At 45.8% G+C, this 72,089-nt stretch overlaps 1 protein-coding gene and 1 long non-coding RNA gene across 5 annotated transcripts; one reads left to right on the forward strand and one right to left on the reverse strand.

Annotated features, from left to right (window-relative positions):
* Positions 1-17,756: 17,756 nt before the first annotated feature.
* On the reverse strand, positions 17,757-41,345 carry LOC144173994 (uncharacterized). Of its 4 annotated transcripts, XM_077702390.1 has the most exons (15): positions 41,185-41,345; positions 40,027-40,115; positions 39,799-39,951; positions 38,833-38,965; positions 36,130-36,212; positions 35,204-35,264; positions 34,091-34,234; positions 33,652-33,672; positions 33,504-33,584; positions 33,363-33,431; positions 29,506-29,669; positions 26,177-26,287; positions 22,443-22,562; positions 21,865-21,921; positions 17,757-20,762 (listed from the first exon to the last, which is right to left on the reverse strand). In XM_077702390.1, exons 1-15 carry the CDS (start codon positions 41,320-41,322, stop codon positions 20,510-20,512), a joined length of 1,677 nt encoding a protein of 558 aa, XP_077558516.1. In that variant the 5' UTR covers positions 41,323-41,345; the 3' UTR covers positions 17,757-20,509. The 4 variants fall into 4 exon arrangements, with proteins under 4 accessions (XP_077558516.1, XP_077558517.1, XP_077558518.1 ...); XM_077702391.1 differs by lacking the exon at positions 33,652-33,672; XM_077702392.1 differs by lacking the exon at positions 26,177-26,287.
* An 8,163-nt stretch (positions 41,346-49,508) lies between these two features.
* LOC144173996 (uncharacterized) lies at positions 49,509-54,969 on the forward strand. Its single transcript, XR_013323415.1, has 3 exons — positions 49,509-49,870; positions 52,311-52,395; positions 54,850-54,969. It is a non-coding gene; the product is annotated as an uncharacterized LOC144173996 (long non-coding RNA).
* Positions 54,970-72,089: the final 17,120 nt, after the last annotated feature.

Consider the following 72,089-nt stretch of genomic DNA (forward strand, 5'->3'; position numbering starts at 1 on the left):
TGGTGCTTTTTAATTAGTAAGTCTCATAAATTTGCGTCATGAATTAGTGAGTCCCATATGAATTGGATCAGGTGAGTCACCCTTAATAGCATGCACGAGACGAAAAATGCTAACGAACATCCAAGCATATATAACTGCATTCGTGACTTGCTGCGTGCAGTGTAAAATGCGGCACAGCCGGTTAACACTATGTATATACCGCATCAGGGCATAAATAAAGTGGACTAAGTACCTATTTTACAGCAGATTGTAGCCATTCATACGTTCCTGTAAAGCACTTAAAATTGTGCACGTACTACAACACAGCGAGCTGATGGCTGAGCACTGAGCAAAAAACAATGTTTCTGCGACGCTTTGTGAACCAAATGCAGAACTTGCAATAGTCTCAACAACTATATATATTTCTTTATGAGGTATCCACAAAAGCCCAATGAATTCTTCAGCACTACCACGGCTCTATCCCAAACGCAGAAGGAGAACCTGGGGACATCTGGTCCTTCTGAAATTCAAGTCATTGGTGATTTCAGACGTACTGCGCGTCTGCAATTAGCAAAAGACGAAATTCACTAAAGCGGTCTGAGCGCCGCAGACAACCTGAAAGGGGTTCGTGAAATTTCTATTTTCGCTAAGATACCCTTTTCTCGCACCTTTCATGCTTTGTACGGTGTTGTTATAGCAGTGGACATATTGCTTTCTGTCAAATAACGTCACTAAAAATACGTCTTAGCCGTCTTATATAAGTAAACTGCTCTAAGACAGTTCGATAGATATCGACGAAGTTTATTAAATTTTATGTGGTGCGTGCGTGTGTGCGTGTGGGACTGCATGCATGTGTGTGTGTATGTGTGGGTGCGCGGGTGTGCGTTCGTGTCTGTATCTATGTCTGTGGGCGTGTGCGTGCAAGTGCTTGTGCGTGCGCTTGTGCGCCAAAGCGGGTCAAATATATATGTGGTTCATTGTTCCAGTTAATGCACGATTCAGTGCATACTTCACTGCAGCGCACAAGTTATGTGGAACAAGACACGAGCAAAAAATATACAAAAGCACTGTCCAAAATTTTTACTGGGACATAAGTGGAACAGTAACTGGAACGGCCGACAGCGCATCCCCTCATTTATTCGGTTCCACATAATAAACACAAACCTAAAGAAAACAAATGGACAGTTCCAGATAAGATCCACTTATATCTCTCGTTCCAGTTATTCTTCGTTTGGATCCAGATAAAAATATGTGGATCGCCCCGTTTAACTGGAACTTACATGGAACGAGATTAAGAGTGTACTCTCGCTATTTTTTGTCACCTGCTCCCTCTTCTTCCTATTCTAGACACGTGTTACTTGTGTGCGGCACCCTACGCTCTTTCCCGAAGTGTTCAAACACTCTCGGGACTTTCCTTTCCACGCCTTCATTCCTGTTTTCCCGCGAGGTCCTCTCACCTGCTTTTTGCGGGCGGATGGTGTTTGCACGCCTCTCTAGACACGTTGCTACCGTCTCCTTCCAACAAACCAAAACAGAACGCAGGTCCATGTTTCTCTCAGGCCCCGCATCGGCGACGATTGCCTCTTTCCGATGTCTTTTCTCTCACCTCTTCTTGTAGGCACGTTGTTTCTCCATTCAATGCGAGGGTATTCGAGTCCACGATTCCGGCCACAAAAATGGCTGACCAGAAGGGTCTATTAGAAAGTGAAATGCCTTGTTTATTATGCAAGCTATAAATGCGAGCTTTTTATGTCAGCTGCGCGTATGTTAATCAAACTTTGCTCATCACATTGAGTTCTAGGTGAGAGCTATTCTCCCAACAAATTCTTCTCTCCACCAGCGTGTCTGGGTGGTCAATTTCTGCGCCCTGGCTTATGAAGACCTTTGATTATGTTTTGGTTTCTGGTTCCTACAAACATGGTTCGTATTAAATTGCGTGAGCGCATATTCGTAATAAATTGCGTGAGCATGGTTCGTATTACATTGCGTGAGGACTGTGTCATAATACCACTATAGAGGAATAAGATCTAAATCAATGCATTAGCCTGTTTAATTAACGACTAAATTTAGCAGGTGATGGAAATATCTAAGGTCATTCGCGACTAAGGCCCCTTGCATCTCAAGCGATCCAATGGAGCATTGGCCACGGAGACCATGAGTACTCCCCACGACGCATTCGCAACCTCTGTTTGTTTACATTTTTTTATAGCCGTCCACTAACACGCACTTTATAGAGCAGAGAGAGAGAGGGGGGAGAGAGGGTAGGGTAGGGGGATGAATTAAAAGCAAAAAAGGCCAAACCAGAATACTCCTAAGCTCGCTACTTCGAAGTGTTAAAAAAAAAAAAAAACAATGTACACGTAACATGAAGTACAAAAAATAGAGAAGGTAGAGACAGAAAAAAAGGATGGTGACGATGACACCTGCTCTGAATGGTTCCCAGCCGATTCACTGATTTATATGGGCTGCGACGCCCACATGCCCAGCCACACATACGCTTTCGCACATGACACACGTAGCGGGGAATTTAGTGTCCTTCCGCCATTGTTTTCGCCGTTTCAGTTTCATGTTTACAAATCCAGGTTTATTCCCTAGCAATCCTTGCATCGTTTTTTGTTGAAAGGGAGTTCCCAACCCTAGAACCGAGCAACTATGCGCGCGTCTGTCGTATGTTATGACTCGTTGTTATGAATGGCTGGTCGTATGTTATGACTCGTTGGACGTGCTGAATGCATTGAATGGAATGGACGTGTTTACGCTTTGGATGTTCTCTCTCTGAAATCACATTACCTAGTAAATCTTCTGACTCATAGGACATAGTGACCCTTTAGTTTGGGGTAACCACAAGTGGGGTGAGTGAAGAGACGTGAAAGTAAGTTAAACGAAGAAGCTCAAGTGTGGTCCCGGAAAGGAGCTGGGGTTCTAGCCGGCTCAGGATGATCGCAACAGCGTCTATCCACACGCACACGCACCTGTTAGAGTCCGCACGCCGCCATGCCCACTGCTCGCACTTGAAGTTCTGCAACCAGCAAATGTGCAGTGTTTTTGGGAAGCTTGAAATGAAGATTCTGCTGTTTTTTTTTTTTAAGTCGTCGCAGCGAGTTACTCGTCAGGTATGTCAGAGCTCAGTTGCGCAATTCCGCCCTAGCTAGAGAACACAAAATGTGTTTTGAAGATGAGACCCTTAAGCGAGTAAACTAAGCGCACCAACGTCCTACCGCCGAAACAAGAAGACAAGACACCGAGACTAAACATCCACATCGACAGAGCCAAAGAGCAATCGTTCGACAGAGCAGTCGTTCAGTCGATCAAGCAGGGCAATTGGGTTGGCTCAGTTCCTTGAAAGACGCAATATTTTGTACCTGGACAATTCATCCTGAACCAATGCCTCGCAATTGAGTAGATTGTTGAAAACCGTTAGATATAATGATTATAGGTGCGGAATTAGAACGGCACAGCGGGGACAGATTGACAAAATTTTATTTCGCCACAGCCGGGGCGATTCGGCTGTCGACGTCTTGGCCGTAGTACAGCGGGAGGAATCTGTAATGCAACACTTAGGAACTGTACAACATATACGTCTCAATCTCTTTTGTTCTGGCAAGTTGGCTGCGAGCAAACTAGACAATCGCCGGCAAGGGTCAACGCCTTTAAAGCATTTTCAGAGCATGTCCGAAATTGTCGGTAACAGCTGTTTGCTGTCCCTGAGTGTATTGCAAAGGCTTCCATAAATTTTGTGACAGTTTTAAGTGCGAATGCACTTTATAAGCGACCCTGAATTCCGGTGACCGCCGTCCGTCCACATAGCAACAGCTGCGGGTGCGCGCGCTCCTCGTCTTCCTTAGCAACGGCGGGAGATGGGCGACATGGCACATACCCACGTGGGGGATTGGCCAGGAATCTCCTCGGCTTCCTTGGCAACGGGGGGAGATGGGCGCGCGCTGCCTGGCCGCTGACATGGCACATACCCACGTGGGGGATTGGCCAGGAATCGGGCGTGAGAAGGGCTAATGCACCCGCTTAAAGGAGTACTGACGCGAAATTTCAAAGCTGAGATCCGCTCTAGCAATCAAGTACAACGACAACACAAATAGGTGTCTGTGCATGGCACATACCCACGTGGGGGATTGGCCAGGAATCGGGCGTGAGAAGGGCTAATGCACCCGCTTAAAGGAGTACTTGCGTTCCCCTCCTCACTGTCCCTCTTCAACAACGTTAAAGGGTCTTTTCACGTGCACTGGATCCCTGGTCACGCAGGCGTCGCAGGGAACGAACGCGCTCATCAGCTTGCCCGCGAAGCTCTCCTCCGGGCCCCTGTCGACGCTCGCGACACAAATCCTTGTCCTCCCCCTCCGCTCCCCACCTTAGCAGACATTCTAAGCATACGCCGCACGTTCCCTCTTCTCCGTTCCGGGCTTACCCGTCGCGAGCAAGTAGTCATTCGGCAGGCGCAAACATATACACTGCACACACCCACTCGGCTCCATCTGTTCCAACGCACGCCAGACACCCCTGTCCCACTCTGTCCCCACTGCCTTATTCCCCCTACCCAGGACCACATTCTGTGGGAGTGCCCCTACAACCCTACCCAACCACACAATTACACCGGAGAGTGGCTGGCTGTTGCGGCGAGTCTCCAACAGCAACGGGAACTGGCGGCCCACATCATCAGGGCCCTCAGCGGCTGCCTGGACCGAGGAGGCTGATTCGCCCCACCATCCCATGAACAATAAAGTTTCTATCTATCTATCTATCTATCTATCTATCTATCTATCTTTGTAGTTGTGTGTGTGTGTGTGATCTCTCTTTCGCGAACATTACCGAACCGCGCAAATTCAACTCCTGCATTCGCACTTTCACATTCTTCCCCTCGGGGAAATGCGGGGAAATTTTTTTTGGTTTAGTTGCGTTTTTTTCTCGGTTTATTCTGTGATTTCGTTTGTTTGTTTGTTTGTTTGTGTGTTTTTGGCAAGGGGGGGGGGGGTAAGTGAGGAGGTGTCACTTAAGCTTGCCTATTACGTCAGCCCCTACCCCATCCTCCTCCTCCACAGCTCAGTTGCAACCAGGGCTTTCGCTAAGTCGCCTTCTCCTACCTCGCATTGTGCCGTTTCGAGGCCCTAAACGACGCTGGGTGGGAAAAGAATGACCCGGTGGTGCCTTTAAGGGAGGATGATTCGTGCGAGAGGGAAAACAAAGGAGTCGGTTCAAAAGGAAGGGCGCGACACCGAAGACATCTTATTTGGCTCGACACTCTGTCGCCGTTTGGCTGCCTTTTGTCGAGTCGTGACTGCTCGAATGGTCTCTAAGTCGAGATGTCGCTGTGCTATTTTTGCCGCTTTGATCCTGCTACAACCACCACGGGGCACTTAGCACTCGTTCTATAGTTCCGCTCGGCGATCAACATGGCTTTCATTTCGGCTTTTTTCCTGTTCTGTTTGTGTCTCCGCGTTCTCGCCGCTCCAGCACCACTTTCCTCCTTGCCTGCAAGCTTGTTTCCAGCCTTTCTCTTTCTTCGCTCCGGTTATCCCGGATTGTAATGGATGCGTTTTAGATAAAATGGCTGCTTTTCACGCTTCTCCGCTTCCATTGTACTACAAGATCTCTCTTTGTTTTTACGTTCATTTTTCAATTTTCGCGTCTTAAACTTGCTGAATTTGTTGAGAGTTTTAGCTCAGTAAAGATTTTGGCATCATTTTTCGCTTCTTCTCTACATCCTGAAAAACTTTTAAAAAGCGCAATGGGATTTTAGGCTGTCTTTATAGAATTCAGCATTGCTTATCGTTTTTGTTTAAGCGTTCTTGTTTTAGTTGTGTAATTTATGGCAATGTAATTCATGCCAAAAATGTTACGTGCGCTAACAGCAGCACCTGCTGTTGAATAAAGATTTTATTCATTCATTCATTCATTCTCACAGCTGCGGAACGTGGTAGCGTATCTCCCGTGACTACATCATCGCAAGACAGAAATGGTTCGCGGCAATATAAACCTGCATGATGATGATAAGGAATAGCATACACCAAAGAATCCCATCCCCGCACTTTACAGCAATTAACATATGCTAAATACACAAATAACGCTAGAAAAAAAGCCACTTAAGTTAATTCGTATTGATTAGAAACCATAGGGCCCTCAAAAACAGCAAACTTCAAAACTGCGCATTAAGGCGTCATGCAATTGTTAGCATGCATTGTTTAATTAACGTCGTCACAATTTATTTCGAGCTGTTGTTTTCTTCTTCGTTGCAGCTCCCCAGATGAAGGCGCTGCAAGAATAAATGCGGAGGAAGAGGAAATGTACCTTGATGCTTGCTCTGGCGTGATCTTCACCCATAGCAAATTCGGCTTCAGCCACGGAACAGGACGAGTCAAGTTTTAACAGAGCAGAGTAAAAACTGAGCGTCAATAAAATACATATTTTCACGCCGCGGCAGAACAGATAAGATGATCCAAGGTTGGTGGTGAGCGATCTATTTACAAGAAGATGCGATCGACATATTTACAGTATGTACGTGTCGGCATGACAGACCTCGCGCAAGGTGTGCGCCAGCCACTTCGTCGTTGTCATCGTTCTTGAGTCAAGGTGGTCTTAGAGATTACCAACATGACGTAAAAATATTAATAAAATTTATGCACAGAGTATATGATTCATCAACCATAGGAAGTCGCGTAAAAGTGGTGTTATATCTGGGGTTTTCTATTTATTTTTACAAAACCAATCCAACAAGAATTCGTAATGGCAGTACCCTGTTATTTTCGTCTATTATGTCTGCCCAAGGTACGCTAACCAATGTTGAAATATATAAGCCGTGCCACTGGTGCAAAAAGTTTGGCAATGGTTTGCTACAACACAAAGCACATGGGTAATGCTAGTGGTTTTTCGCAGAACGAAGTAGGGCCTATAAAATTAGGTCCAAACCCCCTAAACCCACGTTGCGGTGAAACAATGCTACGCATTAAAACACGCGCAGACGAAAGAAGCAGACGAGGCCAGCACTTACGATGAAAATGAGTAATTTAGGTTTGAAATAAAGTAAGGAATTAAAGTAAGCTCCCTCTGCATCGCTCCGCTATAGCAGGATTCACATAACCATAGCTCCGGTGCATATAACCCTTACTTTAGGTGGAGAAAAACAGATTTCACAAACCTACTACTGCTTTCTTGGCTGCTTCTGGGGTGTCTCTGTGTGCCGATAGTGATGCGATATTAGAAGCGACATAATATATTGCCAAATAACATGGAAAGAAAATACCAATTTAAGCACCCGCGTCTGGTAAAATTTACGTTTAAATACAATGCAGTCATAAATAATTACTATACGTCAGCGTGTGATGAAACATTAAGCAGACAAGACAACAATAAAGGGGACATTAGATTTGCTTTCCTCGTTTCCAGCGGAAATGGACTCATGCGAAGAAGCACTTTCTGGAAGTTTCGCTTTAGCCCCTACTATGTGGGCCACCAAAAGGGTTTAACGACTTCGTTCTTGGGAGACTTCCGTTTACTGTATTTCTTCTGTTCTGCGTGTTTATTTTTCTTGTCTATGGAAGTCAGGAATAGAGATACGAAGGATTCGAGGGGGGGAAACGCCCGGCTCTAGAAAAGCAACCAACCCTATAGAGGAAGACAGACAATAATACATCTAGCTTTTCTACATCGCCGTAAAAAAAAAAAAAAAAGACTAGGGAGAGATAAACGGAGCATGACGCTCAGGAAGCTACCGCCTGACAGCTTCATTCATCTCTCTGGTGTTCTTCTGTAACCCTGCTCACTGTAAAGGGAATTTTTTTAAATCACTTGAATGGTTATGGTTGGTATTACGCCATGAGCGTTTTTATTTATTTATTTATTTATTTATTTATTTATTTATTTATTTATTTATTTATTTATTTATTTATTGCAAGAATGCTGTTTTTATTATGACTAATCTTATATCTTATAAATATCTTATAAATATCTTGTATCTTACATCTTATAAATAAATATCTTATATTATGACTAATATAAGATATTTTCACATCTATTAGATGTACAAACGTCACTTTTGTCAGCCCTTTGATTTCTGTGCTTTGTTTTTTTGTTATTGGTGGTGGTGTTGTTGTTTTGAACAGTGAATTTTCTCTAAAACTGACCCCCGCGAGTGCCTGGTTCAGTGGTGTCATGCACTTAAGATGTTAATTGCCATCTTACTCTCTCTCTTTCTCTAATTTGTTTTTGTAAATTGAACCTTTTACACAGATATGTGTCTGACTGCCGTTAGTAGTTTGTATTCATATGTGTTGAGTTGCGTTGTTTGAATTGCATCCCCCCCTATGTAATGCCCTTTTGGGCCTTTAGGGTATTCAAAATAAATAAATAAAATAAAAGTCTCGGTGGAAATGGGTAAATGATGCGATGTCACGTAGAGAATTGTTTTTAAGAGCATGAATCAACTTTTAATAAGTGTCTAACGGGGCAGCTAGTCTCCGTGCGAGAATCGGGCTGTGACGATGCGACATCGAGTCGCAGCATTCCGGCTTGACAAAGAAGCCGCATCATTGAGCTCGCCCATTTTCGAGACACACTTCTCTCTGCCTCCATTTTTATCCGGGCGTGCAGGCTCAGAATCAGGACCTCTTCTAACCTTCCGCTCGTTTATGTGCAGATAAGGCGATAACGAACACAATTAGAACGAAGAGTTCAGTTGGCAAGAAGCGCTGCCTTAAGAGGGCTATGTGGGGCGGTAATATATTCACGTCGCAGTGTTCCAAAACGCTCCCTGAACACATAGGTGAGTTAACTGATCAATGACAACCGAGCCTATTTTGCTCGCTATAGTAGAGGCCAGTGACAAACGGCTACGTGCGGCCGACCCGTTGATTGGCTCTTAATGTAATAGGGAAAGCTTTGCAAATGAGCGAAACAAAAGCTATCATTGTGAACGGATTAGATACAACAGAGAAAAAAAGAAATTCGTGGCTCCAGGTGCGAGATCAATTAAGGGTTATTATAATATAACGCGAACTGACTGCACTCTGGATTCTGTCTCCACAAGGTATAAGTGAGCCCGTAACGCACACGCTGTCGGCCTGGTTGCGTGCTCTTATGTCTCCCTCGATAAACCACGAGAAAAATGGCGTAAATCATGTTCCACATTTACATTTTAGAATATTTGAACTTACCTTCCACACCCGGGACATAATCTAACAGGCTCAGATGAAAAGAGGCGAAGAAAACAAAATGGCAAGAAACCGGCAAATAGTTTAGTCCTTCCCAACCGATCCTTATTTTCCACTAATATATTCCGTCACAAGCATGTGTTGCAGGTTCAAGCGATCCGATTTCACGTCCAATGATAATTTCTGTACGCACCAGCCCCGCCTTCCGTGCTCCCAGCCTACGCTTGATTCCAGCTTTTGGACTTCGTAATGAGGTCGCTCAGCAGCAGCTGTTTTGTACTAAGCGTCCCGTGTGAGGCTAAGACCAGCCCACGTGCCAAGCTAACGAATTGGCTCTGGCTGAAAAAGTGTCTTGCGCCCCTTGCCAATCAATAAGTGAGCCGAGTAGCTGATGAGCTTGACCCGCTCTGTCTTGAAACTCATGCATCAAAGTCAGCCACAGGCGACTTTAGGCTGGGCAGGCTAAGTTGAACGCGCACCGCTCTCTTTCGCTTAACTTCGTATCAAAAGAGGAGCAGCTTCCATTTTCTTGTTATTTTATGCCACGCCATGATTCGGCATGTTATGGAACTGAAGAAGATTTATAATATAATGTAGAACAAATCTTTTTACGGAAGCTGGATCCCAGTGTTTACTGCTTCTCCGATACATTGGTAACACATGGTACTGCAAAGCTGCCCAGTGCTACCATCTGGAGAGCTATAAATCCAGGAAAAGTTAGTCGAAGGAACAAAGTGCGTGGGAGGGTCCACCGGAGCACGCTTAAGAATCGAGAGTAGCAGCGCAAAAACGAGGAGAGGGTCACATAACACGTGACACTAGCGCTCCTATCGCGTGTATTGTCTCCTCGTCATCGTGTTCGCGCTGCTCTTTTAATTAAGTCCAAGCAAATTGAAGCAAAGCAGGAGAATGACAGGAGGCAGCTAGCATTTCGCAGGCACACTATAAAAGCCGAGTGGAATCAAAATGCATAAAAGATTCTAAATTCACAAGTAACAGAAACTGGTAGGAACGAAGTAAAAGAGCGAAGTGATCAATTGAAAAAAAAAAATTCTTCAGGAACATAAGTCTGCTTAGGTAATTTGAAGGGTAAAGCCTGAAGATTTTTTAAGACTTCTTTGCTGCTGTATCCTGTTGGCGTCTTTTTTTTTCGCTTCCATTTATTTTTTAATTTTTTGACGCAATCTAGTTGGACCGGTAGACCTGCCGCGATCCATGCGGCAGCTTCCGTCCAGTGATATATCTCCTCCGCGTGCAGCTGTTATACTTGCATGCCGTCACGTTTGTCAGGCTAATTTTTCTTCCCCCTCTTGCAGGGTGTCAGGTAAGCGCTGCGGTGAGCAGGACGTCGATGGTTGTGCTTCATGGCATGCAACAAATCACTTTTTAAGCACGTAGCTTTACCAAACGCAACAGCGGAGGCTTCGGTCGCGACTGGTGCTTCCGGGCAGCCATTTAACCAACACCATTGCAAAGCCCATCGCTTCTCTCGGAAAACTGTCACGCATGCAACACACACGCCGGTAGAGCGACGATTAAACGTATTAGATAGGGCGGTGCAGGCAGTGTGCGCACATCGCCAGAACGCCGCTCGTTGCTTCCCGTCCGCGTTCCTAGGTGGCGATAAAATTCGGCCACCGCGACCGGGTTCCCTTTACTTCTGCGTGGACCTGTGAAATGGGATGTGTAGGATACGGACGAGCGCATTGACCAAAACATGCGCTAACTTTCCTTCCGTCCCCAGTGTTTGCGAAAATCTGTCTTACTTCTTGTTGCTTACTATATAAACAATTTTCTTAGAGGTGCTATACAAACAAAATGCAATCTTGCTAAGCTAGAAACAATGAGCCTTTGGTTAATCAATCAACCCCATTCAAGCCAGTAAAAAAAATTGCTTCGCCCCCCTTCTCCCAAAAAGAGAAGGAATATTGAAAAACCAACAAATTTTGCGCTACACGACCTCAGCAGAGATGAAATGAAGAAAACACTAAAAATATTTATCAGTGTGTCAACTACAAGTTAGCACTCAAGTGATTCACTCAAACGAAACTAGAGGACCCACTTCAATCAGACATTTTCTTGACGGTGACTTTAGTCTGCGTGCGCCAATCACACAAACAATACTCTGAGACGTCATAGAGATTTTGCCAGAAAGTGGCTGGGTAGTTGCCTTTTCTTTAATATCCAGGTTATTTCTTTTTAGGTTTGCGATAAAATTGGTAGCATTGTTATCGGGACAAAGTAGTCCCTTAGGTGCGCCAAACTTCTGGGAACCTGAAATAAGTTAATGAATCGAGCTGTAAACACGCCAATGTTGCAGGTGTGCCCGGGCGTTGTAAATGTACTATCTTGATCACGGTTAGGGTGAACACAGGAGCGCATGTCATTCCGTGCGTGGGAGCCGCCTGTCGGCGTTCCGGGTAACTTCGCACGCATGCGCAGTTCGTTTGCAACGAGGCCATGTGATATGCGTGTGAAGTTACCCGAAACGCCGACAAGCGGTTCCCGCGCACGGAATGACACGCGCTCCCGTGTTCACCCTAACTGTGATCAAGATAGTACAGTCGATAAAAGGCTTGTCTAACTCTCGAGCGGCGTCCTCCGGACTGCGCGGGAGACATCTAGTGATAACGCCTGATTTGAGACCGGTGGAACGTGAGCATGCGGGGCCCATGTTAGCGCGATGGCTGTGTCCCTCCTCGCTGTACCCGTCGCCTTGGTTTCAACACCTTCTTTGAACGCGATAAGCGCTGCATCCCGGCGGTGCCAGGCAGGGATAAAAATCGGAGAGTACCCGCCTTTGCGAGCGCTGTGCGAGCTTTTCGTCTGCATTAACTTTGGCGCACAGCTGTTCATTGCGTCATCGTTCTGCCAATACGTTGCATGAGTACTGCGTGCCCCACTATCCAGTTTCTGCGCTATGTTTTGCACGTCACTGCCGACGGGTTAACGAGACAATACTTAATGCACTGTGCAAGCGATCATGGACCGATATCTAGTCATTCTAGAACACCGGCAGCGATGCGTTTTCGGCAATTGTTGTTCGTTTTCTCGCATATAGAAAAAATTCCGGTCGAAATTGCTTAGGGGGGCACAAAAATAAAGCGTTGCACATATTTAAACGCAGCCAACGCTGTACTAACAATCGCTAATCTCCACTGTTGTTTCCCGGGCCGGAAGCGCAGGCAGCGCTTCTCACTTCTCACGACGAAAGAAGGTACGGAAGCCGAGGCGACGGACACCGCGACAAGGAAAACAGCCATCGCGCTTCTGCGGGTCGCACATGCTCACATTCTATCGGTATCAAACCAGGCGTTATCACTAGGTGTCTCCCGCGCAGTCCGGGACACGCCGCTCGAGAGTTATAGACAAGCCTTTTACCGACTGCAACCTGTAAAGGCAAGAAGCTGAAGAATAAGCGTCAGCTTACCATCGAAGAAAACCGGTCCCGGAATGTGTAGGATGTGAGGCGTAGCTGCAGACTTTTGGGGCGATTCGCGGCTTGCTGGGCACTGCCTTCATTGATAACGCAAACATCTTGGAGAGTTTTTCGCACTGCCCGTTCGTTCTCGTCAGTTTTGTTAGTGTCGGTCCCGCAGATAGTAACGATCGGCGCACAATGATTTCGCTTATGGTGTATTCCTGGGGGCGTGTTTTCTTTGCAACTAGTGTCTTAGCAAATATCTTCGTAATAATTCAGTAGATTCTTTTTCCATTATGGCACACAGCGCCCAGGACACAAAAATAGGGTTCCGTGTAAGAGGTTGCAAGTCCGTAGCCGAGGAATTTCTGTGCGAGGAAAGCCAAGCCACTCAAACGTAAGAATCCAGAGGTAGAGATCCAGCTGCCCCAAAACGAACACACAATGTTAGGTTAACAGATGGTAAAGGATGCAGTAAGGTCCCCGACACGCCGCGTGACACAAAAACGAAGTGAACTGTCAACAGCACTCATCGTTACGTATATCCAAAGGCAAACAGAGTATAAGTAGATGGTGACGTGTGGCGTCGATGCGCCACCAGCAGCACCCTCACAGCACCTTTACAGCACTCTCGCACGCACGCACAGCACCAAAAGCTAACCAAAGCACATTGCCGTCACAGTGGTTCACATATGTTTCTTAGGCGACGTCCATGTACGCGCAGCCAAGTGGGTGCACTGTTCGCGTTCACGCGAAGCTAAGTAGACGGTGTGAGCGGCACCACTGGCCAAGGTGTAGGAACGCAACACTGAGGCACACGGTAGATGTCGAGCCCCGACGACACGCCTTTGCAGGGTTGTAGCACCAACTACGCACATCGTCAGAGCGGTAGCGGACGATGTAAGCGAAATAAGCAGCATTTGCGTTGTAAATGCGGCGCCGAGGCTCGTGGTATCAGTTGGGACGATGATCAAAGGCGCATCGCAACACCACCCAGGCAAGGCCGCAACGTGGAGCTCGGAAAGAAACCCGCCGTGGCCAATCAGTTGCACGCGCACGCTATCTGTGCTTTCGCTGGCCACGCAGCATTGCTACTCGCGATAAACGACTGGACTTAAAAACCAATGTGATAATTAATAATTCGGAAAAAGCCGACGCCATTCCTTCCCTAAATCTGGTGGCTCATATCGGGCTATACGCAGTGCCTTATGGAGTGGCTTGCCCTGACTCTTCTTCCTTAGCTCACGGGATAGCGTTGCCTTATTTTTCGTCGCAAGAACGCGATTCGTTCACATAACTGTGAAGCGCACGGTAAAAATGTGCCCGCCATTACGTCAAAAACTTGCTGGTTCTGCAGAATGTCGGTCAGTTGGGCAAGTTGGTATGGTTGTTATTGTGAAAATAGCGCGAAAACGACAGAATTACAAAACGTGGTAGAGAGGGCGTCCTAGCTGTCTCCCCCCCTTTGTTTATATGTCCGTCGTTCTTGCACTGTTTTCACAGTGTGCTGGGTTCTGCTACTTCCTTCGATTCACACAAATGCTGTGTCCTACTCTTCACTGAAGCTTAAGCTGGCATAACAGGCACGGTGCAATCGCTTTTAATAATAGTCAAATCTCAGTACTACGAACCCCACATTAACGAATTCCTCAAATTTACGAATATTTTATGAATCCCCGCCGTATTTCCTATATTTTCAATGCGAATATATTGAGGAACGACCATTTTCAATATAACGGATATTTCACAATAACTCACGTAATTTATTTTCTCCGTTATACTCGAGGAACATCAGTATTACGAATTCGGCTAAAAGTAACGGCGCCGCATCTCCCGCGTGAAACAGAAACCACCGTCTCTCTGGGTATTCCCCGAGTGCAGTAGCTATCATACTCACCATGTCGAGGGCCAACAGTTTGCGCCACCACAAAGCTGCGGTTTAATGCAAGTAGCCTGGCAGGCGTAGCCGCGTTCGCCTCTTTTCTCTGTCGTTTTGGGTGTCGGTGGCCGGTCGGTCGTTCTTCACGCCAATCACGTGGGCGGGTAGGTTTTTCTTGTTGTGGGTGATTTTGTTGCGAAGTCCGTGCGAGATCCAAAGATAAATGTGGCTAGCGACAAAGCCAAGAAGTGTCGAACATTGATGTTTTAGTGCACATGAACAAAGTCCGCACTTCCATTGCTCGCTGCAATAATGTACCCGATGAGATTTGTGCAAGGTGGAATATGTAGAGGCATTCCTAATCGGTCGGGCAAGCTGCCCGCACTAGAAAAAAAATAACTTATTTCTTCAAATGACGCAGCTTTCTCGTGATCCCAATATTTTTGAGACTTTGCATGTCTGCACACGCGTCCACGGCTGGCGTACGTCATTTTCATTCCTAGTTTGAACACTAAATCGCCATTTTGTCATTACAACAATATTTCGACATAACGAAAGATTTTCGGCGGTCCGGCGTGATTCGTTATATCGAGATTTGACTCTATTCTCTGTTCCCACCTAATTGAAACGCGAAAGAAGGTAGCACTTCTTTTTTCTCTCTCTCTCTCTCTCTCTCTCTCTCTCTCTCGTCAAAAACGCCTTTGATCGAAAATTCTAAAGTTGCATGCTTCGAAAGCGTCTAATTGCAATTGACGACGCGGCACCGACACTCAGTCTTCACGCCATTCATATGCAGTTCTTTCAGCAAGCACCGGATGATAGAGGCGGTGGCTCCATGCATAAAAAATATAACCGCTTCTACGTAACGGCTTTCCAGGAATATCTAATCCGGCAACAATGGTTGGAGTAGCTCATCTTGTAAAATAAATAAATATGCGGTTATATAAAAATAGAACCGAATTCTTCACATCAGATCTATTTTCAATATGCATGAACTTCCGCAATAGCTTCCGATCAGAAGAGACCAGGTTGATCTGCAGGATGGCTGTGATCTGTGCGGGTTGGTATTTATTTGGAAGGGAATCAACATGAGACGAACACCAAAAAGACAAGAAATACAGCACAGTGGTATGTCCTGCATTTGTTGTCCTTTTTGTGTTCGTTTAGGTACCAGTGGATACCCTTCCTTGATCTGCAGTTACCGGTGTATAGGTCCTTATCGTTTTTGTGAAGCGTCTTCCTGATCTATAAGTGCTGTGGTATCTAAGGTATGTCCACACGGTAATACAAGGGTTCATCTTTTAAGCAATTTAGGGGGCTATACACGTCCTCAGTAAATGTTTCACATACCATGCTTTGTGTAACTGCCTTCGTCTGTGACAGCTAGTCGTTATATTTTGTTCTGGTTATACCGCTGAAATCTTAATATGAATCAATGGGCCAAATAACCTCTCCGACTGTACGCGTGAGTTTCTTTTGGCTATAGGCAAAAACTAATAACTGAATCCTCGCCACGTGATTTGGTGTATATTAATTTATTGAAGTAATCCTTAAGGGTATTTACACATGTACAAACTCACTCAAACATTCAGTAGCCGCATGCACTCATTTATGTTATCTTCTGTTGAGAAAGTTCGAGGCATTCGCACTCACTACATTGGACAAGGACAACATTCGGAAACATGGAACACTCGTAAAAGGTAACACCTATAAGGGAGGCTGGTCGTGCCTTCGGGTTTGATTTCGGTTAAGGTGGCTGATGAACTCGTTCCGGGCTGGTCGGTATGGCCTTCCACTTTTCAGGGGGTTGGGGGGAGGAGGAATGTTGGGCAAGGGAGGACATGCCTCAATGAATTTTATAATCGTATAGTAATGTATATTAGAAGCAAAATATTAAAGTCGTAATGAAAAATTTCTTTGTGCACTGATTGGGGTTGTTTACTAATGCTGAGAAGTGATCAATATGTAAATTGTAGTCAACCCTGCGTAGTCACCCTTGCAGTGTTGCTGCAGTCTAAAACTTAACGCAGGGGTGACTACAATGTACATATTCATCCCTTTCATCATTAGTGAGCATCCCCGATCAGTGCACAAAGAAATTTTCTATTACGACTTTAATATTTTGCTTCTAATATAATTACTATAAAGTTAGAAAATTATTCATTGAGGAGTGTCCTCCCTCGCCCAACATTCTCTCTCCCCCCCGCCTGAAAAGTTGAAGGCCATTGCTGGAGGCTATGGCTATTGAAGGCTATTTGAAGGCTATTGCTGGAAGCAATAGAGGCGTCCACGGCGAAGCGACTGGTGGCTCGGCACAGCGAGGCATTCCACGCTGTGACAAGCAGCACGTACTGGTTTCTTGCTTCTTTTTTCCTCGCACGGTTTTCATTTTTCGTTTGCTCCCTTAGGGGCTACGACCATTGCAGGCCTTCCAGAGGTGTTGCGGAAGGGAGACGTTTGCAGAAAAAGGTTCCAACCTAGTTCCGCATAAGTGTTGCGAAGGGTCGATGAGCGCTTGTGTTGATGCTGCGGGGAGACACACCAAAGCGGGCGTAGTCTCCGGAGATGGATAAAGCGGAAAAACAGTGCAGACGGCTGTTGGCGGTGGGTTGCGCACGAATAAGGAGAACTTTTGGTGCCGTTATGGCGTCGAACGGATAGAAATTCGTGATGAAAGCACGTTAAACTTTTCGTGCCCATAAATAGTATCGAAAAAAAAGAAAGAAAATTATTTTACCGCCGAGGTGAGTAAGGTCAAGCAAAGCAATGATTTTGTGCAATCTTTAGCGTACCTGTTTTGAGGGCGGTAATTTCAACTGGGATGCCACGATACATGCCCCCATTTTTAGCTGGTGGACGGCAAACTTCGGACGGCCTACTGAATGCTTAAAGGAACCCTGCAACAATTTTTTCAACGTTTTTTTTTTATCTTAAATGCTTGCAGAACGTAGTCACCCAACACACCCAGTATCTAGATTGGAGGGTCACAAAGTACCTCAGGCAGAAATTACTGCTTTATGCCCATCAGACAACTTGTAAACTCGCTCAACAGATTTTTCTCTTTTTCCCGGTCTTGACGTTCTTCGACGGCCCGAATTACGTCACCTAGGCCATGTAGCGGCTCTTGGCCGGTTTTCCTTCAGTTGCAGCACTGAATGCTTCTCGATAGCAACTTTAAAACTAAAGCCACAAAAACAAAGCAGAAACGGAAGGCCTATCTGGTGAGACGAGCAAATCACGCAGTACCGCTCCGTGCTGGCGATAACTGTAGCTTTCGCAGTGCTTCCAGACAGGAAGGAAAGAGCGAAAGCGTTTACCGAAAGTGTTGCGGGGTCCCTTTAATTCAGGCTAACCAAAGCGCACCGCCTTCCATGCCATCAAATTGGCACATAAAAAAGGAAAACACCTAAACTTGTTTTTACTCCGCTTAGAGCTATGGAGTACCGGCCCGTTACCACAGTGGCCGCCCTGCATTAATAAGGTGGTGTTGCAAGCCAGCCATTGGCACAGGACGAAACGCAAGTAGCACCTACGCGCAGCTGCACTGTTAGTATCAGCGTTACCTGTATTTGTAATGGAGCGATTTTGCGTATGCACGGGACCAATGTGTCGAGAGAACTGGTTCTTCAAGTATCATTTACGCGCAAGGTTCTCATTAAAACATTCATTCACGCTCGATGAAAATGATTACAGGGTGGTAATAGTATAATATTTTATAGGCCAGCGACAAAGCCATAACAAAAGACATACCCAATTAAAAACCACACTGCACGCTACTTGTGACCGGTCCAACAGTTCTATACGCCATAGCAGTAATAGAGTGGCAAAGTTTAAATCTGGAATTTTAGAGCGTGGTCCTTCAGACTAAATGTCCCGTGGTCGAACCAATGGCAGCCCACAATAGCAAATCAAATCACGCCACATTAACGCACAAATGTGGAGGAGGAGGGCGCCCGCCTAGACGGGGTGAGGCTATTTTTTTCTGCCGCCCACAATTTTTGTTGCTGCTAAGCTGCGTTTAGATGTGTTGATGCTGACGTTTTCCTTTTTAACAGCAGTGCGGCCCTAAATTCCCTAACTGCCTTGCCTACAAAAAAAGGGGGAGGTCATAAAACTCCCTGCTGGTGCTCCAGCCTCCAGTGAAGCCTAATTCAGCGGGCCACGCAAGCCCGTAAATGGGACGACCGGGGTCGCGTTGTGCGCAAAGTGGGCTCGTCTATCGAGCGGGATCTCTTACCATTACGTTTAGTGCGCATGAAGGCTTGGAAGAGAAGGGGAGTGAAAACTTTGAGCCTTTTTTTTCGCCCCCCAGAATTAACAGCTGATAGTACAGGGGTTGAACCGTAACGTGTCCCCATCACGTGTTCAACAAGCGCTTCTTCTGTAGGAGACAACGTGCGCGTGAGATGTGCCTTATATTCCTGCCGTTCGTTTTCTGAACGCGCACCTGCATTTCGGTGCTGAGATTTCTTTTACCTCTTAGGCGAACATGAAAGTTGTTCTTGTTGAAAGTCTTAAACAATGAAAGTAAGGTTCATGCACGCTCAGCATGCGGTTTCTGGGTGCAGCCAAATGGGAAATGCTGCTGGTCGTTCAATACAAGGTTATTATTCTGGGTTGAGACCTGTCCTGACCGGTGTGCAGTGCCCACTGGTTCCCATCCAGCCTACTATCTGTTTCAACTAGCACTAGTAGATAATATCTATAGCCGCACTTGCAAATCTCCGGAGCCCTTAAACATAGCGGTTGCAGCAGAGACGATTTTTGATCGCGCACGACCAAAGTAGAGTAAGCGGCGCTTTACAAGACTCCCACAGACACGGTGCCAAGTGCTTGAAATCTTAGATTTGTTTTCAGTGGCATGCGCCAATTCGTACAGTTTCGCGGCTGACGTCACTCGGTGGCGTCATTAGTGCGTGCGGGAGACGCCTCCAGGCGTCGCATCCCCAGGCGAAGATCCAGAGGGGATGTCCTGATGTCCCGATCCCGCTTACACATTTAAGTTCCGACTTACGTCGGGAAGGTATGAGCAGCGCCGCTAAAAAAATAGCTAGGAAGAGTTTCGGAACACATGTTTCACGAGATATAACGGTGGTTGCGGCTGTTGTGGAAATAAACCTTGTTCTTTAAGATATGCTGGCTTCAATAAGGCTTATTTCTGTCTTCGGGACACCCTGATGCATTATAGTGCGTGCTCTCCTCACCGACTTCGATACCAGTGCTCTCGGCAGGCTGAACTAGCAGGCAAGGCGGGGCAAAACTGGCGATGCCTCACGGGCTCTTAAGGCCAATCTGTAGGAGAAAGCAAACGGCAATAGGAGTGAAGGAGCACACTTTGCTTTCAACTAGGCTTGAAACGTGCTTTAAAAAAACGTTTGGTATTACTCTAGGGAGCCAGTAAAGAAAGGTGCCTTGCCTAGTAAGGGAAGCTGGTATGCACATTACGAACCACGTTTATGCATGCATAAGTGTCGCCTGTAACTTTTAAGTCCCGACTTGCCTGAATGGAGCTCTCGCTGATGAGTGCGGGGGGAAACGTTTCTTTTGCTACGAGTTTTAAAGAAAATAAAGCCTCTCCTCCCCGTTCACTGAGGAGTGTTTGTTAAGAGACATGTCACAGACAGTAATTCACTCATAGTTAAACAAGGAACTAGTTAAAAATGACCGTATGACGATGTAATTAAAGCAAGAGCAGTGTACTCGCAGCTTGTTTAAACGTACAAAAATATATCAAGCAGCGATTTTATCTAATGTTCATTAACCAAACAAGACGTCACAGCTCCAACCCGCTACAACGCAGCCAAAAAAGCACGACACAAACCAAGAAGTTAACAGGAATAAAGTGGCATTCTTACATGTCTTCTCTCCGACTTTTTACATTAGGTTTGTAAACAAATTGTCTTCACAGACTTGTATCGCCTCCACCCGATGTAACCGAAGGTCCGCAACCACGAGAACAGTTAGTTTAGCGTGAAACCAGCGCTCATATATTGTGCGATTTCGCACGAATGAATGGATAACATGAAAGAAAACATTGCACAAAACGATGCAGTTGTTAGGCACTGGCCCTTTCAGCTAGGAGTAGGCTTCCAGGACCTCTTCACTAAACCAGACGGTATTGCGTTTGGGCGAGACAACGACGGCCTCGACGGCGTCCAACTCTGCTCCCTTTCCCGTCGGACACGGTGGGAGCCGCCTCGAACTTCTGTCGGCACTGTCCACCACTCCTTCTGGCTGTGATGGCTCTGGCTGTGCCTGCGGCTCTGACTCCAAATTTTGCGACGCCACCGGCCCCGGCACAGTCCTGGACCCGAGCAACTTTACGCTCCTACAAAAATGTCGAGAGGCATGGTTGACACTGTAAGGCAGATTAAATACGGAAGCCTTTCTTGAGATTTAGCCGCCATGGCCGAGCTATTATGTGCCCCAAACGGTATTCGTAACTTTGCCTCTGCATCCTCGCTGTCCAAGTGAGGAGACCTAGAGTAAGAATAACACGCTTCGCTGTAGTCGAATTTAGGCCAATCAGAGCCCGTTCACGTCTTACATGTAGCATGTTTAACCGCCACTGATCTTCAAATTTAATGAAAGATCTATGCAGATTTTGCATTTGCAAGTATACGTGTCTCGGCGGCCACCAGAAAACGCGATGATAATGAAATAGATAGCATATTTGGCTCTAATTCCTTCATTACTTTTTTTGAATTACCGGGTTCAGGACATGTTCGTATAAGGCACTTCATGCAAGTATTCAGCAAAGCTAGCGATGCGTCCCCAAGGTAACTTTGAGTCCAATTAGACACGCGCCCTCAAAGGTCACCGTCAACTAATTTAACGTTTCGTGTCATGCCTTGCTATGAGCGCGACTTGCGTAAGAACTGAAAAAAGCTGAAATATGTACGTGCGTCCATGACGAAGACGCTAAGGCATAACGCATACAATACGCACACAAAAAAATTTTAGCAACGACTGTCTTTAACCGTTCGCCGTCAAAACAACAAGTCTTATTGAGATGAAACGGCGTTTGGTGAAATAGCGTTTGAGAAAATGCCCCCTTTTTCGATTAACTAATGTCCGGTGAAAAGGATTTTTACGTTATGGCCAGGAACCTGTCGAGAAAGTGTGTGTGCATGCGTGCGTGCGTGCGTGCGTGCGTGCATGACCGTGTGTTCTATCGTGCTAACTACTCCCGCAGATGCTACCATAGTGACTAGAAGAACTTACCGGAGAAACTGCAATGAAGGAAGCAACGAGCCACAAATGGACTTCGTTTCTGCGTATTTTCCTTCTTCTTGGAATTAACTTTTTGACGAACCCTTGTGCCTACATCTCTAAACACGCGTGTACTCAGCAGAAAATCTGCACACACGCACACGTACTTGTGAGTGGGCTCGTTTTTTTTTTTTTTTTTTTTTTATGCAGGCACTTACATGGAGCGGAAGGCTTCGAAGGCAGCCTTTGTCACAGCCTCACGCCGAGTTTTCGGGCTAGAGAAGAGGGAAATACAGAGGAATAATAAAGTAAATAAGTCTTTCTTATGGCACAGTGTTTCTTATAGCTCTCCGCACGCTCTAATCTTATTGGCTGCGACGCGTTCCACAGCAAACATCAGGAAAAACAGTCATCGCTCTCAATCCCAATTCACTACGACACATTTCATTGCCCCCACATCAAAAAATATTCCTCCAGGACCTAAGTCTCCCTACATGCTTCAAAGGCGGAAACATTATGGCTGCGACTGCGATACTAATTGAAGACTACTGTGTTAGTATACATTGTGTACGAGTCTCTCTGCTCGTTGAGTAGGTCGAACGCCACGCTACACATTCGCCCTAGTTTTGCGGGTGGTTGGGATTTCGCGCTGTCTTCTCTGGACAGGTGTTTTTCCTGTGCTTTGGAAAAGTGTTCTGCCGCCTTTGCAGGAGCAATAAAGTTTAGTCCAGATTGCTTCATATTCAACAGCCCGTTTGTGAGTATGCAGAAGAAAGCTGACTGAAGCATCACCTACCTTGTGCGCCTTATCTTGTTAAACATCTCTTGCTCGCCGCCGCCGCAGCCGTCTTCAACTACCCTCCCGGACGTGACGGAACTGATGGGCCCGGGTGTCTCCCTAGGTTCGTCTTTGACGCTGCACAGAAATTTGCGAAATATAATTTCAAGTTCAGGTTGTTTTAGGTGTCCATGCTACGCCTTGGTTATGAGACGCGTCCTAGTGGAGGGCTCAGGAATAGTTCTGACCTGCTGCGAATCTTTAACGGGCACCGAAAGCTCGACAAAAGGGCATTCTTGCATAATATAATTTAACATCTAGAAGTGATGGTCATCCGCCCCTATGTCTGCGAGCATTATAACTTTCTCAATCTAAGTACGCCCAAGCGGAAAAAAAATGCCCACAACGTATCGCTGCGAACCATGCCTTTTTTATTTGTTTACTCAAGTTTTGTTCCCAGCGTCTGACCCCGCGTGTTTTGTGGTTTCATAGGATGTGCACAAATTCCCCATTCTTTCGTATGCCACACCGGCAGTCTTCTTCGATAGGGTGCTCTTGTTTGATCCAAAACGTCCACTATCTACTAGCTCGTCAAGCGCGTTGTGGACTGCCATGCGCAGCAGCCGCGCTGTTGACTAGTTTTGATGTATCTTCAGCTTTTCTGATTAAAGTGTCGAGGTATACGGTGTCTGCCTTTATGAGATGCAGGTACGGTGCTGCGTATGTTATCCTTGATATGACGAAGGCTTGTACCAGACGTAATGTGTCGTCCTCTTTCATACCTCTTCTTCTGTTCGAGACTCTACGCATCATGTTGAGGGACGAGCTAGTAGCAGCCCACCTTTCGAATCAACAAGTTCACCTCCGCAAAACGGAAGCAGGAAGGGCTGTACTTAAGAAGATAGGATGGCAAGAAGCGCCGCACGTAACGGAGCTACAATTACCAGACCAATGGGCTTCAGAAATCGAGACCAACCAATCCAAAGAACATGGACTCCAACAAAAATAAGGGTAGGAGAGAGGCGAGAGTAAAAGCAATTAACAAACTGTTCAAAGAAAAGAGACATGAGGTAATACTCTACACTGATGCTGCCCTACCCAAACTCAACTCTCCAACAAAGCAGCTATAGTAGTGATCACAAGGAACGAAAAAGCGAACTGTGCATCATTGTACACCACGGAGCCAGATGAAGTGGCAGAGGCCGCCATAGCACCGGCGCTAACGCAACCTGGAACAGCCACAATTCTCACGGACTCGAAGAAAGCCTACAACAGATACAGAACAGGATGGATCCCAGAAAGTGCCGCCAAACTCCTGACAAGCGGGAAACCCCCGGAAACAAGAGCTGAACTCATTTGGGTCCCTGCGCATTCCTCGATTGAGGGCAACGAATTCGCCCATCGACAGGCCCGAGACTTAAACCTCCGGGCCACAGAGGAAACGGATGAAAGGATGCACCCAATAACGAAATATTCAAAAATCATCAAACATTACAGGGAGAACAGAAGAAGCCTTCTCCGTCCTCATTATAAACTATCCAGGGAAGAACAATCAATATATCGACAGATACAGGCAGCCTCTTTCCCACACCCTCTACTCCTGAACCGCATGTTCCCAATTAGATACGCAAAAGAATGTCCCCTATGCTCAAAACCCGGCACCCTGAAACACACCATCGGAGAATGCACAAAACTCAAGTCCCCCCCAATTCTTGTTGACTCCGTCAGCATAGAGGATGAGCGATGGGAGATCTTGCTGACCAGCCCCGCCCTGGAAGACCAACTTCGGCTGATCAACAGGGGCCAGGCAGGAGGCTTGGGAAGCATATGGGAAGGTGTTAATAAGGAACCACACCGACTGAGCTGAAATAGCTCCATCTCAACCCTTTTGATAACAATAACGTTTATTCTCTCTCTCTCTCTCTCTCTCTCTCTCCACTATCTATCTCAATTTTACCTGAAGCGAGAGCACTCGAGATAAATAGGTATAGAGAAAACGCCGCGGCATTCGATTCGTCTACGTTATACTGTGTCATTTTGTTGATTCCTTCTTCCCCGCTTGTTTTCACCTCGTTTATTGCGGTGCATAAGTTCGCTTCAGTAAAAGTTAATTTCATTGACAACATTGCTGCGTTCTTCGCTGTGTGACAATAAAATATATTCTCAAGCGAATAAGAATTGGACAGGAACACACACCGCCACTTTAATCCATCTCCGAAGAGGGTGGTGCACACTGGTGCGCATGCTCGTACCCGTAAAAAGATTGATGGGGCCCAGTAAATTCATCTAGACATAATCAACCATATTACACGTAACCTTCTCCCTAGCTCTGCATAACAACACGTTCACTGAAGAGTTGAAATTGCCATAACATGCAGTTATAAACTTCTTTTTCAGTAAAATGCAGCTGATTTGGAAACTGATTAAACTGGTGGAACATCTACGCGGCACTCAATGGCGGTTGATTTATTTTTACTTAAATTAAGTTTTTTCACCACTGCACTTGTATGGAAGCAATTTATAGGATATAGAAGCATCAGAACGTGAACGCTGTGCGATTTTCCTTAGTGGCGTCTCCGCCACACGAGTTTTGTCCAGCGCCTCAGTTTTAGTTAGGTCTCGGCCGCGGCAGCCGCTTTTTTGATGGAGGCGAAAAGCAAAAACGCCCATGTATTCGAGATTTCGGCGCGCGTTAAAGATCCCCAGGTGGTCAACATTAATCCTGAGCCCGGCATTACAGCGCGCCTCACCGCCTGTGTAGTGTCGGTGCGTTAAACCGTAAAAGCAATCAATTTTATTTAGCGATATCTGTTTCCCCGAATAACAAAAAGAAGGGGTACACAAATAAATATAAGTGTAACGAACAGAAATTTTATTTGTGCCCACTTGCAAGCAGTTCTTTTTGTCAACTGAAGACGTCCGTCTGCACAAATCACCTTAACAGAAGCACTTTTTTGCCACTCCCGGGAACGCGAAGTTCAAATCTAATCGAGTACGCACCCTCTGCGGTTGCGGATTTCTGTTGTAAAATTCAAGCCTAGAATCGAAAATTTTCTCAGGCTTAATCTCGATCGATATTAACTATAGAAGGGACCCAGGATTTAAAAAAAGAAACAAAGGCGCCTGGGAAACAATACTTCACGTACGATGCCACACTCTTTTGCCACTCTTTCGTCGCTTCCATTTATAAGCTCTTCTAAACAGAGCGCGTACCTCTGTGTACCCTGTGCAACTTGAGATAATGTACCCGTGAAGGGACGTAACAAAATTAGCTGACGCTGTGCGTTGAGACTTTCTCTCTTAAAAATCACCGCAGGTGGGCTTCCCCACAACACTCCAGCACTCCAGAACAACCAATCGTCGTTGCCAAATGTGCAAATTTGTCGGATGAGGAGCCCTAGCATGCGATTAGAGCAGAAAATCGGATCGGCGCTCTGACCACAGCGCAAGGCGTGCATCTGCGCTGTTGTCACACCGCACAACCTATATTTTGCTCGTCATTCACCAAATTTGCAAATTTGACAACGACGATTGGTCGTTCTGTAGTGCTGCGGGCAAGCCCACCCGCGGCAATTTTTAAGAGAATATGTTTCAAAATTTTCTGCCGCCACTATAGAGCAGCGACAGCTCGAATAACGTTCCCCAGCCCCCACTCTCCTGTTTACATTTTTATATTTGCTAACACACTTCGGTAAACGGGGCCGGTTATTCGATTGGAGTAGTTCCGCGCATTACCGACGCACTGGACGTACCAGTTCGGCGCCTCGTGGGAGGGTCCCTCGTTCCCTTCTGCAGCGGCGACTTGCTCTTGCGCTGCATTCGCGCACGGTCGGTTGGCCGCTAACGCGCTGTCCGACGTCCCACTGAAACCAAGAAGCACCGGGGCGGAAGCGATTCAGTTAACAGCCCCGCGAAACGACCTGCTCAAACTAACTCGGGCCACGCACCGGCAACGACGTCTTGACACATCCTTCTAGAGCGGCTAAAAAGGATAAAAAAAAAAGACATCAATACAGCAACTGCCTTCGACATACGAACACGCCGTACGGTAACTCCAATCGGGTCACTGAACGCGTGCAAATCCGATAATTAAAGCCCGTTTTCTTCTCACCAAAACGCAAACAATAACGCCGGCATCGCTCCCGCAGAAACAGTGCGGGTGCGGGTTAGAATGACATTAAAAATGCAATTAAGCAAGGCTTTCACACCGACAAGCGCTTTGTAAATTAAATCATTACTTTTTGGTTATTCATCAGACGCTCTTCGCCACGACGCGAAAGTTATTATAAACACCGATTAACGGTCACTCGCACGCATATATTCAACGACGGACAAAGAACGATGACCTAAAGAGACGGAACAAGCGAGGAGAATTTAGAAAGTTGTGCGCGAACTGTAGGGCAAGGATGACAAAACAAAATGAACGATTTGACAAATACCCTAATAAAATTGTGGCAAAGGGTTTCTTTTTTACAATTGAGTGTTAATTAATATTACATATTATCGTTGCCATTGTTGACCGTAGTTGGTGCTGTCACAAACGAACAACGGCCGTATTAGGTTGCGACCATATATCAAAAATAAATATTTGTAATCATTTTACCCTCATTTAAGTATTCGATAGGCACATTTAATCGCTGCAATATTTCTGTTTTACGAACTGCGTTTGGTTTTGTGACGTTCGTTCAGTTTCAGGGAATCTTGCCGTGGGTAATTTTGGCCATGTGTGGCCGAAATGCATTTTTAGTACAAAAGTAATAATCGGATGCAAACGACAATCGCCGTGCGGAGTAGCTATGACAATCTCAGTGTGGCTACAGCTGGTAGAAACGAAGCAAATCGGACAGGCCCTTACTTTGAACACATATCTGATTGCAAAAACCTTACCATAAAATTACGCAAGAGTGTGCCGTTTTGGTTACCACATCTTCAAAATGTAGTAACCAGAGTTTGTGTGACACAGGTTACCACCTGTGTCACACAAACACGTCCCGGTCTAGACCATTGATACCACATGACACAGACCATGCACTATTATGTTGACTGCTAAAAAAGCTAAATTCCTTTTTTGCATTGCAATCGACGTTTCGCAAATGGAGTCATTACCCAACTTGCGTTCTAAATGTGCTTTGAATTGGTTTATTGACTTGTGCTTTCTGTCCCATTCGCTGGATTCGTTTATTGCAATCACTAGTGCGTATTATGAGCTTGCAACGTGTTGCCACCACCTTATGTACACATTTAGGGCTTTCTGCCATCCGTAAGTAAAGTGAAATTGTTCCAAGTATAGACAGGTTCATGTAGAAAACTACAAGTGCGATTAAAGTTATTTATGCAAATCACGTATGCAGTATTAAACGTCACTCCAACCAATGTAGATTCGAATACTACGCACATTTAAACTAAGTACAGCCCTCTGCTATTTGCCTACTTGATTGTTATCTGCTAAAGTGAATTGGAACAAAAGGAAGCAGACGCCCATCTGCTGTGCCGGCTGCTTCGACAATCGCTTGCGTCTATCCCCGAATATCTTTGTGGGTTTCGTGAATCCCCCTGTATTACCTTCGGCGAATCAGTCCGCCATTAACAGAGCTCTATCGCCGCTTGACAAGGTATGGGCAGGGTGTTGTCGGTGCTTTCAATGACGGGCGCGGGTGACGTAAGCTACAAATCAGTAGACGTCGTAGCTTTCCTTCGAGGGCATCCTACGTGGTTGCTCCCTTCTTCGATCCCTGTTGTTGCCCATGCGTAATTTTCAGGCATTTTGGTAAGCTACGACGGAGAGGAACGTCGTGTCTCTCAAGTTTTCCCCGTTGTACGCTTCTTGGAAGCGTGCTCATGTGTGCTACGATGCAATTCGGGCATTCAGAATGTTTTTTTTTTTTTTTTGTAAATGGTTCCGCTTATTTATGCGCTTTCCAACGATACTGGCATTTAGCACAAACCCTGCATCCTTTCTGAGCAGGGATTCTTGGTTTGCCTTTTGCCACGTGCTACTTTATCGGCTTCCAGAAAAGGCTGGCAAGGTGCTTCTTGCGCAAGTCAAAGCGGCTCAGTTAAATGCCGTAGCTTGCAGTAGGGCAGATCGAACAGGTGATTGCTGGCACTTCAAGCTTGCCTCAAAGGGGCCATGCAGGCAAAACACAAATTTGGTTCATTCAAACGATTGCCTCATTAGAATCATACTGACACCACTTTTAACGTAAACTTCGCTCAAATGAGCTATATAATTAGAAAAAATCGTGATTGGCCATGCGCCCACTCGCTCATTTCCCGCAGCAGAACCTATGATGTCATATATGCCCAGCTGTGCGATTGGCTGAGGCCGGCAAAAGCAAACGCAAATTAGGCCGGGCTCATAAGCTTGCCGAAACAGCTTCTTAAGTTTATGACACATTCTTTCTATAGCAGTAATAATGGTGGGGTAAACAGCGGAAGTCACGAAAGTACACGTAAACATAGAAGTACTGATGCGTACTGCTGTTGGTCTGCGCGCACTATGCTTGTTTTAGCTGCACAGCACTGCGGCGCTTGTCTCGGACCACAATGGCCGATTGGAGTAAGCTACAGTGTCTTACGTAACCGTATTTGTCGAGCGAACACTATGTTTCACGAAGCGGTTTTCTACCTGAAAAAAAAAAAACAGACAGGTACAAATAGTTAAAAACAAAGCAAAGGCACAAAACGGCCCGCCGCCGTATGGTGGCGCCATCTAGGTTAACTGACGGCAAACAAAGCTTCGCAATCGGCTGCAGAGCGGTTCCTGTGATGTCATTGCAGACGTCCCGAAAACACAGGATTTGACGGGAGAATCAAAAATTTAACTTAAATTGAATAATTTCTCATTGAATACAGCATCGTTTGCTTCCCCGCAAGCACTGGGAGCATTATAAAACGCGAAATCTTTGGAATAAAACAAACTTGTATTTTGTTTGCATGGCCCCTTAAAAAATAAGGCGTCGTTCTTACTCTGCTCGTACAGCTGAATGCCAAATCAATCCCAACATAAAATGCCGGGCCGGCTGTTGACTTCAATGCTAAGTGTATGACACGTCTGGCACACTTTAGCCCGTCCACTTACGTTCCGCGTTCGACGTCCCCTGCTTGCTCCGACTCGAGCTTGGCGCCGGGATCCTCGAACTCCACCTTGTCCATCGTGAGAAAGTACTTGGACAGGCGCACGGACGCGTAGCAGGCCACGTTGAACAATGAGGCGATCACCATAAGGACGACCCACAGGCCATTCTGCGGACACGTTGTTGAAGGCCAGAAAAAATGCCAACGTTCGTCACTGTACTAACCAGCAGAGTTGCTAAAAACAGAAGCGCTTTCCAGATTGAGGGTAAAAGCAAAGGACGCCCGTGTGTCGAGATTTCGGCGCACATTAAACATCTCCATGTGGTCCAAAATAATCCTGAGCCATCCACTACGGCGCAATTCATAGCCCAGGTGCATTTTCAGTGAGTTTAGCCCCCAAAATACAAAATAACGATCAGCGAGAAACAGAAACAGCAGTTCAGATAAAGATGTTCGTTCAACGAGCGTATATTGTAGAAGTCGGGTATTTATTATTATATATGAACTTAAAATTAGACGCTATGTGCGAAGTGGCCAGAGCCAATGCGGTAGAGAGTTCAGAAAAGCAAAAACGAACAACTCGGGGAAAATAAGTGCAAAAAATGAATTGTTGAGCATCTACACAGTACAGAGCGGAAATGGTTAAAAGTAACATTTTCTCCACAGCAAAAAAACTCTATGCGCTGTATATGAAAGGTTCTCGTTGGCGCCTCCATAAGAAGTACTGCACTAATGCAAATAAAAAAATGGCACTAGCACAGACTGTAAAAAAACAATTAAAAACAATTGTACGTATACGAACGCAGTATTTAAAAATATTTCGCTAAATAAAGGTGATGAATGCATTGCCCTTGTTGCCTAAGCATCAGAAGGAGTGTATCATCAGTGGATTACTTTGCCATGGTACGAAGTAAGGCAAGGCTGAAATGCCGATGACAATACAGCTGATGTTTCCGCAATATAAATTTAAATGGAGCTTTTATATTCACGTGCGCTTATAAGAAACTTAACTGGGTTATTCTATTAAAGCGCTGTCTGCGGACAACATTGTATGGAATCCAGAAGCTACGGATCCTTACCAGAGTCTTTCGTCTATATTTTGGCTAGCCCATACTAGCTACATCCGATCTCTTTCGCACAGTTTACTAGAAATCCCGACTCTTCGGTAAATGCTGTCATCTGCCTTCAGTACTACAGGATTTGTTGTTTTTTTTTCAACTTAAAATACCAAATCCGTCGGAGCAACCACAAAATATTGCGGGCGATAGAAGCTTGCGTACGCTATGGTGTCAAATATTCAGAAGCCAGGGCATCTGCAGGTATAATACTTTCAATGCACCTGCTGCGTCCCTCCATGCAGCCACTTCTAGCATTTACGCCTACCGAGAAATTTTCTCATGAGACATAGACGCGAACGAACCTGAAACATGTTCACGCGGGTGGCACCAAAACACATGGGGCACTTGTCTCAGGACACGTCATCCTGACGCCACCAAACGCTCTCAGCGTTCCTTAAACAGCTTTCAGAGGACCTTGTATATAATGTCAAGTGTAGAAACGCTGGTTTTGTGTTTCAGAGCAATGCAGTCGACTAGAGAAGTTGAAAGCAATATGGCCACTGCTACGTAAATCTCCTACTGAACGTAAACAAGCTATCGTTCTCGGTTCGCGTGGCTAGGGATCTCTAAGCATCTCGGCAGCGGATAGCAGTGCTTCAAGAATCTCGTATGTATGTAACAGTGTATATGGTGGCCAATAAATACTCCGAATAAATGAATAAATGAAATTACCATTTTGCTTCAAGTTCGCCAGTTTGTGATGCAGGCTACATAAGAGGAACAAGATCACAGCAAAGCCCCGTTTCATCTTCAGCCGATATAAAAGGCTCTACTGTTTCAGTTGAGCTCAGTCTCGAAAGAATTCCGTTGCATTGCAAGCAGCCATGCCAAAGATGCTTTAGCTGTAGGAACTCGCGTTATATGGTTTTTGTATAAAGCACTCTTTTCAATGCCATGTTCGTTGTACAAGTTTGCTCGGAATGTCCTGTCAGAGCATGCTTTGAACGAAAGTAGTTTTGGTTGTACGAATGCATAACGCAGGCAGCCTTTTAAAGCAGAGAGTTGGAGTTGTTCGCGTCTGCTTTCATACAACGTAAACTTTGAGCTCCCAACTCATCCGCAGGTAGGTGGCTCATATAAGTTATCTCTTGCACAGAAGTATCAGAACAAGTAATGACATCTGCGAAATTTGTCAAACATAGGCCTTATGAACTTGTTTTTTGTTTCTTAAAAAAATCTACTGGTCAATTATTGCGCAAAATATTTCAGATTGCGAAATGGAAAGCAGTAAATTAACCAAAGTAGAGCGCTGGGCTAGATGAAAGTTGACAGTTTTTAAGCACAGTTTCCTTTCCTTTCTCAATTTCATGTACTTTATAATGGTAGTTCCGCCTTCAGCACAGATTTTTTTTACTTTAGGCGCTTTATCATGTTAAGTTCATAGGCAACTTCTTTCATCGGTGTGGCAACTGGCCTACCCACTGGTCCCTTCCATGTGCCTTTCCATCTTTAGTAGATGTCAGGTACAAAATATATACAATTTATGCAGTTTTTGCAGCAACAAAATGTAGAAAAATGGTCCCCTTACCATGCTAAATACAACACGATTACAAAGAAAGGAGACTCCAGCATCGTATATTTGCTGAAGACCAGGACAGTCTTTTACCGAGGAAACGACCTGGAGGAATAAAATATATTATTACCAATCTATACTGTATACCATTGAATATACTATTAGCCCTCGTTACAACGAAGCACTTTACACTAATTACCAACTAATACATATGCATTCAAGTCACCCCCGCTTATTTTGAAATACCAAGTATAACGAGTATTACTTCGTTGTAATGAAGTTTGTTGTATTTTCTTTTCCTCGATACGCTGATTTCCAGGTTATGAACCCAATAAACTGGCTCAAATATACATAAATCCACTTTGTTGCCGAGCATTTGCCCCTGCCATGCCCGACTCAAGCGCTAGTTTTAAACACATCCTTTTACGGGGCTTGAGGACTTGCGTAAATTTTCTTTGTTCCTCAGAGAGTTCGCCGTCGTATACGTTTCTGTCAAGAGTGTAGAGTGCTATAGAGTGCGGGAAGGGGGTGCCTCCTGGTGTCGTGGCATCCTTTCAGCGCAGACTTAGCACCGTCCGCTCTCACCATGCGATGGCAGCACATGCCTTCGAGGACTACGGATCGAAGTTTCGCGCGGTATATTTGAGTAGAACTGCGCAATACGCGTATTTATGGCAATTCGCTGCGATAGGACCGTTCTGCTCTTGAACGACCTTTATCTGAACTGAAGATTTAGTTAAACAAAACTTTCTACTTGTCCCTGTCTGGCTTTTATTTTGCGAATAACTTTTTTAGCCTTGAAGTTTCTTCCATTTGAGCTATGCTGCATAGCGAACAATTGCTGTGTTTCCGCCTATAACTGGGAGTAATTAACGAGGACCTTTTATCATAGGACACCTGAACTGTTGACTAAAATGTAAAGAAACCAAACTCTTCTTCTAGAACGCTAAAGCATTTTCTTACGGCACTGCAGAGCTTGTATCTTCCACGGTCAGCCACAAGATCAGGTTTCCAAGACATGACCAACCAGGTACAAGACATAATGTACGAATAGATTCCCACAGGAATCTATTAGTTAATTAAACGTACGCTGTTGCATACAATGTCTTTCCGGTTCGCTTCTAAGGGCCAGTGAGGATTTTTATATCATGAAAACCGAGCAAATGGGTACAGTGCGTAATATAGGTGTTTTAACTCGATACAAACGTCTAAAAAAAATATTTATACTACCTTGTCTTTGATTCCCCGCACCGCGACGCTCACGGAATTGGTGTGCCTTTCAGCGATGAGCCTCAAGGCCTGCAACAAATCCCACCATCAGATTATAGAACACCTAAACGAGAAGGGCACTTTTTCCTTGATGTGTTATACCTTTGCGACTTGGACGGTGATTTGTTCAGAGATATGAGCACTGCCCAGAGAAATCATGTCTTGGATAGTCTTTATACTACTCTGTAAAAATTGTGAAAGCAAAAGTAATTATGTTGGCTACCAACTCAAAAATAAAGTCTGAACTTACTCTTATTCTCGGTACAGTGGCCTGGGCATCGAAATAGACAAAAGAATGGTGTATCACTCCCAATGCAGATACATACAAACTATTTCACGTATAGCTCTACGTGACAGACTAAAACAAAAGCACAGAAGACAGAATTCACCCGGCTAACAACACTAGTGCTAGAATCTACAAGCACGTTAACCTAAAACAATGCCTACGCGACTAAATATACATTATGGTGCTCATTTCAGAACAGAAACTAGTAATATTCTGATGCATATTTATTCGATGTATCACATGTGTCGTCCTCCAGCGCCTCCATTCAACACAACCTGTTTTACACGCCGCCAATATAACAGCTTATCATCCTATATCAGGGCCTAAACTAAGTAAAACTTCATTTCGTGAACTCCACAGCTAATGTTCAGGTTCACACACAAAGCCCCAAAAAATTACATACCACGGAAATGCTTGCTTGAGTAGTTGACAATTTCCTGTCGAAATTCACAGTCTTTGTATAGTACGCCCGTAAGCTTGCGTCGCTGTGTTTGAAGTCAATCTTGGTGATGTTTTTAACGAAAAGCTTCATTATGCCAGCGACGTCCTGAAAATGTCGTAATAAATGCGTATCAGGGGACGGCATCGACGAATTTTAAACCAAAATCCTTACAGGTAGAAGACGTAAAACGTATTTGTATACAGGCCAGAGTTAAATAGCGCAGCCCCTGATGGTAACAGAGCTTGATGATTAGAATGATCCAACCAAGCATCGCAGAAACCATGCAATGAAGACAAAAAAAATCGTTGCGCCTTTTTTGGGATATGTTGGGTTGTGTTGTGTTACCTGGAGTCCGTCACGTACCCCTCATGCGCCCAGCCCTGACCACTATGGCAAAATTGATTGATTGTAGGGTTTAACGCGCCGGCGCAACGCAGGCGATCAGGGGCGCCGTAGTGGAGGGCTCCTGATTAATTTTGACCACCTGGGAATCTTTAACGTGCCCCGAAATCTCGTACACACGGGCGTTTTTGCTTTTCGCCTCCATCAACTATGGCAAAATGATTTCTGGTGCCTGCCTTCATAATTCGTCATGAAGGGTGCTGAAAACTTTTTCCAGTGAAAGATGCTAATAGGTATTCGGATATGATTTTTTAAGAGAGAAAATGCAGGGGGTCTGACGGGAAAATTCCTGGAGCGAGAGGAGGAGGCAGAGCGAAAATGAAGAGAGGGGGGGGGGGGGGGGCGCTGCAGCTGTTTGCGCCCTATGCTGAAGCACAACTCCCGCAGCGCGTGATTTCTGGTGCAGTTGTACATCATTGTACACATCGCTGAACAAAGCGAGCTGAGTTTTGATTTCACTGTGTTGATAAGGGGTGACTACGAATCGTACACGCGGCATCCCAGAAGTACCCAATGAAGCAGCACTAACTGCCCTGTAATATGGGCAGTAAGGAACGCATGTGAACCGGCGTTCACAGGAAGCAAGCCAGAGACCGAACCGAACCAAGAATGAAAACTTGATGCTCCTGTGTAACCTGACCACACTTGTGAACCGTGAAGCATATTACGCACCGAGTTGGCCAAGACGTCAATGTCGCCGACTAAGAAGCCTCCGAAGCTGTTAGAGCACGTCCTGGAAACAAATCGCGCGCATGGGCGCAGTTGAAACCAGACGTCATAATGAAAGCTTGTTCAAGCTTCCCTAAACACTGACGAATCTCACACAACCCTCGTCAAATGTTCAGGAGAATTTCGCGCTCCCAGGCAGCCAAGCTTCTGTACGAAAGCAAATATACGGTCGAGACAAATATACGATCGACAAGAGTTAATTTAACCCCGGGAGGACCCAAAAAATCTAGTCGAATTAAGCGAAAAACATAACTAATCAAACTAAAATGTATACCTTTACACCCCAATGTGAAGAATTAGCCGAACTCAGATTACGGGAAGTCGTATACAGAAAGGGACACAGAGAGAGAGTTTAATCTAGAAAGGCAGAACTAATGAAACACGAACGCGCGGCACGGGCACATACATCGCGAACATGTTAGAGACTAAGTCTCGCGCTCCTCTTGGAGAGACCAGATTTAGTTCTTTATTGCCTGATTGACTCCACTTAGAGGCTCTTGGAGGAAAGAAAGTTGGAATGAAGCCCTAGCTGCCTTCTAAAACTTTTTTTATTTGCATTTACGTACCGTAAACCACGATCACCAAATTTTCAAAAAGGCTCTTAAATTTACTTTACAACGTAGTTCAGACATTCAAACGTACGGTTTGCAATCCCCACCGAGTTTAATAGAAACATTTTATTTCTACAATTTCAGTATAATTTGATTGCAGAATGCTAGAGTGAATGTCACGACATGTCTTCTGTTTGCCGCCTCTATAACAGGGCAGTTAAGTCGGGATCAGTATACATTAGATATCACCCGTCACTGCGTACAACAATAGCCGATAAACTGACCACAGATATGTTAGTGCGGGAGACGTATACTCACTGGAATAGGCTAGGTGACGTGATGTAGTCAAGAATAGGGTCAACCATGGGGTCGATCGCTGACCTCCTGTGGGGAAAAAATGTCTGAAACAAAAAAAAAATACAATAATAAAGAAAGTAAGCAGCCCCATTACACGCCATTTTCTATAAAATACTGTAAAACATGCGGAATGGAACATAATCATACAAAATCTGCGTCTCAATTTGGCGCTTTCTTCGAAATGTTACCAGAAGCTGGTTTTTGTTACATTACAGAGAATTCAAGACCACATTTAACAAAACTTTCTGCTTCTACTTTCTAGCTGTTATCGCCATCGACATCATCATCATATTTAAGTCATCTGCAGAAAAAAAGGCCTCTCCAATAGCTTCCCAAACAACTCCTGTACTGCACTGCACGAGTACACTCTTTGCGGCGAAATGTTATTTCGTTGCTTTATTTAGTTAATGGTCTTCTTTGTCCAGTCTCGTCTCTCGGTTGTCATTCCGTTACCTTGCTGGTTCACCGGTCGTCATTTTGTCGCATTACGTCCTCAGCCCAACTGCATTTCTTTCTCTTAATCTTAACTATGACATATTCGACCTGAGTTTGCTTCCTGATGCACATGTTCGCATCCCTAACCGTTATTCCTTTCAAGCTTCGTTCCTTAGCTCTTCGGGTTGGCTTACGTGTTTTTGTTTTCTTTTGAAATGTTTTTTAAGCCGCCAAGTTTGTAGACCGCCAAAGAAGACGCACTCAAGTACACTGTGCTCATGGAGAGTTTTGTCTCCCTATTTTTAATTTGAGGGGAGGGGGAATTTTTACGCCCTATGTAGCCTTTCTCTATGCAGAGATTTTTCAACCGGATGGAAGGCTATTACTTAGTGTGTTATTTGCGCTGTACAGGGTTTATGGCACCTTGCCTGCAAGAGTTTCAATTTACCATCCCGACAACATTAAATGAACATACTAAAAAAAATCTAAGTGAACGTTTATTTCCTTTGGGCAGCGCACATGACATTTGCAAATTTGGGTCTCCAGTCTCCTACAAAAGGAAATCGCATCTTACGAAACTTATTGCAATGCAAAACCTCAACAGCTTAAAGTTCCCCTATGTCAACCTACAACAGGTGTCAGAAAGTTACATCCTGTATCAGACTGTCTATACAATGCCGCCTATATAGCTTCACCGCAATGCCATAACATAACTGGCATTCCGGGTTCCTTGCAGCAGAAGCAGCGCTTGTTCCCAAAAATACATTAGCTTGGCGTGTGTGCGCCTGCAGACCTTGCTTCCATGATTTTAATTGATACGTTTTATATTGTGTTGAATGTCCTGGCACCAATCATGTAAAAATGTTCGGGGTGTGAGCATGCCACGTTGGAAGATTTTAGATGTGATTTATTACGGAAACATCTTTATTTCGCGGCAAAATTCTAGGGAGGTAGTCGGGGGAACTTTGCACCCCCTTTTACCTCGTCGTCTTACAAATAGTCGTATCGCACTTCTCAAGGATGGTTTTCAGTTTAATGCTGTTTCTGTCAAGGGGTACACAACTATAAGCTGCTGATCCCGACCACGAGAAAGAAATCCGGCCCAGAATACGAATCAGGTCAGGTGCTTTCGGCAAGCACTCGCAACTAAGAGGAAGCTACCTCCATCCTTAGCCCTTTCGGCCCTGGTGCTGTCAATTGACGCCATCACATAAAAGCTCCTCCAGCGCATAGAGAACGAAACCAAAACTGGCAGTTTTGGGGGAATTGTCCTTCAATGATGCCTTTTGCGATAGATATCACTGTTGTTTCTTTTTATTGGAGCCACCCGCTACAAAAAAGAAAAAGCTCCGCTGAAGTCGAAATTATGACTGAGGCTGAAAAAAATGTGTCTTAGTTTTATTCCGAATCTTGTAAATCTATAAATACCTGAACTCCGATGCTGATTATTCTTTTTGTATGTTCATGTAGTCATAACGTTCATCATAACGTTTAAAAAAATGTGCAAAAGTTATGTCATTACTCAACATATTTTTTAATTGCCAGATGTCTTAATTAATTACCTCATTATACATCGGTGAATACTTTTACTTCCATCTCTATTTTTTGTTTTTGGGCTTATGGGACCATAAAATTTAGGAAAACTCACAGAAAACACTGTTTTGCTTGAAATTAAAAAATCAGGGCTGAAAGGGCTAGAAAGAAATGCTTCCTGCCGGTGATGACATATGAAGCGGAAACGTGGCCCCTTACTAAACAATTAGAAAGCAAACTTAGGTCCGCCCAACGTTCCATGCAACGAATAGTGTTACGAGTAAGCCTTAGGGACAGAAAACGAGCAACTTGGATTAGGGAGCATACCCGGAGGAGGGAGGATATCATGGTTCAGGTTAAGAAAAAGAAATGGACGTGGGCGGGCCTTGTGGTACGACGAACGGAAAAACAGGTGGACCCCAGGGGCAACATAATAGACACCCAGAGACGGGACTAGAAGAAGGGGAAGGCCATTAACTCGATGATGAGATAAAAGAAAATTCGGAGGCGAAGAATTGACTCGGCCAGCTCAGGACAGAAGCGGGTGGAGGTCAATGGGGGAGGCCGTCGTCCTGCAGTGAACCTAAATATGATGATGATGATGACGATGATTATGATGATGATCGCACCACATTCAATCTGGTACGTTCCTTCACCCCGGCGCGCAACATTTGAAAGGACTTGGGTGCAACATACCTCGTCCAAAATGCTCGGTCTTCTTTGGAAGAACGGGTCGCAGATGAACGCGCCAGAGGAGACGCTTAGTTTCATCACATATGCTGCGATCGCCGCAAGGAACGCTGAGACCGGTAGGGTGCACAGTGCCGACCTTCGTAGAAAGAAAACAAAAGAAGATAAGCTTGCGAAAGACATACAGAAATGCAAACATGATAATTGTGCTGTTATATCGCTATCGCACGCACGTGGCACACCTTCTCACTTTAACGCCGGTTTTCCCGGGCCCCAAAAATAACTGCGACATTACGTGTAGGAGCGGAATATTTAATTTTAGGTAGAAAGTTTTGTTTAAAAGGCAATTTCAATGAATATACACAATGAGCAGCGTTGTGGAGTTCAAAAGAAACGAAATAAAATCCTCATTTCCATCTTCACTTCGGGAAGCTGTGGCCGTGGCCAACAAATAGCTTGTCTCGACTACGGCTTCTCCCCCCTGTACATACGTCGACGGAAGCGCATTCGTGTGTTGGCGTCCGAAATGCGAAAACTTCGTTGTAGCTGCTTTCGTACCACTGATTTTAACTGGTTTCGGTACCCACGAGCCAACAAGGGCTGGCGGACTAAAATTACATTTAGCTAGCGTCGACTAACACCTGTGCTGCAGGGCCGTTGTGAAAGACTTCCGAAAGCCTTCGAAGGCAGTGTTTATCGAGTGGCGCATTGTCTGTGCATTAAGCGCACTTGTAAGTAGTAAACGTAACTGAAAGTTTCCCTTTAGCACATGTATAAGAAACATACTAGTGATTTAAACCTATCACGCAGGTACTTCCAACGGTAGCAATGTCAGGCCGGTACACAAGAGCTCTAGGAGGAATTCAAAAATATCGCGCAACTCCGTGTGACATAGTGACGTCGTTGGTGCTCTCCAAAGGAAAGACAGCTAATGCAAGGGTAGACTGGCTCCACGCCTACAAAAGCACTCACACGAAAAGCGCTCGGCCGGCATACTCGGAGGCCTTGCCCCGCTTCGTGGGCGCAACGTGGGGATCGTGGGTGGATGCAGCCACGGCGAGAACGAAGAGCAGCGATAGGTCCATCGCCAAGACGATGGCGCCACACATAAAGTTCATGATGAACCTGCAAACAAAGCGTGATGAAATCAACGGGATGTTATAGCGACAGTGCCAACAGGTCCAGATCAGACGGACTTACTGACGGTTTGCCGCCGCCTGGAATGAGTCTCGCTCCTGGAGCGTGTAGCCAGGAAAGAAATTCTGGGCACTTCCGATTATCGTGCGCACCTGCAGTCGTGCGAAGAGGTAAAGGCGAACTCTGATACATGAACAGTAAAGAAAGAGGACCTATTCGAAGAATAAGTAGAAAAACGTGGATGAAAGAAGGCGTAGACCCACACTTCGCCCTGTGTGTCAAGTCGCCTTTTTTTGTTCACGTTTTCTGCGCAGTTTTTTCTTGACCTATCCGTAATGTTATTGCGGTACAAAGGAAATTCACATCACCGAATACTCTTTAATTGCATCGCAGTGCCAGAAGAAATAAATTATCCAATTCTTCTTAGTAGCTGTGTTTTCCGGTTAGATCACTGCAGTTCATTACTCAGCTATTAAGCGGAAGTCTGAAGCGTTTATCACATTACCTGTAATTTTTGGCCAGATAGGAAACACTATGCGCCCACGGCACCAACTACCCTAATTACGTCAATATTTTCTAATCAGTATTAAGCTAGCAAGAAAAGACAATCTCAACTCAAGGTTAATGTATTTTTTGTTTGTTCTCGCCGACGTTTTACAGGTTAAACGGGCTATAAATAGCCTAATTTCAGCTTCATTGCTGAGCCCAATGACGCGGGTTCGATTCCCAGCCGCAGGGCCGTTTTCTGATGGAGGCGAAAAGCAAGAACGCCCGCGCGTTTGTTTCGGCGCATGTTAGAGGTCCCCATGCGGCCAAAATTTATCCGGAGCCCTCGACTACGGCGCGCCTCATAACCTGTGTATTTTCGGCGGGTTAAACCGCGTAATCAATTTCAGCTTCACTGTGTGCGCGCGTGTGCGCGTTCGTATACCGCTTGTTCAGCGCAATGTTATTTCATTGCCTCGACTTATTGCGTCCGTTCCGTGGGTGCACGCGTTCTTATATCGCAGTTTTAGGTAGTTTCCAAATGAAAAAGCAGACCTTGAACATGGACGCTCAAATATTTTTTCCAACGTGATAATGAGCTTAAATGCATTATTTTGCACCAAGCACATTTGGCATCGATATACTTCATGCACGTTTGGCGCAGTTAAAGATTCCCCGGGGAGTTCGGGGGGCTCTGTCCGCTTGTTGAAGGCTATGTAACTGAGTTACACGCACCTTGGATGTCTTGCCGGCCACGCTTGCCTCTGCTCCCGCCACGTGCTCCTCGATGCCGCCGAGTGCGAACGACGCAGCTGTCACGCGAAACGCGGTGATTAATTTCGCGTCCTCAAGAGGGATTCCCACGCGCAACATCACTCGCTATGTCACAGAACGCGAGTAAGAACCGAGCCTACTGCAGCACCCGGGGGACCATCGGTGAAAAGCGATATCTTTTCTACGGTTCGTTATGCGACGCTGTAGCGTTATTCCTCGCGTGTAAGCCACTACGCGGATGGCGCGAGTTTTCTTCAGTGATATCTATGCGCCTCCTGGAAACATCCTAGCGTCAACCCTCTCCCTTATTTCGTGCAGTGCTACAGAAGCTGCGAGGCGCGGAGAGGCGCAGCCAACAATGCGAAACGCCAAAAGGCTGAGGCGAGAGTGCGTGAGCTCCCCCTGAATCACAGGGCAAGTGAAGAGCTCAATTTTATGCCCATACGCCGCTGAAAACTCATTGTTAGGATTTGTTCGTGTGGCTGCTGCCCATAGGTGTGTATTCTGCTGTTCTGTGCTCTTGTGCGCCATCTCTCTTTCCTTTATCCTGTTACACTGCACCGTTTTATGCGAAGCCTATTACTCCAGGTACAAACCCAGCAAGCGCCTGTTAGCGTCTTTCTGACCTTCAAGCAAGCGCTTCGTGTGCTAAAGGTCAAGCAAGCGCCACGTACAGTTTCGTGGCTCCGACAGAAGCGCCACTGACCACGCTCCGGCCACCAACTGAACCAATCTGCAGCACTGGCAGCTTCCGAAGAAAAAGCGTCCATTCGCTCTTGTTTCTTCCAGGGGTGGGGGGAGGGGGGCAGGGGTTGCGGAGAGAGGGCTAAGGGAAGAGTAAGGGCAAGCTTTTGTACGCTTCCGCAGTGAAAGCGTCCAATCGCTAGTTCGTTCCGAGGGGAAGCGTGCGGAGCAGTGCTTAGGGGGAAAGAGTAAAGGCGCGTCGGGTTAGAAAATGGTACAAGAAGGCGCTGGCTGCATCAAAGTTCACTGCGCGTACGTCCCCACAGTATCCCTGCACATAGCAGCGTTTGTGTATTGTCTTGCCGCCCAACCGTGTGCTCGCTCGTTCACTGCGCGCTCTAGTCCGAAAACGGAGCCTTCATTCGACAAACTTCCCTTAACCACGTTAAACCACGGCAAAATTTATGGCAGGGTTGCATGTATGTATGGAATACGAGGCTCAAAACTCTTTCTTAGAAATGAAAGCCATCCATGCTCGAAAGAAAGAATTTGCTCATACACCTCGCTTAAGTTCTGTGTCGCCTCTATGTCGTGGGCTAAAAAGTTTCGATGGTCATCCCCGTTCACTGAGTGGAATGGCTCGTAATTTTTTTCTGGCAAATGTCTTAACATGTCCAATAGCAACCATAGCCTTTGTGTGGTTCTTATTTCTGTATGACGAAATGACTCACCTCACAGTACGCTTCGTTATTTTTTTAATTGAAGGAAGAGAGAGATTAGAGTACTGAATAAACCACCGAGTTGACGGCTGTCTCCTAATTTACAGCGCCTGGTGTTGTTCAACGCAAAAGTTCTCCTCTTTAACCCTTTCTTGTAAGTAGCCGCCGGTATCCTTTTAAAGACAATAGTCTTTCTTGGGCTACTTAAAGGCTACTGTTAAAGGCTACTGTTAAAGGCTACTGTTAAAGGCTACTGTCCGTCCGTCTGTCCGTCCGTCCGTCCATCCATCCGTCCGTCCGTCCATCCATCCATCAATCCATCCATCAATCCATCCATCCACCCGTCTGTCTGTCTGTCTGTCTGTCTGTCTGTCTGTCTGTCTGTCTGTCTGTCTGTCTGTCTGTCTCTCTGTCTGTGTCTGCAACTCGATTCAGCCACCCGGGCAAAGTGAAACAGAAGCTGCGCAATAGCCTTATATACCCCCAGCCAAATCTAAACGTCGAAGTCCGGCGTCAACGTTGTCAACATTGTTGAACAAGAACAAGGCATTAGGCAAATATAAGGCAGAAAATCAATAAATAAGTAATATTCGCAGTGTTCCTGCGCAAAAAAGTTCATGGATACATGGTTTTTGCAATAGCACATAAAATACTACATGCACTGCAGAAAACCGTCGCCTGCTGTCGCGCGCGCTGCTATAGCTCCTGACAGCATTTTAAGAAATCAAACGGCAACAGTAACGAAAGGTTCCACTCATAGATTCCACGTTCCGCTTGAAACGCACCAGGATTAGGGCACCGGCGTTCTACAGGGTGTCCCAGCTTTCATGCACCAAGATTTAAAAAAAAGAGAAATTGCGTAACTCGAAGAAAACCTACGTAGTGCATAATGTTTGCAGTACTGTCAAGAAGCGTAGAGTAATTTTTTCGTTAATGAGACTTAATTAATTAATTGTAATTAGTTATCTAACTCGAGAAATACTGCCATAATCACTAAAGTGTCAATGAGGCACTTGTAGGTAACCACGAGGGGCATCTAACTGCGCTATTTTCAGCGACGAACTAACTGCGTACTCATTTATTCTGACTGATAAAGGAAACCCGCGAAATATGAAAATTACCACGTGACGACGCTTACGCGCGCATTGTAAAGCAGCGTCCCCAAACAAAGCTGATTGAAAGCAACTGCTTCGCGTGTTACCCGCCCGAAGAGACAGCGCATCACCTTGATAATAGCATGCATGGAAGGAGCAGCAGCAGCAAGATTCGAGGGACGCGTGTGCAGATAAGGAACAAACTCAGTCGCGATTTCTTCTTTCTTTATTTTGTCTATTTCATTCTGGCTAACTCAGAGGCAGCCTGTTTGAGGGCGTTGCTTTACGGTGCGCGCGGAGGCGCCGTCACGTGGTATTTTTCATATTTCGCGGGTTTCCTTTATCAGTCAGAATAAATGTGTACGCAATTAGTTCATCGCTGACAATACCGCAGTTAGATGCCCCTAGTGGTTACCTACAAGTGCCTCATTGACACTTTAGTGATTAGGACAGTATTTCTCGAGTTAGATAATTAATTACAACTAGTTAATTAAGTCTCATTAAAGAAAAAAATACTGTCCGCTTCTTCACAGTACTGCAAACATTATGCACCTGGTTTCTTTCGAGTTAAGCCTTTACTCTTTTTTTAAATCTTGGTGCATGATAGCTGGGACACCCTGTATAAACGTTCTAGTAGGATGCCTCGATTCACGCGCGTCTCCGCCGTACGGCAGTGCTGGCATCGAGGCACCCAACTTGGAGCAGCAGAACGCGGTAAATCTAAACTGACTTGAGCAAATCTCCAGCGTGTTACCTTGGGGGGGACGAGACGGGAGAGGAACAGCATGAGAGGCGAGCGGGAAACAGAAGGGGGGCATTTACTTGGGAGCGGCGCCAGTCGACTATCGGCCTTCGCCGACATTTGCAACGAAAGGAGCAGATACGCGGCCATTTTTTGTTATGTGTTTTCGAAATTCTTTTTATGCAGCAATAATTTTTATGCGCAAGGCGAAAGAAAACACATGAAAAATTGCACGCACAACATTTCAGTGTACGTTAAACATCCCTGAGTGAGCTAGCGTAATTCATGGGTCGTTTTAATCAAAACTCCCGCTGTTTCTTCCGCAGCTGTTCATACCACAGGGGGAAATCAAAAGCGATCCACTTTGGACCATTCCGTTCCACCTTACCCACTTCCATCTCTACGGTCACAGGTTTGTTTGAAGGCCGTACGACTCACAATGAGCTAAAGTTCTCGCAATTCAACTACGTTTTACGAAATAATGATGACAAAATGAAAAAAAAATACAAACCTTCCCTTTCACGCAAAGCTAGGGTGTCGAACTGAATCACCAACTCCTCCCACAGATGCTTGGACTGCAAAAATAATCACAGACGTTTAGCGCACGTTGGTGAAGAGCACGAATCAAAGCTTTTGAGAGAGAAAAACAATCTAGCGGAAAAGTGACAGAGCCACACACCCGTGCTTGAAGGCCATTGTACGAAACAAAAATATGCTTCGCTTGATAAAAAATGCAAATGGCCAGAAAGCATCTTCCAGGTTCAACTGCAGCACATAGAAACTTTCATTCCGTGTGTGCAACACCGATCAACCATGAGTTACAGGTGGCTGTATAGCCACTTGAAGTGAAATAACCACTCTGAAGTGAAAAACTTCCCCCCGTATTGCTTATGCAAACAAACACTTCGTGGCAATTCTTACCTGCAGGTCAGTGTCGAATGCCAGCTGCGACAGTTCTTTTACGACAGAAGGTGCGGGTGCCTGAAACGCCGCAGTTGAAAGAGTCAGGATTTTCTTGAATCAGTACGTAATGATTATGATTCCTTTCTTGGAAGCAGCCAACTAAATTTCTGAGCAATGGGGGGAAATGTGATTAGTTTCACCTATGTAACTTTCAGTGAATAGTGGGTACAAACATGATTGTCAGCGCTTTTGATAATGCAGTTGGAGAGGACAATTTTGTTCTAAATTAAACCTCGCCCGATCGCTGTTCAGGTAGGTTCCACGCACAAGACTCTCAATTTAATGAGAGAAGTAATTTTTCAGCAGCTGCTGCTTACCTTTGCGATGTATGAAGTGGCGTTGTAGTTGAGCTCTGCAACAAGAGCAGTCGTCAGTCTGTCTAACAAGCATATTCCACGCTTCCCTCTCCGCAAACACGTTACCGCATCATTAATGCTCACGCACGCAGCCATTTTCTCTTGCGAAGAAATGTTTGCACCGAAGCATCCACGGGCTTGCGATGAAATCGAGACGCTCACCTGAACAGTCCGAGTGCTACCCGGTGTATTTTAATGAATTCGCAAGGTCATTGTTCGGTGGTTACTGGACGGACAAACGAGATCCGCACGCATGCCGTCGAGCTTTAGCTGCGGAGTACGTGCCGCGGTGCACAGGGCCATTCTCATTGGCCGCCTGGTCATGTGCTGCACATCACTGCTGTCGCATGTGCGGAAGGACGTACGGTGCATCATGATATCTATCCTTTCAAGCCATCAACTTGAGGAATGCAAGAAAATTGTGAAGCCGGTAACCGCTAGTTTTGCGTTTTCCAAGATCTCATGCTTGCCTAGAAAGCTTTCCGCAAAACATCTACGAGGTGCTTGATGCAGCGTTTCAGTGTACGTTCAGTATTAGGTCTCCTGGATTACCAGTCCCGGATCGTGCGTGAACTGCCCGAGACGAGAGATCCCGGCGCTTGCTTTTCTCCCCTTATGAAAATGAACTTTTCCTTTCTGTTTACTTTGTGTCTCCTGCATGTTGACTGTGTGGCCTTTCTTTTGACTTTTCCTTTGTGTTACCTCTAGGACATAAACAGGCTGTGTACTTTTTATAGACTGCCGGATAAACAGCCATGATGTTTTACCTTTATATGTACTATGGTAAAGACAAAGTTGAAATTTCTATACGAAGATTTTATTTCGGATGAGAGGTATAAAACTTTAAAAATGACTTGCTTTCTTCTCTTTCTGAGTTCCGCAATGCTATTGCCCATGTGTGTACTCAAGGCAAAATGAAGTCAAAAGACTTTGGCCTGTTTCCCCTGTGTTGCCTCTAGGACAAAGGCTGTAAGATAGAACTTGAATTTGCTGTCTTAATTCTTCTGTGTGCCGTAATCCTGTTGCTTATGTATGTACTGAAGGCAAAATGAAGTCAAAAGACTTTGGCCTGTTTCCCCTGTGTTGCCTCTAGGACAAAGGCTGTAAGATAGAACTTGAATTTGCTGTCTTAATTCTTCTGTGTGCCGTAATCCTGTTGCTTATGTATGTACTGAAGGCAAAATGAAGTCAAAAGACTGACTTATGTCTTTTGTGTTGCCTCTAGGACACTGGGAGGAAGGATAACTATTTGTTGCCTTACATTCTTTTTCTGAAGATTGTGCTTCCTCTAGTAAACATAAAGTCGAGCATGTAAGCCTTAATTATACTCGAAAGGTTAAGTTTTTTGGCTTGGCTAGAGATGGTAAGAAACAATGCCGATGGTTTGTGGAAATTCTGCAGCACTGTATACGTTATTTCGTGCTAGTGAGGTCTGATAAATTCGCAGAATTAATATTACCAACTGGTACGTTTGTATGAAACAGTGGCGTAAGAAGGATACATATTGAACGAGGCTGTTCGAAGTGCCTCGTCCCTCCCATTACGAAAACGAAAAAAAAGTGGGAGGGAGAAGAATATACAGACCAGAAAAAGTAAAAAGAACACAAAAAGCCGAATAGAAAACGAAGCAATGAAAACAAAAACAACCTAAAAAGTGGCTTCCGATTGTCCTAGTCTGTGCTTTCCTTCAGGGTCGTTGTAAAATGGCTTATCCTTGCAACTAAATGCTGAGCGGTGTACTGTTTTTTGGAGCAGAGCTTGCGGTAGAAATATATTGCGACAGAAAAAAAAGGGACACAGCCAGACGAGAGCAACAAGAGCAACAACAATGTCAAAATACAGTCGAACACGGATATATCGAACTCCAAGGGGATCGCGAAATAATTCGATATATGAAAAATTCGATATAAAAAATATGGGCTCTGAGACCTCACCTATGGCGGGCGATCACTTATCTATCGGCGCATTAATGAATGACAACTAATTCCGCACTCACGACGCAACAGGACGCTTTATTTCCGTGAAAAAAAATCGCTGATCTTGGCCTGCTTCTTTGTCCTGGAAATGAAATTAAAGACGCTGTTCTCGATCTTCTCGAGCCTGTCCAGGTGCGACAGCCCAGTTCCTTCCATGTCGTCGCAACAACGGCGAATCAAGCTGAACGCAGCGGCCACTTCACCCGCGGAGTACGATCGTGTAGCCGCCTCCTCGTCCAGACGATCTTCGCCACTCGAGCTATCGGCCTGGGCTCCTGCGACCGCAGCTACGATAACCTCGTGACCGAGGCTCGCAACAGCCTGAACATTGGTGTCAGCGTTCAAGTTGTCGGCAGACACTCCGGCTGGAACAGCAGTCGGGAAAAGGGACGACAACTCACGAAACGTGTCGCCCATGCATCCGTCGTCGTCGTCACTGTCTTCGCAAGCTTCGGAAAGTTCGGCCGTCACAAAGCCTGCTTTCCGGAAGCAGTTGGCCACGGTCTCCTTCTTCATGCCGCTCCAAGCGCCTGTCATCATATGTATGGCCCCAGTCGGGGCATCCCTACCTCGCACTGCCACATTTTCCCAGCGTTCGGGCTTGTGTGCCTAGAGAGATTCAGCATACCGGGCTCCGTCCGCTAACGCTACGGCGGCCGGTAGCGGGGCCCGAGTGGGCAAGCGCAAATTCGTTCCGGTAGGGGGGATTAGTTCCCGGAGCCAGTCTTCACCATGGCCGCGCATGCTCCACATCCTCCTCAACCTTAATCGGGGGTGCAGCGACCGCCGAAGAGCACCTTCCAGCTCGCGCGGCGTTCGATATACCCAATGTAGGGGAAAATACGGTTCGATATAAACGTACGAATTCCTATACTTTTACACAGAATTTTCAAGGGGATAATTTATGAGTTCGATATAGACAATAATTCGATATACCCGTGTCCGATATATCCGTGTTCCACTGTATAACCCAAGGCAGAAAAACTTTAATTAAGGCACGGTTAAAAAAAAAAAAAAAAAAAAGGTCACTGACGGGGTTTCGAACCTCCGCCCTTTGAATCAGTAGGCGAGTACTTAACCTCCAAGCCACCAAAACAGTACACGATTAGGTCGTAAACCTAGGTCTAAATACTTGAGCTCACATAGTCTTGCTAAGCCTCCATTTGAGTGAATTGTTTGCCTGCGTGGATTTGACGCACGGTGCTTTTGTGTGCGTGTGTGCGTGCGTGCGTGCGTGCGTACGTGCGTACGTGCGTACGTGAGTGCGTGCGCGCGCGCGCGCGTGTGTGTGTGTGTGTGTGTGTGTGTGTGTGTGTGTGTGTGTGTGTGTGTGTGTGTGTGTGTGTGTGTGTGTGTGTGTGTGTGCGTATGCGTATGCGCGTGCGCGTGTGTTTGCGTATGTCTGCGGGGAATAATTTTTTTATCCGGCCGTTCTGTTTGTGAAAAGCCCACAAACAGTGAATGGTGAATGCTTGGACGCTGAACAAAACACAAAACAGTCAATCTAGATGTAGATGACGATGATAATAACTTCGTTTGTTAATCCATTTTTATTCGCTTTTGAGTAGCAACAACTTACGACAACAAAAGACGTTGCTCGCATCAAGAAAATATACTGCCATTATATATATGTTTGCTATTATCAACTTTAACAAAATACTATAATGGCGTCTGCCTAGTTTGCTTCAGGGGTGATGATGAAGGAAGAAAGTAACTGCTAAAACTCTATGACTGCTAGATAGCCAACTGTAGTAATAAGTCTAGTCTAGGCTAGCATATATGCAGTCATTGTTATCGGTGCGCAAGAAAAGACGTGGTTTGTTCGTTGTGCGTGGTTTTGGTGGTTTGTTTTCGATTTGCTGGTGTTACGTGAATTACTACGTGCTCCTCCTGCCGTAATATTACGTGTCAGTGCTCTTGTGCCACCTGAAACATCGTGAGTGCTGGCAAAGCGCCTGTGTCGTCGCCGTACTGCGCTGCTGTAGCAAACGCACATCGAGGTCGCCATTTGACAAAATACCTGACAAGTTGTGCGTGCCTACGTGAATCAAGAGTCTCTACTGCAAGTTCCAGTCTGTCGACGCGACGTGTGAAAAATGCTGCGTGTTCTGCCGTAAGTGATTGTTTATCGTGGTGCATGTTAAAATTTTATTACGCGTTGCCGCAGTGCTGTTTTGTTAAACGTGTTGAGTATATTCCTTGGTGTTCGGCTCCCCGCGCTTCTTTTATTGTAAATTACCGGCTGCGTCGGTGCGGTCATAATGAGCTTCCAGGAGCGGCGGCCAGTATGCTGTGTGAGTGATCGACCCCCTTGCCATTGCCGGCAACGAAAACATTATGCTGACGGCCCAGCGGCCGCCGCTTGGCTTGGGTGGATTCGACGCTAAAGCTTGTTGCATGAAAAAAAAAAAAAAAAAACTGCGTTAATGGTTGTAAAACAAAACGCCCACTCACCGATTTTTTTTTTTTTAAGGAGGCAGTTGACCCACAGTATATTTTTTTACAGGACGTAGGCAGCTTAGCATTGTTCTAACGGGTAGTTTTCGTTTACGGGTAAAGAAATGCAAGGAGGCTGCATTACATTTGTAGTTATAATACGTAAGAGTTGCATATACGTTGAATTTTCAACATTTAAGCATTGCTAGCAACTTTATAAGTAGTACCACATGCACAAGGTCTTTAGGCAGTGAACATTTGACCAGATAATTGTTTAGACGTCGCAGCTTGAAAACATGCTGTTCCAGCCTGCATTGCTGGTGCAGTCACAGGGCAGCTTTCACTGTTTTAATGCAAGAAATTTTTCCACCTTCCTAAGCTCATCCAGCATCGTCATGATCAGACAGAAATTCTTGTGTGGTGTGACATTATTTGTAGCTGGCTTGCATAAATTGTGTTGACCGTAACATGTTGAGCATGGGTTAAACATGTTGATTCTTACAAATATGCATGTGATGGGGATACAATCACGGTGCGAAAAAGATTCAACAGGGCGTGGGCTTGCCACCGTGCTCCTTCACCATCCTGTTTTTTCGTTTCGTCAGCATTTCAACTTGCCTACCCCTTGGAGGTATTGGCACGCTGAGACGTTCACCATGTGCCTCAGAGAGAATTTTAATGGCGCCATGAAGACAAAATACAAGTTTGTGTTATTCGAAAGATTTCGTGTGGTATGGTGCCCCCAGCACTTGTCCAAATGCAAACGATGCTTTATTCACTGAGAAATTCATTAATTTAAGCTAAAATTTTGGTTTTCCCGCTAAATCGTGCATTTTCAGGGTCTGCAATGACATCACAGGAACCGACCGCTCTGCAGCCGATCGGGAAACCTTCTTTACCGTTAGTTAACCGAGATGGTGCCACCATATCGTGGCAAGCCGCTTTCTGCTTTTGTTTTGTTTTTACCGTATTTAAACGTGGCTTATTTTTGTTCAGCGAGAAAATAATCGTTTCGTGAAACATAGTGCTCGCTCCACAAATATGGTCACGTAAGACACCGTTGCTTGTGTCAATCGGCCATTGTTGTCTGAGACAACCCCAAAGCCCCGCAGTCCTGTGCAGCTAAACCAAGCATAGTGCGCGCAGTACCAACAGCAGTACGCATCGGTACTTCTATGCTTACGTGTGCTTTCCTAACCTTTACTGTTGGTCCCACCATTCTTACTACTGTAAAAAGAATGTGCCCTAAATTTAAGCGCAAATGGTTCGTTCGGCAAGCTTATAGCCTCTGCCTAATTCGCGTTTGCTGTTGCCGCCCTCCGCTAACTGCAGAGCTGGCTGGTATGACATAGGTTCTGTTGCAGGAAATGAGCTAGTGGGTCGCATGGCCATTTCCTTTGTTCCTAATTTGTAGCTTATTTGAGTGGAGTTTATGTTAAAAATGGTGTCAGCGTGATTCTAGCAACGGAATCCTTTGAATGAACCAAACTTGTGTTTTCTCTTCATGGCTCCTTTAAAAGCCGTAACCACGTTTCGCACCCTCTGGACCAGAGAATATGCTTGCACAGTGGAATCTGGGCCACAGATTTCTGCCACCTAGGGATATTTAATAGGCTTAGTTTCACATTAATTCAGTGTAAGGATGCTTCTGTTCCTTTAAAGTATGGCTGAAAGCCTTGTAAGGATTGTCATGTATGTACAGTGCTCACGGATTGAAACGCGACACTGCAAGCGCGTGGCCTGCGCTACATGCAGCGCCGCCCGTGGAAGCTAGGTGTTGCATTGTGGTATACCATGAGGATGAGAGTGTTTTGACCATAAGCTTGCTGCTTCCGGTTGCCAATAAGCGGGGCAGCGGTGCGCTGTCAGCGACAGCGGTGCGCTGTCAGCGACAGCGGCGTCCATGGACGGCGCTGCATGTATTGGCAGCCACGCGCTCGCAGTGTTGCGTTTCAATCAGTTAGCACTGTACTTATTTTTTAGCTTGAAAGAACTGAAGGTGCCTTTTTTGCACCTACAAAAAACAAATTCTGTCATGTCCTGTCAGAGCGAGTATTTCACGGCATTATACCGCATATTTACGGCTTGTTTACTACTTGAACTTCCATTTTTTACAGGGCCAGGTGTTTGACATGGAGGATGTACGTTGTGAGCTACCAGAAGAATTGGCTGCCTCCTGTTTCTATCTATCCTGCACGACCTGTAAGTGGAGTTCATTACGGCTCATGAAAATCTCGATTTTGAAGGCTGAGAGAACATGAAAACATAGAAAACCATTGTGGCATTCTTGTGGTACCTTAGTGATATTAAGACATAAGAACATTGCAGAGATGGGGCAAAAACTAAGGAACCGATGAGGGTGAGAAACTTCCTGGTACCTTTCTTATTTTTTTTGTCACATCAGGGCTGCGTCCTTGCTCCATGAATTAATTAATAACGACTTTGTCACCCTTGTTCACTGGTAGTTGCGTGGTGCCCACAGACAGTGTGTGGGGATTTTTCTTCTACCGCCTGTTACAGATGAACTAGATCTTTAGACTTCTACTCAAAAGTCATATTATGGATTACATTACATGAGTGAAACAATTCCATGCACCCAGAAATAGAATTTAGGTGAATTCACTTCAATGCCCTAGATGCAACTTGTGCCTAGCAGTGAAAAGGGTGTATTGCGTGCCTTTTTGCCACTGTGTTTCATGTAGTGTAATGAGTCTCACTGGCCATCGTAGCCCCCCCCCCGAACAGCTATTTACTCTAGCAAATATAATGATGGTCCTAATTGTAGAAGGGTACCCGCCGCGGTGGCTCAGTGGCTAAGGTGTTGCGCTGCTGAGCACGAGGTCGCGGGTTCGATTCCCGGCCGCGGCGGCTGCTTTTCTGATGGAGGCGAAAAGCAAAAAGGCCTGTGTGTACGATATTTCGGCGCACGATAAAGATCGCCAGGTGGTCAAAATTAATCTGGAGCCCTCCACTACGGCGCACCTCATCGCCTGCGTTGCGTCGGCGCGTTAAACCCTACAATCAATCAATTGTAGAAGGGTACTCAGCAATTGAAGAAAGAGCTGTGGGGGGTTCTGGTTTGTGTATCAGACTTTGTTTGGAATATTGTTATGTAGCCACTGATAATGCAGGGTTTTTGTTAAAATATAGATTATCGGAGCAAACTTGTGCTCCGCAGTAAACATAAAAAACACAAACCTCGAAGGAGTCAGCAAAGGGACGTGCATGGATGAGCGTTGGTGAATTGAATGCTGCAGGGTTTCTTTTGCACTCATTATTTAGATCGAGAACATTTTCAATAAAAAACAGGAAAAGCTAGGATAGGGATCGCAAAGCAACACCCTTTCCATATCAAACAGGACTGCTGGTGCAGCATACAAAGGAAAAAGGGGAAAAAGACGGTTCCCTTAAAAAAGGATAAGATTGCAGGGTGTGGCCAGGTGCTTGTAACAAAATATTTTGTAAACAAATCAAATGGCGTGGTTGGGGGCAATATTATGATGTTTATAGTAGGAAAAACCTGCATTATTTCCGAACAGTATGAATGCTCTGTGTGCAAACATATGCAAAAATGCTTGTGTGTTTTTAGCATTTGAGTGCACGTTACAGAGTAGTCAGCTCAAGTTACTGCGGTAGCTTTCCTCATTGCTGGTAAGCATAAACCCTGAAATTAAATTTGCTGTATTCGACCGCTTTAACCCTTTCACTGTCACTGATGTCCTGGTTTGTCTTCGAATTTCTCCTCCACGGTGTCACTGACATACCGGTGCGTTTTCTGTTGTACGTTGAAAAATTCATGCCATGGTGCAAAGTTGGCGCACCAGCACTGTTTGTGCTATCTGTCAAATCTTTCTAGTAGCTTGTATTTTCACAAAGTACAGAGCGACCACGCCCAGCTTTCGCTGCTTGGGGGTCACTCCGTGCACTGTACATCTGTTGGGATGAGTGACCACGTGGCACGCGTGCAATGATGGGTGCAAGTGTGCTGTCCACCACGTTTTTCTAGGGTTGTTTTTTATTTCTGTTCCCGTGTCTGCTACCCATCGACACAAGGAAATATAAAAAGTGAGGAGCCAACCTAGAGGTTGGTCAGTTCATGGTGATGTACATTTTGCTTTTTGTAAGCAAGCACAGACAAACAAACTAGACAATGCAAGTGCTGTCTCGTAAACGAAATGCACAATAAAACTGCTGGCTTTATAGGTTCCAAAGAACGCGTAGACACAAGCAACTACTCATGATGATGACTGATCAATGCCTGTCTTAGCATGTTCATGCAATTTTATGTTGCCCCTCCCCCCCCCCCATATTGCTTTGTTCCCACAGGGCTGCTGCAATAATCTCATCTCAAATTTCTTGCGAGGCTGTATAAATGCCCGTCATGAGGAGGCCATGAATCTAAACAGTACTTAGTTCTGGGTTGTGTTGCCTATGTAACAGTATGTCATATTTGATGTTCGTAAGCTCATTAGTTAATTTATGTGGTCTAAATTTTGTGGCTAATTTTGCAACCTAGAAGTTATACCTTCTCTTTCAGGATACTTGGTTCAGTTTTGTATGGGAACACTCCTTTATATTTATAAGCATAACCAGCAAATGTTTGAGACGTGTTTGTTTAAACCCCTTCATATGCGATCAATGCGTTTGTCATTTCAGGTTCAAGCGTGGCAGTGGCTATCCCGTCCTGTGAGGGGTAAAGATGAGGCGACACCTGGTGTGGCAGGCGGCAGCAGCACGTATGGATCCAACCTGAATAAAATAGTCAGGTTTGCAAGAGTCGTGTGATTCATGTGATTTTCGTCAGCTTGCTCTTACAGAAACAGCTGCAGCATGAAACAGTGACTGTGGAGCTGGCTGACATTTTCTACATGCAGCTGGCTGTGGGGCACTGTTATTTGACAGCATGCAAAGGGCACTCAAAAGGTGGAAGCTTGTGGGATACGTAGAGGACGGAAACATAAAGGATTCTTGGAGGACGCAGAAAGTCGGTGGCGAAATTTCAATACAGGGGACACACAAGGGACGAATGCGGTCTGTTGCCTTCAAGACATATAGGGGACACACAAAGGCCGTATGGTGTCTGTGTTGCCTTTGGGAGATAGACTGGACGCATGGAGGACGGAAACACACGGGACACTTGGAGTACGCAGAAAGTCGGTGGCGAAATTCCAACACAGAGGAAACACACAGGACGCACGCAGTCTGTTTCCTTCGGGACGCAGACTGTCTTTTGACTGGACGTAGAAATTTTCATAAGGGTCATGTATTCCTATGGGACCTGCAGTCCGAAGGTTGGCCTCGGAGACCATCCAGTACTGGCAAATCAAGGAGGCCTATTATGTTCAGTGCGCTAGTGTATGTGACACCGTAGCATATGCACTTCCATAAGCACCATCAGTGTACTGCGGTCCGAATCCCTATACGTACCGCGAAGGAAGTTACTCCTGTAAAATGTCCCCAACTCCCGGTTTGCGATGAGTTGGTCCAAAGCGGCCGTTAGTTCTTCTGTAAACGTGCCGGTAGCTGTAAAAGAGTGAGTGAGTGCAAATCGTCAGTTAGACCGGCAAGGCGGTTATGACATACGGCAGTGGCGTTTTTTTGACAGGTGGACCTAAGGCAAAGAATATATTTCTAATAAAATCAGCACCCGTCAGTAGACCAAAGATGCGTGAAACGCAGAAATGAGGCCCATTCAAGCACAGAAAACTCTCGCCCGGGGACGCTAAAGCAATGAAATTCCATGGACATACCTAAAATCTATTCGCTTTACTAGTCCTGTATATACAGTGCGCCAGCTTTCTCTGGTATTCCTAAAGGGCGGGAGCTTCGAGGGATAAACGAAGAGACTTTCAGATGATCGACACTTCGCGGAATTCCCGTAGCGTATACGACCAATCAGTCCCGTGACTGAATACGAACTTCGAAATTCACGCACGTTCAGAAAAGCGCACCTACCTCCCTGGGCGAGGCATCTTTTGAACGAATGCACTGGCGGCTTGACGACGATGTCCAGCAAAGTGGCGAATCTCTGAATGAAAACAAAAAAAGGAATTTCCTTGTTTCTGAAGCGTGTTCACGTTAGAAATTGGAATAAGCGAAGCTGGACTCACGCAGTTCATATTATCGAGATACAGTCGCAGGTCTCTCTGCATGTTGGCGGCTACGTCAGAAATGCCTAAGAGACCCCTGCCGACGCCGCTGCAGGCCAGCACCAGAATCACGGAAAGGAAACTGCGATGTGTGCGGAGAGAAAGTGGAACGCCACGTTCTTTGTCGGTGTATTAGTTTCAAGGAGGCGCTTTTGTCAAACAAAAACACGGTTATCATGTATGTCAGCTCTCATCCTTAAATTGTGGGATCGCAATCCCCGCCACGCGGGCCGAGGATGCGCTAGTGGCGCTCTCCTCTTTAGTGGCCCGAGGGTGATCCTCGCGCGCCTCCCTCCTCTCCCTACGGGGGCGACTCGGGGAGCGCGCCAGAGACCACCGGGAAGACCGCCTTCGGGACGCGTGACACACGGTACATAAATGCCTTTCAGCCACTTGTGGCCTTTGTTGCATTGGCCATTGGTCTCAACAAGGATGGATCACGGCACCCACCATGTTGGTTTGCGCAGGCCTTTGTTGCGTCAGCTCGTTATCTAGGATGTCCGGCATGTCCCCGGGCATACTCCACGTCTTTAGTGGGTTGTCCCGAGTCGCGCTGTGACGCCTCCGGCAGCCTAAGGTCAGCAGACGAGCGCCGATGCCGCCCGATTGAGCCCAGAGGCTTGAAATGTATAGCAGTTACAGCGAGCCCCCTTCTCCTACCTCAGCGTCGCGTCGCGTCGCGTCGCGTCCGCGCATACGCAGGCGGGGGCTAACTGCCACCCGATGCCGGGCTGGGCAGACGCTGACCAGTGTCTGCCCCAGGGGCTGGGTGCGTAGTGCAGTGTGCTACTTGTATCGTGGTTTTCCACATAATAAACCCCTGTACAATAAAAGTTATCGGTTTGCTTTGGAGCGACCTCTGCCCACGACGGGTTCGAACGAGCCACGGCTCGCTCGAACCCGTCGTCTCGCTCGAACCCGTCGTGGGCAGAGTCTTTCGGCATTTCGCTACTGCGCGAGAGCAGCGATATTAACGACGGCGCGTTATTCTGTTCCTAATGCTGGGCCACAACGCTAAATTTAGCATAGCGCGGTCTAGCTGCCAGGATACGGTGTCCACAAAATTTGGCGGAATATTGGCTCTTTGGCGCCGTGAACCCTTTTCGAATTTTACAGTGAAACTCTCTATGACAAAGATCTGGGGTGGCTAGGTACTGGAGCAGCCAGGCTTCATTCGCTGTGCGGCTCAGGTGTTCTGTGCTGCGGCGTGTGAGCTGCGCTCTCTCACTACGGCGGCCCTACAGACTTTTTACCTTAACTATTCTAAAAGGGATAACCACCGCAAGAAGACGGCACACAAGAACAAGGTAACCAACAGACAGCGCTGACCTCACAACTAGAACTTTCCACTACTCGTTCATTGTTAGATGTTATCTTAGGCTGCGAAAGAATTCTCCCTGTTTGGAAATTTGTTTTATCTTTTGACCGACAATACTCCCACGTGCTGCTCTTACATTGTCTGCAGCCATCCATGACCGATGCTTTCTTTCGTTTTCTTTTCGCTAGATGCGTGCCATAAAAAGGCACTCAGTTCAGCTGAAAGTTTTAGTTTTGAGTTCAACGCTGTGTTCGTCTATTATCTCCTTATGTGTCGTCATTTTTGCGACGGTTGTCCCTTCAATGACGTACCAACTCGCCCAATCTTCTCTTTTATGAACTACCATACCTCCCCTGAACCCTCCCACCCCGCCCTGCGTTGTATGAAGGTGTACCCTGTGACTGGGTGCAATAATATACCCAGTGCATTCTTCCCTTCTCGTTGCATTTGAATCAATAAACAACAACACGTCTGTTGTGCTGGTGGGAGATTTCGACGTGGATGTCTCACGGCCTGATGGTACTTGACTACTGTACTCCGTGGTCTGAGGTTTGGATTGGTGTGCAATACCCCTGACAAACGGCAAATCTAATGTCATTCAAAGTGAATGACATTATAGCTGTTAATGACATTCGATTTGGGCGTGCGGGTCTACACTGCGAAACAAATGATATTTGATAGTGATGGCGGTGACGATTAACAAGCTCGCAAGATTATGGTTAAAGTGCGCCTAGAATGATTTCACATAGAACAGTTCTTTAAAACAAAACAATTACAAATAAGAAAATCGCCGTTTTAGGTGACATAAGTGCACATTAGTGTCACTAAATACGGTTATTTAGTGACACTAGTGCACATCACTAGCCGAGACAAGTACACAAGAAATCCGTATCAGGGTAGCAGTGAAAATGGCAGAACTTCGCTGTGGCGGCTGCGGGAAAAACAATATCAAGGGGAAAATACAAGTTCAATGGCAGTTTAAAAAAGCAGAATTTTTTTGTTTATTACGGAACTTTCTTGTCTAATGAAGCGTCACTGCGGTCTAGACTACTCATTTGGCTGCTGCGTGAGCACCCTCACCTCATTTAGCCGCTAAATGCCACTCGCCTGGAATGTCATTCGGTGTTCTCGTGTAGCGCCAAACTAATGATATTTGGAGGAAATGACATTTGCTCGAAATGTAATTGGATCTGCCGCGTGACTGGGGTATTAGACAGACAGTAAGATGCTTACGACGTGTGAGGGAAACGAACAGCCTCATGTTTCTCCGCTGGAATAAAGCTCGAGTCCTTCCAAGTTTGATTCAGCTAATTGGCTAGGAAGTATGGTCAATCGCAAATTACCAACAAACGTGTTTTGTTTCGTCCACTCCTTGGACTGCGCCCAGCTCCGCTTGTCATCCTTCACAGAGTGGAAAGACACAAATTTTTTTTTTTTCAGAGTGCTGTTCCTAACCAGGTGGATAGCTGTAGGCCGGTGTTCAGCTCTCTGATGCAACCCGTTATCCGCAGTAGCCAGTCATGCGTCCACTTATCCCCCTACGGGGCTGGATAAACGGACCCCCGACAGGGTGAGTACTTACAGTATGGCTAGGCAGGCACAACCGGCGGTGAAGGCGAGCGAAGTTAGGTCCGCGTCGTAGGAGCTGGTCACCCTCTGGACTCGGCCGCCACCCCTGCAGCAGCCTGGGTGGTCCTCAGAGCGCGCCACTCTCAGCCTTAGCAGCAGCACAAGCAGGAGCAGCGCCGCGCACAGCGCCGCCACTTCGTACGCCACGATTGTGTACCAGGCGAACGCTAGGCCGGGTTGCAACTCGAACGCCTGCCACACGCAGTTGCACCCACACTCGGTCAAGCTACCTTCACTGCGCTGTGTCCATTTATACGCTTTCGGGATATACACTAGTCCTTTGTGGGACTGCGCACCTATTTCCTTGCATCTGTATACTCAGTCATATCGTTCTTTTCTTGCGTGTATGACACTGCGCGCGTGAGAAAAAAAAAACACTCATTTCTGCACTTTTTTTTCTTTTTGCATTTCTGTACCGTTTTTGCTGTCTCCTTTTCATTCTGCAGCTTGTATTCAACTTGCATTACTTATCGTTTTTTGATTGTATACATTTTTCTTTTTTCTACGTGTTACAATGTACACCCACTCCTACCGAGAGCTTTGTGTAAGGCTGGCAGTATTCCTGAACTAAAAATTAAAAAAAGTGATCTCTATCGCTTCATTGTTACTTTGATCCCATGCTTGTTTGCGGATAAGCTAGGGTGGAGGAATATACAACCGAATACCTTTATTTTGATTCTTGGCATAAAACTTAAAGAAGGCGTCAAACTTAGCTCTGAGTCGCCCACATTGCTCGGTCGGTCCTTGCTTGCTGGAATTTCTTTAGCGCCGTTTCTATTTGATCTCATTTCAAACTGATCACGACAGCGCCAGGTTGAAGAGCTGTGCGGTTTAGTTGTCACTTTGTTGGGGCAGAAGAGAGGGTTCTAATCCCCACGAGGTGGCGGCGTTGTCGCCTTTGAAAATAGCTCAGCGCTGGTGAACTGAAGGGCACTAACCTTTACAAGTATATCAGGCTACTATGATTACAAAAAACAACCGAGATGCGAAATCTTGCACATCCAGCAATGAGACAGTTAAAGACGATTTGGTAAGACCGTTAATGTATTAAGATAAAGTAATACGTAAAAATACGTAATGGATACCCGATTTCGACGACGTAAGCTAAACAGTCGCATCCGCACACCTTTTCTTTTACCAGTCTTTTTTTCAAAGTGAATTGAAAGCGGTGGCTTACCATCGACATCAGTTCTTCAGAGCTGTTTATTGGAGCTAAATGGCGTGCCCTGCCTGGGGAAAAAAATGACACGAAGGTAACATTACTCTTTCATATAGCGCTGCCACACAGCGACAGGGCACGACAGATACAATTTACAACGCAGGCATAAAAGAACAGAGCACGTCATCAAGCATAGGACGAGGTTTGGCTACGAAGTGCAATAGTATCACCCTTAAGAATGGGCAAACAGAGCGGGATAAAACTTGATGCACTACTTCTCCGGCATCTATGGACTGACAGCACGAGTTTGAAGGGGTTCAACGCGCTTCCAAGTAAGCTGTGGAGTCCGAGAACGGCGTCATGTGCCAGTTACGGAGTGCTAAATGTGTTAGGCGTGAATAACAAGACCAACTGAAAGGGTCTTGTTATTATCTTTCGCTTGTTGTACACGTTGGGGCCAGAAGCAATACTTCTCATTCCAGTTTTCAACACGGAAAAATTTTCACCTCGTAAATCATTCTTTACGCGGAAGTCTACAAACACGACATAACGGGACTCACGTTTAAAGGAGCCATGAAGACAAAATACAAGTTGGGTTTATTAGAAAGGCTGCTTAGCCCCGATGACAATGATAACAATATCATCGCAATCTTCGAACAAATAACGGAGATATTAAAGAAAACGTGTGAAGCAGTCGCGACCCCCTAGCCAATTTCCCGCAACTTTTCTATGACGTCACGGGACCTCGTTTGTGCGATTGGCGGCCGCCTAACTGATCTGTCGCGACGACAGATGACTGGACGTCTGTAATGGGGCTTTTAGTTCCATTTGACCGCATCATGTGAATGATAACGTGCAGTTAACGCACTGAAAATTATGTTTTATTGTTGGCCCGTATGACGTCATTCTTGCTCATAACACGTCACTGTGGCGCAAAATTTGAAAGTTTTTAAATACTTCTTGCTTTTTTTGTTAAAAAAACATCTTTTGTGGCTGTAATGGAGCTGAGCGAGATACTGAATCCTAGTTGTTTCAAATTAAACGAAGTTGTATTTTCTCTTCATGGCTCCTTTAAAGAAAAAAACGCTGAATATTTATTGATTGATTGATTGATTGATTGATTGATTGATTGATTGATTGATTGATTGATTGATTGATTGATTGATTGATTGATTGATTGATTGATTGATTGTGGGGTTTAACGCGCCGACGCTTCACGGGCGATGAGGCGCGCCGTAGTGGAGGGCTACGGATTAATTTTAACCCGGCGATCTTTAACGCGCGCCAAAATCTCGAACGCACGGGCGTTTTTGCTTTTAGCCTCCATCAGAAAAGCGGCTGCTGCGTCCAAAAATCGAACCCGCGTCCTCGTGCTCAGCATCACGTTTTATCCACTGAGCCACCGCGGCGGGTCAAAGCGCTCAAGAGGAAAAGTTGAAAGCCTTACTGCACATATAGGCCTCGTGCACTGCAGTTTCAAGTAAACATGTGGCGCCCAGGGTGTCGAACCGGAACCGGAACCGAACCGAAAACCGGAACCGAACCCGAATTTTTGGCCGGAACCGGAACTGAACCGGAACCGTATTTTTTCCGCCATTTTGGAACTGAACCCGAACCGGAACGAATTGAAGGAACCGTTCCGAACCGGTTCCGGGGTCTCAAAACTGTGATTTCTAGTTTTCCATCCCCGTACCCTACCTTGCATCCGAAGATATTTTTACCATTCGCCAGACGCCACCACGCAATATTTTGCATAGTCTGCAGTTCCCAAAGCCCATAAGGTTCTCATCTTATTATTAGCCTAAATTTAATGTAAAGTCCGTATACACTACTAGTTTGCTTTAGGTATTGCCCATCTCCGCAAATTATCTTTTTGCATTCACAATAACATAAGTTAGAACGCATATTCCGTGGCAACATATCATGGGGTATTCTTTATGGTTTCTATCTGCAGTCTGTTTAAAATCGTGTGAAGTTTTCATGTTGTTAATTCGAATATATCCGTGTCCGCTTGCGAAGGCCTTAAGGGACACCATCAACAATAAATCCGTATCTTCCACTTATTTTAGTTTGAGTGGGCACTTATATAAAAACAGCACTGAGACACAAACACTCACAGTTCTCTACGTCACCATCACTTTTTCTTGTACAGTGCCGTTGTGTCCTTTGGTTACTGCCCTAGGAGAACATGAGAATTGAAAAAAAAATTGGGGCCTTCTCAATTTCACTTTTAAAGTAAATGCGAGCGCATTTCGATGCATGGATTTAAGTCGATTAATGCGGATTAGCGGGTAGACTAGGGTGGTTTAGTGAGATGAGTGAATGAACTAATGTGAATCAGTGGGACTGCGGTGTTGATTAATATGAATTAGAGGAATTAGCGGGTAACTTAAGGCGGATTAGAGGGTTCGACCACACATGATAGATTTGGGGTCCTTGGCATTTGTAAATTTTGCAGCGTTCTCTTTCTCGACAAATCAGGAAATTTAGTTACGCACAAAATAGCCGGAAAGTTATGTGTCGATCACCTGAATGCTACAAAAGGCCTTTTTTATGCAAGTATTACGCTCTTATGTTATTTCTCGCGTAAGATTTACATCTCGCACTGAAGTTAAAAACTAATTGCCGAATGCATGTCTTATATTCACCAAAAGGTTCTCAAAATGTGTATATATGGGGTAAGACTAGGAAGCAACTAAACTGAAAGAAAAAAAAAGGAACGATCAACTGGTTTGATGCGAAAGACACCCGATAGCATTCTCCGATACCCTCTCTTGCTTCGTGCTACCGTTCTGCAGCCTTCCACAGGTGTAGCATCTCAACCCCCGAACACAGCCCCTTCCAAGCTGAGGAAGAGGCGATAGCACGTGCGTTTAGCCAAAGGGCCGCCAAAAGTCTCATAACAGACTCTTATCAGGCGTGGCGCAACTTTGCCAACAGTCTATTGCATGTTACCCGCCTCGCGTGCAGAAGGACCGTGGTTCGAATCCCGGTGCCGGACAATTCCCACCGGATTAAAAAAAAAAAATCCGCGTATTGATGGAATTGCACAAAGGGGCTTGGGGTGCGGCCTCACCCCGGCGACCATTGCCGGTAATGCACTCCCTCACCAGAGCAGGATTGGCCACCCTGGTGTAGTAACGGCTCCAACCTCCCATGAATACGCCAATTAACCCTCGGCCCTCAGTCCCCAGCTGCTCCGAAGCAACTGACCACGGCCGCGGTCAGACCTATGACGCAGCAGAGGGTGCTAAGAATCCCTGGATCCGGACAGGCCGCCAATGGAATCTGAACCTGGCAACGTTTAACGCGCGAACCTTATCTAGCGAAGCAAGTCTCTAGGTGTTGTTCGAGGAATTAGAGGGCATTAAATGGGATGTAATAGGGCTTAGCGAGGTTAGCATGGCAGGCGAAGCCTTTACGGTGCTGAAAAATGGACATGTCCTACGTTACCGTGGTCTAGAGGACAGAAGAGAACTGGGAGTGGGATTTCTAGTCAATAAAAGCATAGCTGGCAACATAGACGAATACTATAGCATTAAAGAAAGGGCAGCAGGTCTTGCAATTAGGCTCAATAAGAGGTACAAGCTCAAGGTGGTGCAGGGCTACGCGCCCACATCCAGCCACGACGACCAAGCAGTGGAACGCTTCTATGAAGATGTGGAATCGGCAATGGCTAAAGTAAAAACACAGTATGCTGTAGTGATGGGGCACTTCAATGCTAAAGTAGGCAAGAATCAGGCTGGAGACGAGGCAGTTGGGAGCTATGGTCTGGGCTGTAGAAATAGCAGGGGTGACCTACTAGTTGAGTTTGCAGAACGGAATAACCTACGCATAATGAATACCTTCTTCTGCAAACGGGAGAGTCGGAAGTTGACTTGGAGGAGCCCGAATGGGGAGCACAAAAATGAAATAGACTTCATATTATGCGATAACCCCGGCGTCGTGCAGGATGTGGAAGTGCTCGGAAGGGTAAGGTGTAGTGACCACCGCATGGTAAGATCTCGAATTAGGCTAGATTTGAGGAGGGACCGCAACAAGCTAGTACGAAAGAAGCCGATAAATGAGCTAACAGTAAGACGTAAAGTAGAAGAATTCAGGATCGCGCTGCAGAACCGATATTCCGCCCTTAACGAGGAAGCCGAGCTTACGACACAGGAAGCCAGCGACAACCTTACACGCATTATCACGGAATGTGCAGTAGAACTCGGGGGCACTATGGCCAGACAGGATACTGGTACACTTTCACAGGAGACGAAAGATCTAATCAGGAAACGGCAAACCATGAGAATCTCCACCGCAGCTGACAGAATAGAACTAGCCGAGATCTCGAAGTTAATCAATAAGCGTAAGACAGCTGACATACGGAAGTATAATATGGAGAGGATCGAATACGCTGTAAAGAACGGAGGTAGCCTGAAAGCAGTGAAGAGACGTCTTGGCGTGGGGAAAAATCAGATGTATGCACTTAAGGATAAGCAAGGCAATGTCATCACAAATAGGGATAAAATAGTCACAGTGGCCGAGGAGTTCTATAGGGATCTGTACAGTAGCCGGGACATACAGGATAATGCCGAACGAGATAGTAGTTCACAGGAGACAGACATCCCACCAGTAACGACCGAAGAAGTAAGGAAGACTTTGAAAGAAATGAAAGGGGGCAAAGCACCTGGTGAGGATCAGATAACAGCAGACCTCTTGAAGGATGGCGGAGAAATTGTACTTGAAAAACTGGCAAACCTGTATACGCAATGCCTAATGACCTCAATGGTACCGGAATCTTGGAAGAACGCGAACATCATCCTAATCTATAAGAAAGGCGACATGAAGGACTTGAAAAATTACAGGCAGATCAGCTAACTGTCAGTCGTCTACAAGGTATTTACCAAGGTAATCGCTAACCGAATCTCTGCAACCTTAGATTTCAGTCAACCTAAAGAAGAAGCAGGGTTCCGTAAAGGTTATTCAACAATGGACCATATTCACACGATCAATCAGGTGATAGAGAAGTGCGCTGAGTATACTGAACCCCTATATATAGCCTTCATAGATTATGAGAAAGCATTTGACTCGGTCGAAACCCTAGCAGTCATACAGGCATTACGGAACCAGGGGATAGATGAGCAGTATGTAAGAATACTAGAGGATATCTACAATGGGTCTACAGCTACCATCATCCTCCATAGGGAGAGCAGTAAAATACCTATAAGGAAGGGTGTCAGACAAGGAGACACAATCTCTACAATGTTATTCCCATCATGCTTACAAGAAGTATTCAGAACGTTGGATTGGGAACAGGTGGGAGTAAGGGTTAATGGAGAATACCTCAGTAACCTCAGATTTGCCGATGACGTTGCCTTGCTAAGTAACTTGGGGGGACGAATTGCAAAGCATGCTTTCCGCACTGGGCGAACAGAGTAGAACCGTGGGCCTGAAAATTAATATGCAGAAAACTAAAGTAATGATCAATAACCTCGGGACAGCACAGCAGTTTGAGATAGGGGGCGAGTCAGTGGAAGTGGTAAGAGAATATATCTACTTAGGCCAAGTTGCGACCCCAGATCCCAACCATGAGGCAGAGATAATTCGAAGGATCAGAATGAGGTGGGGTGCATATGGCAGACATTCTCAGATAATGAATGGCAGCCTACCAGTGTCGCTGAAGAAGAAAGTGTATGACAGCTGCATCTTACCGGTACTCACCTACGGGGCAGAAACTTGGAGGCTCACTAAGAGGGTTCAACTTAAATTGAGAACGACTCAGCGGGCAATGGAGCGGAAAATGATAGGTGTAACATTAAGGGACAAGAAGAGAGCGGAGTGGGTCAGGGAGCAAACTGGTGTTAAAGACATATTAGTAGGAATTACGAAAAAGAAATGGACGTGGGCAGGGCATGTAATGCGAAGGCAAGATAACCGCTGGTCATTAAGGGTAACAGAGTGGATCCCTAGAGAAGGCAAGCGTTGCAGGGGGCGGCAGAAAGTTAGATGGGCAGATGAGATCAAGAAGTTTGCGGGGATAAATTGGTCACAGTTGGCACCGGACCGAGGTAATTGGAGAATAATGGGAGAGGCCTTTGCCCTGCAGTGGGCGTAGATAGGCTGGTGATGATGATGTTGATGATATTGCATGTTACAACACTTCGAATGAACAAGCAGACACCACCCATGAGACCAGCCAGGATTGTATGGGCCCCACTCATACTGGCATCGCCGGCAGACAAGATCACCAACCTCATGGCTGGACATTTGACCCGCTTAGCCAGCGCTGATGAAGCCGAGCCCGAGCGCATGCATCCTGTATACATACCAGGAAATTAATTAGCACTATAGGCTCTCCCGTAGAACGTATTCCTTCCCGCACAAATCACTAGCGAATAACCAGGAAAGATTATTCCGTGTACTGCGGATTAACACCTTCCCACAGATCACCAGTCTTCACCTCTTAGACGGGACACAATTCTCTCCATTTCGTCGCTTCTGTAGGGAGCCTGGGAACCTCATACACACAGTAGGCGGCTGCGACAAGTCCACCCTATATCCACCCAACCTACACGTTTCCATAGAGATATGGGAGAAAGCCTTGGCCAGCTCCGGCCTGGAAGATCCGTTTCTCTTGATGGAAACGACTGTCGACTCTACCCCTTGAATGAGGACGCCTCTCTGAAACTTTTCCTTGATTTATTTAAAGTTAATTTTCCCTCTCTTTACGAGGGATAATTACTGCTGCTTGTGACTTCACTCAGCTATTATCTTTCGTAGAGCCCAACCGCTCTCACCTGTCGCTGAAGTGCCATTTAGCAAGTTCCTATCTCCGGTGGTTCCCTATCCAATGCCGTCCTGTACACGGCGTCCAATGAGTCATTAAAGCCGTTCTTTCGTTCTAACTGGTATGTTAGCATATGAAAGATGAGCAGAAGGAAATCGCTTTAAACGCCACCAGCCACGCTTGACAGTCGGAGGTTGACGCCGACGCGGGACTGTTTTCGACTTCTAGCAGTGGCAGTGCTAATTATTTCGTGTGAAAGCTAAAGCGCCGTTGAAACAAGGGTACATGAAAAGCGTAGCAGACCAATCAATTTATTTAAATGCAAAATTATTTGCCTCATTGTGCGAAAACAGGGGTGCATGCGCGCGTGCGTGCCTAGTCATTTGGTGGAACCAAAAAAGATGTTGGGCGCTCAGGCGCTCCTGCCCGCCAAAAAGACTGCCCTCTCGCCAGTAAACTACCTGCCTGCCTGGCTGCTGCCAGCCAGGCGATTCCTGCGAGGATGCGTGATTTCGGGACGAGGGGCGGCCCGCCACGAGACGCCAGGGCGGAGGGGGGAGGCGGCGGAGACGCAAAATACTGTCCATGGCGACACTCCAGGGTACTAAAAAATTTCTGCAGAAATTCAAACAATTATCTACTAATGCGTAGCATTCCTATGCCGCTTGTCCTCAGTGTGAGTTTCTACAGCCAATTTTTTTGGTTTTTATAAATCCTGTCTGACCAATTATCTCAATTGACGCTGCTATAATTACAAATGGAATATTCGCGAAATCTCCATTATAGTGGAAATGCAGGCAGTTATACGGTTTCCCATTTTCCTTAATTGCTTAAAATTTTTCTTATTTTATAGTTTTTCAAAATTTCGTTCGACCAATTATTTTCATTTGCGCTATTATAACGATTACATTTGTAACTCGCGAAATCTGCCTTATTCTGGAATGCAGGGTGTTACACAGTTCGCCAGTTTCCGCAATTATTTTACATTTTTTTTATTTTTTGCATTTATAAATTTTGTTCGACTAATTATCTCCATTTACCCTACATAACGATTACAGGTGGAAATTTCCCGAAATCCTCATTATTGTGGAAATGCAGGGTGTCACACGGTTTGCCAGTTTCGGTGATTACTTTTTTTATTTTTTAGTTTTTCAGAAATTTTGTGCGACCGGTTATCTCCATTTACGCTATTATAGCGATTGCAGGTGGAACTCCCGCGAGATCGGTATTTTTGTGGAAATGAAGGGGGTTGCACGGTCCTTGCTGTGGGCAAAGAATGGTACGCATTAAAACGATTGTGGATGGACGGGTCGTCTGCTTATAGTAGGACGGGGCAATAGGCAGTCTGCAGGGAGGCTGCACATTACCAGAAGATTCTGGCGAAGATGCACCGGGGGGGAGGCGTCGGAGGCACCCGTGTGCTGCCCACTGGTCAGGAGGCTACATGTTTGCCTTCGAGAAGACTGGCGAGAATGCATTATTTGGTGACGATGTGCGGCCCGTCACTTGTCGGCGAAGGGAGTGGATCACATGGCTGCACAGCGGCTACGTAGAGCCATGCGTTAGAACGCAGCCCTTAAGCACCCGCTCCTGTGGTTTCGCGTAGTCTCTCAGCGTTGGACTCGTTGTAACCGAGAGAACGAAGACGCCACCGAAGATAGAGCTAGCAGGAAAACGGAGGTTGTAAGTATGACGAAAGTGTAAGGGGTAGGGCGTAATTCCGTGACCGTGCGAGACGTGCTTCACATTGGCGACCCCTTACGAGATAACGACAGAGTATGCCGCGCGCCGTCGTGCATTAACTGATGACGCGATCACTTCCTGAGGCACAGCATCTATGCGCCGTCACCGAGAAGACTACAGTTCGCCCTGCACTCAAATTTCGCATTAGCGAGTGCCGGAATCGTCCGTAATTTTCTTCCTGAAGAAAACAACTGCGGGGTATAAAACTGCAGTGTTATGATCCAAGAATAAATTAAATTAAATTATAAAAATGAAAGAAACTAAATCAATAAAAATAAACTTGCGGCCATAAAAAGCAGGGCTTTCAAATTCATACAAATACGGAGTCTTATGTGTCCGAGCGAATTTTTCATTTCGCTTCAGTTAATGTTGTAATCGTGGACCTACTATAGAACACATTTTGCAGTACATTTTACAGTTAAAGGAACTTTTCAACACTTTAGATCAACGCTCTCACTCTTATCTTCGCATCTGGAAGCATTTCAAAAATTATAGCTATTCCCAGCACAGAGGAGCAGTGCGGGATCCGCTCGTCCCAGCGGATACGCCTTCCGTTTCTGCTTCGCTTTTGTGGTTTAATTTTAATGTCGCAACTTAAGGAAAGCCGACAAATAGCCGCTACATCGCTACAATGACGTCATTCCAGCGGTAGAAGAACGCCAAGACTGGGAAGAGAGAAAAATATTTCAAGCAAGTTTGTAAGTTATCTGATAGGGACAGAGCAGTACTTTTTGTCTGAGGACTTTCCGACTCCCTGATCTAAGTACTGGATGTGTTGGTTGACTACTTTCTGCAAGCATTCAAGATTTCGAACAAAGTTGAAAAAAGGGTTGCAGGGTTGCTTATTTTTGGCCAAAACAAAACATTTGCACAAAAAAACCTACATTATGGCTTCGTTTTTGACAAAGAAACCTGACAAGGAAACGAAAACCAAACACAAAAAAATTAACAGAAAAAAACACGCCTGCTTTTTTTTTCTCCGAACCCGTTCGAACCCGTTTGAACCGGTTCGAACCGGTTCGAACCGGAACGTAATGGTGCGCCGGAACTGAACCCGAACCGAACCCGAAAGCCTTGAACCCGAACCCGAACCGAACCCGAAAAAATTTCGGTTCGACACCCTGGTGGCGCCACCTGGTAGCGGCGGCGGAATTTCTTCTAGAGGACAAAAAACAAACATATACAGCAGTTCGCTACGGCGCTCAATTTCAACAGCATCCGGAAAATAAGTATATAACAATTTCTGCGTTTTATTACGTTCAGTTATATTCATAGAAATATTCCGCTGACGCGTTGTGCGGGAATACAAGCTTAAATGTTTTAGAAAGCGCCCCTTCTCCAATAAAAGTAGACGACAGTACACGGATCAGCTGCCTGCAACGCCGACGTGCACAAAGCGCATAGTTACCGAGAGGAAATAAAAACAGATACATAGGTGCATTTGCGTATCTGCACGCTATTTGGCGTAAGACCGCTGGGAAAAAATGCCGTGTATCCAACAAAACGGAACGAGTGCTTAGTATTGTGGCTCCTCAATTAGCCAGGTCTTGTGTGAGTATAACTGTGCACGCATCAGAAAATACATAGAGCATCCCACGATATGCATGTTTCCATTGCAGGTAGTCATACCAGCAAAATATAAAGATAGCTTTCAAATGAAAGCATTAGAAACGTAAATGTTTACACTGCTCAGTGACACAACAATAAACAGATGGACACACACTAGCCACAATTCGGAGACTCACATCTACAGTTTTATTGGAGTGACTCTCATATACCTAAAACGTATGTTCGTGTGCAACCTGTAGCTGGGGTTTCTGCCACAATAGGAGAAGGGAAACGAATTCAACTTGAGCTTGTTGCGAAAAATATTTTTGCTGACAAAGATAACATGCACGAGCACAACTATTCACGCTGGCATGTAGTTACACGAACACCACTTACCACTCTATCAGCTTTGAAACAATCTCCACTATTCCAAATTGCCTTTTCTTTTTTTCATCGGCACTTCGAATGCTACAGGAACCATTTGTCGTGCGTTTTACCATATCTGTGCCCGTGTCTATGTCGAGCGATAAGCAAGGTAAATAAAGGTTTAGAGGCTCTCATGAAAGCTTCCTCAAGCGCAGCTACGTCCAAGTATTCGCATATTACGTACGCGTTTATAAACCTATGAAAGCACTTAAAAAAGCATCGCGGTATTTTCCAGAGCCCATCCAACAAACTTATCGTAGCTTCAGCAGTTTGAGGTAGAGTTAAGCCGAGCAGTTGCATTTTCAAATGCCTGCCTCTACAAACCTTGAGTCTTCGGGCTCTTGAAGCCGCATATCCTTGGCGTCAAAATGCACACAAGAACCTTTCGCCGCGATTTGACACACACAACAACCATCAAATCCCTTCCTGACACGTACAATGCACAGTGGAGTTTACAGGGGAGACATTCGCTTATGCAACCACCGTGAAAGTCGTGTCGCCGGTCTGGTCCCACTAAGCTGACCGCAAAATGATGCATAGTATGCCCTGACAAGGACCTAAAGGCCGGAAGCCGAACAAACCAAATCGTTGCCGGCGCCGCTGGAACATTGCGCCGCCGTAATTTAATGCTCTTGCGGGGACGAGGGCGACCAGGGGCCCTACAGAACAGGAGCACAGGAGTGTCTTCATTGGTGGAGCGATCGCGGCTTCTCTCTCACACACATGATCGCTTCCAGAAGGCGATGCACACACACACGCACACTCCTGGTTCTCGCATTTTTTTTCAATTTTTATCTTTCATTTGGGCGACGCTGCTGGTGTTCTGTTGAAGGAAGCAGTTGCGAAATGGCAGCGTGTTCATACGGCACGGAAATAGACCCGCGCTGCCTGCGCTTGCATACAACCGATTTTGTCTTGGTCAGTCACTTTTCTGTCGCCCTTGCCAATCCTTTTCTGTATCGCATTTCAAAAACAATAGCGGCCATTCTATATTTCTTGCGCTGATATTCGTACACTCCCGAACGAGACTCTTCGGGACGTCGCCTGCTCGCGGAATTCAGAAGTTATGCCTTCATTGTCCGCAAGATGGCGCAGAACACAGCAAATCAGTGGCGCCAGTGCCACCATACCAGCGCACGAGGCCCATACTAATTT

This window comes from Haemaphysalis longicornis, unplaced genomic scaffold (assembly GCF_048455015.1).
Source record: "Haemaphysalis longicornis isolate Haplotype H1 unplaced genomic scaffold, Haemaphysalis longicornis Haplotype H1 scaffold_3, whole genome shotgun sequence".
Classification (NCBI taxonomy): domain Eukaryota; kingdom Metazoa; phylum Arthropoda; class Arachnida; order Ixodida; family Ixodidae; genus Haemaphysalis; species Haemaphysalis longicornis.

Coding starts and splice junctions, on each gene's coding strand:
- LOC144173994 (XM_077702390.1), bottom strand. CDS start 41,322: ATGTTGCGCGTGGGAATCCCTCTTGAGGACGCGAAATTAATCACCGCG. Junction 36,213..38,832: donor GACCGAGCATTTTGGACGAG/GTATGTTGCACC, acceptor TTTTTGTTTCAG/ACATTTTTTCCCCACAGGAG. Junction 20,763..21,864: donor TTCGAAGCCTTCCGCTCCAT/GTAAGTGCCTGC, acceptor ACATTTTTGTAG/GAGCGTAAAGTTGCTCGGGT.